Below are 72,089 nucleotides of genomic sequence, written 5' to 3' on the forward strand. Positions count from 1 at the left end.
TGTTCTTAACTGTTACATTATGCTCCAATAAGAAATACAATTATTTTTTGAGGAGGGAAGAGATAAAAATTGGTTTTTGTAAAAAAAAATATTTCTCTGAAAAAATAATGAAAATTGGAATCAACAAATTAAGAAGTCAGAGAATAACAAAAACATAAATCATTGTCTCAGAATAAGCAAATATATAGAGCCTGAAACATGTGTAGGCATTTAATAGTCATGGTTTTGTACTAAATGATTAGTGAAATGAATTCACTCACAGAAAAGAAAACATTATTTTCTTAACAACTAATCTAAAAAAACTTCAAAATGATGCAAGAAATTTAGAAGGTCACAAATTAAAAATAAAAACAATAAAATCTGAAAATCTCTCCCTAGAGCTCTTCTTCAATTTCTCTACTTTTTTTGACCAAATGTGTAGTCTCTTTAGAATCTGGCATTCTCTGTGACAGGACTACCTGCTTCCCTTTGAAGTGTGTATAGTGACTTTCTGACACAAAATGTATGATGGAGGCTGATGTGCCCCCTTTTAAATCAGTGTTGATCAGAGAAAGAGCCGTCAAGGCTTTGACACCTTGCAATATTCAGCACCATTCCTCAATGTCCTCAAATACTTTTATTTCCTAAAGTTCACTTCACAGAATTTTGTTGTTATTGTTGTTGTTGACTTGACTACCTACTTATGACTTGTTTTAACTTTACAAATTATCCTCAGTTTTTAATTTCTGAATATCTTTTCTCTTTCTACTTTTGCAACTTCAGAAGCAAATAGGATCATTAAGATCAATCACTATGGCTGTCTCAACCTACAGAGTTCTAGAATAGAAATAAATACTTTAATGACCATAGAGGGGAAGCATTACATTATAAATTGTGGTCACTAAAGACAAATTTCAGGTACTGTGTGAGGTGAACAATACTATGTGAATATTATAAAGTCTCATTTTTTTTTTTTTTTTTTTTTTTTGGAGACAGAGTCTCGCTTTGTTGCCCTGGCTAGAGTGAGTGCCATGGCGTCAGCCTAGCTCACAGCAACCTCAATCTCCTGGGCTCAAGCAATCCTGCTGCCTCAGCCTCCCAAGTAGCTGGGACTACAGGCATGCGCCACCATGCCCGGCTAAATTTTTCTATATATATTAGTTGGCCAATTAATTTCTTTCTATTTATAGTAGAGATGGGGTCTCGCTCTTGCTCAGGCTGGTTTCGAACTCCTGACCTCGAGCAATCCGCCCACCTCGGCCTCCCAGAGTGCTAGGATTACAGGCGTGAGCCACCACGCCCGGCCAAAGTCTCATATTTTTTAAGCAGTATTTACTTGACAGTACCTTAACAGCAAACATTCTAATGGTCACTAGGAATGAGAGAGTAGCCGAGGTATCCAGGGATACCTAATATTTTAAATACATTCAACTGGAAGTCAGAATGAAAGGGGAAGAAAATATAATGATTAAACCATCATTTACTCTTGCAGTAGAATCTAGTCAGCATTTGCAATGAATGAACTAGAGAGTGAATTAGACTAGGTTGTCAGTCAGAAAATATATCAATATATGGAATGTTGAGTGAAACCAAGCAAACACTAAATGATATAGTGATAATAACCCCATTATATAAAAATTAAGATATACACAAAATATATATTACACACATATATGTGCATCATATATTACATATACATATATGTTACATATACACACATTACATATGTGTGTATATAGGCACACGTATATAATATAAAGTTTTATAGTACATGGTGATAACGAACAACAGAAATTTTTGTAAATTGTGTATCTGATAAGTGACTAATATCCAGAATACATAAAGAGCACTTTAACTCAACAATAAAAAGACAAATAATCCAATTTTAAAATGGACATTGGATTTGAATAGAGATTTCTCCAAAAAAGATATACAAACAGCCACTAAATACATGAAAGGATGCTGAACATCATTAGATGTTAGGGAAATGCAAATCAAAACCGCAGTGAAGTACCACTTCTCACCCACTAGGATGTGGAGAAATTGAAACCCTCATACTTTACTGGTGGGAATAAAATGTAGCATGACTACTTTAAAAAACAGATAATTACTCAAAATATTACACATAGAGTTATCATATGATGCCACAATACCATTTCTAGATGTATACACAAGAGCAATAAAAACATGTCTACACAAAAGTGTGTAGATGAATGTTCACATTAGCATTGTTCATAACAGCCAAGAAGTGAAAATAACCCAAAGGTTCATCAAATGATAAATGAGGAAAAGTTAATATAGTGAATTATTATTAAGCAATAAAAATGAATGAAGTACTGACAGATGCTACAAGCTGGATGAATGTTGTAAATATTATACCAAATGAAAGTGCCCAGTCACAAAAGACCATATATTGTATGATTTCATTTATATTAAATATCCAGAATAGGCAAATCTATGGAGATAGAAAACAGATTATTGGTTGCCGAGGGGTGGTGGTATTGAGGAGGAATGAGGAGTGACTACTGATGGATATAGATTTATTTTGAGGGGAGAGGAGCTGCTATAGTTTGGTTTGCTTGACCCCTCCAAATCTTATGGTGAAATTTGATCTTCAATGTTGGAGGAGGGAGTTAGTGGGAAGTGTTTGGGTCATGAAGGGGAGAATCCTTCATGAATAGATTAATACCCTCTCTTGGTGGTGACTGAGTTTGTATTGCTATTTCCCATGAGAACTGGTTGTTTAAAAGATCCTGGAACCTCCCCTCTCTCTCTTGCTTCCTCTCTCCATTGAGATCTCTGCACACATTGGTTCCCCTTCACCTTCCTCCACGAGTGGAAACAGCCTGAGGCTTTCATCAGATGCACAATCTTCCAGTCTGCAGAACGTGTACCAAATAAACCTCTTTTCTTTGTAAATTGCCAAGCCTCAGGCTAGATGTGGTGGCTTGCTCCTGTAATCCTAGCACTCTGGGAGGCTGAGGTGGGAGGACTGCTTGAGCTCAGGAGTTCAAGACCAGCTTGAGCAAGAGGAAGACCTGTCTCTACTAAAAATAGAAAAATTAGCTGGGTGTAGTGAAAGGTGCCTGTAGTCCCACCTACTTGGGAGGCTGAGGCAGGAGGACCATTTGAGCCCAGGAGTTTCAGATTGCTGTGAGCTAGGATGATACCACTGCATTCTAGCCAGGTGACAGAGCACAACTCTGTCTCTAAATAAATACATAATTAAATAAATTGCCCAGCATCAGATATTTCTTTATAGTAACACAAATGAACTAAGATGGGTGCCAAACATGTTCTAACATTAGATTGTGGTGATCGTTACACACACTGTGAATAGGTTAAAAAACATTGAATTATACACTTTAAATAGATATATCATATCGCATGTGAATCATTCCCCAATAAAATTATTTTAAAAAATACAGCAGAATAATATAAAGTACCTTTGGAGTCAGATAATGAGAGAGTGGAAAAGGTTGCAGGTGTTTTTTATTTACCTGTGCAACTTTATTTTTTCTTTTTCAATGGACAATGTTAAAAGTTATTAAATGTGAGTTGGGAATACATGGTATCTATTGTGATATTTTTGTTGTTTTTTTTAAGTTTTAATTCACACTAAAATTAAATATTAAAAACATATATTTGAGAAAACAAAAGATGCTTTCATATGAATATTACTTATTCTTCATAATTCTTTTAGAAATGGCTTATTATGTACTTTTTATGTACAGTGGAATTGAGGCTGAAGGGGACTTGAATTCAGCAAATTTACAAAGTTAATAAGTGGTGATAACAGTATTTGAACCCCTATTCCTTTAAGTTTTACGCCTTCTTATGTAATGTCATACTACTTTTAGAAATTTTAGAAAAAAAAAAACAACAAAGACAAATTTCCACTAATATCTAACATTAAAAATATTTGATTTTATTTTGACATCACTATACTCAAGTCTTTCCAGTGTACCTTCAGCCTTCAAAATAGCTTGGCATCAAAACACCTCTGGCTGTTTAGCCTGGCTGGATCCTAATGATCTCTTTAAGCTTTCTCAGGGGTAGTGTTAAATCTCCCACTACTCCTGGTGAACTCTCAAGGCTTGTAAACATCTACTTTCATCTTATCACTGAAATGTTCCAGCATACATCTCACCATTTTTCTTCTGTGCCTTCAGTTTTCTAATGACAAGGTATTTTAACATCATAGTGAGTTCCACCAGCCTTGTCCTACAGCATGTTTATAAGTCTCTAACCCTTTACTTACCAACTTTAACTCACATCAGAATTATCTACAGATTTTTAATAATATTACTTTCTGTGAAATATTGATTTTTTTAGTCTTATCCATTCTTACATTTTTATGTACATTTTTAAGTTTATTTTAATCTATACTTTTCTCCTTCAACCCATTATTTCTTTATACAGATGTCCCTCAACTTATGATGAGATTACATCCCATCATAAATTACTCTTCATAAATCAAAAAGGTGGTAAGTTGAAAATGCATTTAATACCTCAGTGAACCCCATTGCAATGTCAAAAACCCATAAGTTGAAACATTGTAAGTCAGCAACTTTCTTAATTGATCTGTTAAAAAGCCAGACCATTTGATCTGTTGAGAATAGTTCAGATCGTGCTGTTTACATATCCTGCAATATTTCAGCATGTTACTCTGTTCTCTGTGTTTCCTGTAAATTGGAAGCTGGATTCAGAGGCTTGGTTGCATTCATGTTTGGTCTTTTTGTTAAGCCTGTAAGGGGTATTGCATTCTTACAAGAGAAGGCACATAATGTTTGTCTCCCTTTCTGTGATGTTAGTATCCATTGATGCTCAATGTATAGATCTATTAATTCATTGAGGCTTCCAAAATAGTGGTATTAATTCTATCATTTCTTTTTTATTTATTAATTATAACACATTCTATAAATAATATTTGTCCTTATCTACTATTCGAAAGAATAAATTTTTGATTATTTTTTCTATATTTACCTGTTTTCTAGAAAATGGATTCTTATCTTTTGAAGTGACTAATTTTTAGTTTTAAAATATTATTTATTCATGTATTTAAACATACTTGATGTATATCATTTCATTGCAATTAGTATTCTTATAGAGCTAAATTGTCCCATCTTTGGTCAGTGGAAGCCTCTTCATGTTAGCTTCTGTGTTTCTTTCAAATCACTTGTCTACAAAGTCATCCCTAGTAGTCTTTGATAGTGTTCATGATATCTAGTATGAAAGATGATTCAAAGTTATCTTGCACATTTTCTACCAGAGACATGGAATTATTCATTTATTCAAGATTTCCTGATTTCTTTTAGTGGCAAATAATATTACCAGATCACAATCTGGGGATTATAGATACTACTAGATTTATTATTATTTCTAGGCCTTTTTGTTAGCAAGAACTATAATATATATATAAATGTATATATTATTTAGAAATAGAATATTTCATAAATTTATATTGATTCTTTTAATTCAATATAGTCTAAGAGCAATTAACTTCCTCTGTATTACAATTGCATTTCCTTATGCAGATATGATAGAATGAGAATATTCCATAATTATTCATTTGCTGTATCTAACCATATAAACCCCAAAGCCCCAGGTAAACAATATTAATATTTTTATTTTCACATGATAATGGAAAATAGTTAACTTTTTGGCTTTGGTATATACTTTATACTGTATTTTTAATAAATATATTATGTTATTATTAATAAAGTACGTAGTACATAGTACATGTCAAATATATCCATTTTAACCTTTATTTAACCTTAATTTATTTAACCTTAATTTATTTAACCTTAAAGACACAAGTGTGTCTTTCTTGCTGGCAATCAGTCCTCCTGTTAACGTCTACATACTTATTTTGATTATCAAATTCATTCTTTATCAGATTCTTTGGGAAAGGATCATGGGAACATATTTCTCTGATTCCTTCATGTTAACAACAGTTTCCCTTTCTCCTTTATACTTAAGAGTTCATTTTGCTGGATATAAAACAGTTGGCTCCCAATTTCCACTGAGTTTACTTACATATGATGCTCTAATTTAGTTTTTTCTGATACAAAACATTCTTCAAAAACATTCTTTTAAAAATTATTCTAATTTTTATTTTAGAAAAGTGTCCTTGAATTATAGTTTTTTGGCTTTTTTGATTCCTTCATTTATATTTTCCTCTTCACGAACTCTCATAGTCCATATGTTGGATATTATTTGTCTATCTTCAAGTTCTCTCTAATTATTTTTCTCTTTTTCATCAATTCACCTTAAATTTTAAACATGCCTTTTTATTATCTCCCATTTCTCTTAAGATATGTTTTAGGCTTATTCACTTTTGTGTTCCTTCTACTTTAGACTTCCTTTCCAAAATTATTTTTTTTTTCCTTTCCAATTCTTTGCTATGCTCTGGAGTCAGATTTCTCTTTTATTCTAGCTTTGGTTTAAGTTGCTCTTTAATGTTTTATATCATTTTCTTCACGTATCTTTAGCTCACTTTAAAATAATATGCTAGAGTTTTGATCTGTTTTATGGTCATCTTTTTTGGCATGCTTTTATTGTCTATATAGATGCAATTCTGCTTCTTATTCTTTTGTGTTAAAATAACTTTAAGCAGAATTTGACCTCAATAACTTCTTTTTTTTTTTTTTTTGGTCGTTTTTATGTGAAATTGGCATTCTTGAATTTTTAGAAGAAAGTGGTAACCTTTTTCAACTTCCTCAAGACTCCTCTTCTCTCTCTCTCTAAATATATATCTTTGTCTCTGTTTTTGTCTCTTTGCAGCATTAAGAAAATAACTGTCAGTTTGCTTTCTGAGATTCCCTGGTTTTTTTCTTTTCCTCTTCCATATTTTTATGTAGGCCTTTTCTTTCCTTTATTTTTATTGTTCATTTCATGCTCAATCTTGATTTCTCCCCAGCACTTTCTTCTTAACATAAAACTGTGCTTTAGAGGAAAGCCCTGGTGGGTCAGTTTCTAGTGTTTACAAGGTCTTGATTACTCCAATCACATTAGGCTTTGTTTTAGACCCTTTGTACTTATCCATCATTAAAGTGAGCAAAACTTCACTCTGTTTCAGCTATTATTCTCAAATTAACTTTCTCTCACACATCTTGGTAAATATCTGAGTGTATTTTAGAGTTCTTCTTAAGTGCAAGGTTGGCATTTTCAAGTCCATCAAATACTCTGTTGCTTCCCTCTCTTTTTTCCCTGGGATTCTTTATGCCCCAACCCATAACACCAAGGTCTTATGGGTCTTGTTGATTTCCCTCCAACCACCTGTATTTTGTGGCCCCTGGAGTTTCTTGTGATTTAGTGTTATGGCAAATGTTGTTCATTTGTTTTTTATTTATTTGTTTGTTTTGTTTTTGCTTTTGTTTTTAGTTGTGTATCTACAAACTCTACCTGTTTTTACACTGGTATTTGGGAAAATTAAAAAAAGGATAACATTATTGATGCTATGATTTCATCATTGCTCATATTCCCAAATTCCCTCCAAATTTTATTTAATTGATCTGGGTCTGAGCATTGTCCTTATTTTAAAAATCCCCCAGGGTGATACAATTTGCAGACTGAGACCCAGTGGTGTTTCATTCAAATAAGGAAATACATTTTTTAAATGAACAAATAAACATTATATGGATTTATTGTATGCAACATTCTGTTTTGATATATGTATACATTGTGAAATGATTAAATGAAGCTATTTAACATGCATTACCTCACATACAATTTTTTTTTTGTGGTAAGAACACTTAACATCTATCCTCTTAGCATTTTTCAGTGTACAACATATTGTTATTAAGTTTAGTCACTTTGATATACAATAGATCTCTTGAAATTATTCCGTCTATCTAATGGAAATTTTGTATCCTTTGACCAACATCTTTCTAATCCCTCAAGCCTTTGGTAGCCACTATTTTATTCTCTATGAGTCTGATTTTTTTTTAGATTCCACATGTAAGTCAGATTATGCAGTATTTGTCTTTCTGTGCCTGACTTATTAATATTTTACATAACATAGAGTCTTCCAGGTTTGGCCATGTTGTCATAAATGACAGAATTTTCTTCTTTTTTAAGACTGAATAGAATTCCATTGTGTATATATGTCATATTTTCTTTATCTATTCATTTGTTGATGGACACGTAGATAGGTTCCATATCTTGTCTACTGTGAGTAATTCTGCAGTGAACATGGGAGAAGGAGAAATGTCTTTATTGCATATTAAAAATGCAGACTCCCTTCCCATTAGATGTGTATTATTCCTTTGGCTCTTAGTTCCTTTTTGCAAAATTTATGCCAAAGGTAAGGCATATCCTGAAACTTTGATTTATACTCCAGTACTTGTTCTATTACTGTTATAGCATGTATTTTATGTAAAGATCTAACCTGTAACTTTAATTTTATGTATCACCATATTTTAAATACTTCTTTTCCTCTAAGGAACTAATCATTGAAATCATGATTACTCTTCTCCCATCATCTAGCTTCCTTTAAATGCAACAGAAAAAAAAAATGAATAAGACACAAAACTACTTTCTCTAGGGCTTTTCCCCTTGTCCAAAAAAAGTAACATTCCACTTACAAAAATTTAGAAAAGTTAGCATCTCTTCCCCATCAATTATTCAACATCTTATGGCAAGGTGGGTATTTGTTGCTTCAACTACGCACTACTGTTTATTTCTCTGACTGTGTTTGCTACCAACCTCTGTGTAAGAGAGCAGCATTTTCCTACACACCAAGCTTACTGAATAAAACATAAACAAGAAACACAAACAAGAAGGAATTTTAACTCTTTTATCCACGAACATATACTGTCTATAATTTTATGTTATTTTAACAATGCACTATAAAAAAATAAAAGTTCTTGCTTCATCACTAAAAAGCATGATTTTTATTGCCCCAAATCAAAAGTGATTTTAGCTCACCTAGCTGAACTATATAAAGGAGGAGGCTAGAAAATGAATAAATCACAGGTGTGATTTCCAGGCAAGATGCTACATACGCTGACCTCCATGACCCTATAATCTGTGGGCCTCTCCTTCGTCCTACAACTTTTTAGTAACCAGCCTCTTTCCCCACCCATATCCCCAAACACACACACCACAGCCCGATTAGCCCTCATTGTCATAGGTAAATTTCACTTCAGAAAAAAAGAAATACTTATAAATGATATTCCCCATCTTTTTATGGAGATTTTGTTTTATGAATATAGGCTGCATCTCAAGGTACGCAGGAATGGATGCCACTATTAATTTAGTTGCACCACTGTCTAAGCCCAAGGTGAATTTTGTATAATGTTATAAAAAAAAAAATCTACTGAAAATTCTGAGCTGTTGCTTTTTACTTTTAGAAATTCTCTTAAGAAAAGGCCCTGACACTTCAACATTTGCTCCCCATGTGAGTCGTGAAGGTGCTGGCAGTGTGGCCTTCATCCGGGTTCTTTTGCTCAGCATCTATTCCTTCTTATTCGGTGACTGAACTAAGGACCACATGACTTGCTTAGGTGAAGTACATTCCAGTGGTTTCTTCCTGTCTTTTTCACAGTCTCTGGGCCTCAGATTCCTTGCAGTGTGCCTAGTGTATGGCACACCCTGCTCTGATCACACCAGAGCATTCCCAAGGACAGACTGTGCACTATTAGCCTGTGCGGGCCCCATGGCTGACTCTGAGTCCCAGCCCCCTTGAATTTTAATAAAGATTCTTAGTCGGTTGTTATGAAACAAATACTATAATGACACCCAGACAGGCTGTAGAATTATTTTTAAGCAGATGATGTGTGTGGCCCATGCCTCAGGCCCACTAAGTGATAATAATAGTAACACTATGCAGGAAGTAAGGAGAACACTGTTTTCATAAAAACTGCATAAATCTTAAAATGTTTCCTACCATCCTTCCACCTATCTCTTCTCTACCTTCCTCTCCACACCATCAGTAGTGCATGGTTCAGTATTGACTACCTCACTGAACTCAAGTAATACCAAAAAAAAAAAAAAAAAAAAGAAAGAAAGAAACATTAAGTATTCATTATAGAAAAATAAAAGATGACATTATACATGTATAATAAAAACAGCCAAGCTTTACATAGTTTTAAAAACTAAGCCCAGATTTGTTTGTCTTTTTAAGAGTCAGAAATAAATTCTTCTATATTTGACATCTTTCTCGATATATATGTATATATTTCATTTCATATATGTTACATATAATATATATATATAAAACATATATTTATGTATCAATATCAAGCTGTAGTAGTGGCATTGGACCTGAATTAATGGACTTTAGAAAAGACCTATGTGTCAAGTTGAAAACACTTAGAGGCAAGGGACTATTCTTTGAAACTTAGGAAACATTGCTCTCATAATGAGAATTATAAATCCTTTTTGAAAAGTGTCACATTAGGCTATTGATAGATTTAGGTTGCCAGCATTGCATCCAAATGTTAGTAGTAAAAAGTCTCAAATTTTGTTTTCATCTAGAAATTAAAGAAGCTGTGTTTTTTTTTTTCTTAAGCTCTGTATTTCCTATTCCATATACTGTTGAGAATTGCAAGATTGGATAAATATGGAATCCATTTAAAGAAATCTTATTAAAAATCCAACTTCCTAAAATTGTACCTTAAGTGAACTCCAGCATCAGAGAAACCAGCAAAGTGAGATGGGCAAACAGATTAAAGAGAAGGTTATAGCATAAAATACTTGTAATAGAAAAACATTTTAAGCTGTGTGTTTAATTTGCTATATTTTCCCTAAATTTGTAAAAATACACAATTTAAACTCAGAGAGCACAGTGATGTGATGCATTCAGGTACATCTGAGTCAAAGTCCTGGCTCAGCTTCTTATAGATGTCTCACTTTGTGTGATTTTTGTCTTTTTCTCCTCTTTTCTTTAGCTATGAAAAATAGCAAGCAAATAAGGAGAAAAACAGGTGGTTGTTTTTTTTTAAAATCCAAAAGAAAAAAATACGGAAAGGAGCTATAATAAGACTATTTTAGCTGAGACTATTTTTGTTTCTTTAAAAAGTTTGCATTAATGTCAATTTTATATATTTGGTTTTGTTTTCTTCCATTTCTTCTTTATTGTCAATTCTTAAGCATTCCTGTTTCTTATTCATACTTGAATTCTTTGTATTTTTTTCTTTAGTTTGACATGATTCTTATTTTATTTCCACTTCTAAGTAATTCATTTTCTATTCATGCCCAGCTACTCTCACTTGTACTTAATGAAAATATCAGATTTCCTGTCTCTCCGTGTCAGCTACAGGCTCATAACTATCCTGATTTCTTCTAATTCTCTCTCAAAAACCGTAGAGAGTGATAGCATGTGAAACTTAACACATTTAGTTCCGGCACTCCCATCACAATAACGAAGAAAGAAAGGTATATGTACGCTGCATCCTTTTCAAAGTCCAGCTGTTAATCCAGATTCCCGACAGCTTTTAGGGTTATTGTATTTTACTGTGGTCTGGATAACATTCACTTCTATATCTCAGAACTTCAGAGTTATCTGCAAACTACTCCACTGCTTCATACAGAATCTTCTTTAATATTAAACTATTATATGTGTTAAAGCTTCGAAACTGGGGGGAATTACCTCAATATTACAGGAACGATAGGAAAATACTGATGATTTCTATGTAACTGAAGTTCTTTTTGACAAAGCCGATTGATTTTCACTTTATCAGAAGCCCACACCAAAGTGCGTGTCCCAGAATACGTTACTATATTTTAAGACATCCTCTGTCGTTACAAGCCTTCCTTATAATCCAAAAGCTAGATAATATTTCTGAGTTAAATAGTATCTCCCCATTTTCTGATATTCAAATCCAAAAGCAGAACAACTCCTTGTACTTAGCTTTACAAATGGACTACAGACCCTATTATAGAAACAAAAACAACTAAATTAAATAATAAAAATATAGCCTAAAAATTAAAAATAATTAATATCCAGAATAAAAGTCCCCTTGGTAACTATTTTCAATTAAATTGTAGAGATATGTATTTTATTGCCAGTCATTGCCTACCAGGGTCTTGCTTTGCTCCATTTTACTCAAAGGCACAATTGTTTAATATTTTTAGTAGCACTTGTCATACTATATTTTTATTGTTGATGCTCTTTTCAGTCTTACTCATTAGATTTTGAGTCTCTTGAGAAAAGATGTTATGTTTTCTTTGATTCTGTATTGCTAAGCACTTTGTCCAGTGACCAGAAAGTAGTAGGAATAGCAGAGTAAATGTTAATAACTACCACATTCTGGGCTTCTACCATATTCCAGGAATGCCAAATATTTTATTAGTATATCAGTAGCTCCTTATTTCAACCCTACAAGATAGATCTTAGTATCTCCATTTTTTATATGCAAAATTATGTCTCATGGAAGTTAATCAGCCTGCCCGACTTTACATAGCTTATAAGATAATATTTTAAACGGACTTGTTTCCAAAGCACAAATTTCATTGTTATATAAGCATTAGTAGTTTTTTAATTAAATGAATGAATAAATGCATGACTGCATAAACATAGGGTGCATGCACATAAATACGCTCTCATATATATCCACATAAATTTATTCTCCTTTCTTCATCACATATAATTTTTAGACACATATAATGAAGTATAAGTTAGGAGGAAAGGTATAAGTTAGGAGAAAAAGACATTGGACTCTACCTTTTTTGTCTTTTTTATGATGTTCTCAGTGAAAAACAGAAGTTACTAAGGAGCGTAGATAATTATGACTGGTTGCAAAAGAGAAGACAAAAATGTGTTTGGCCCAGATTAGGCTGAAGGTAAGGGAGGCATCAATTATGATACACTGATTTTAGACATTATTTGGGAGAGGGGATGATTTCTAGATTCAAACTTGAAGACAAGCCGTTAGAATTGGTGGGTCCTACTGCCCCTGGAGAGGAGTGGACATCGACTGCCACAGAAAATTAATCAGCAGACAAGTCTTTTCCCATTACATGAAAATCCAGCTCATAAGACAGTCTCATTGAGGCAACAATCCCTTTTAGGAGATGAGATAAATTCTCTTAACGTAAAATTCTACAACCTATCTGGTAAACAGATGTGGCAGTATTGTTCAGGACACTTGAGAAATATTTGCTCCCATGCTGGACGTCTTCATCCAAGAAAATGGTTGCTAGACCATTGTTCCATTTCTTTTCTGTTCTGTAGAACAAGCACATCTAGCAGTTTTAGAAAGGCAATATTCACATACTTTCTGTCTATGTTTTTCCTTGTTGGGCATCTGAAAAACAAAGAATCTAGATTAGAAAGAAATAGAGTAGAAAGTAATTTCAAAGACTAGCATGGAAGTCACTCACTGAACCACCAATTTTAGACCCCAAGATGTCACAACTAAACCTTCTGTTTCTTCTTTCTTGGGATCAGCACTCTGAGCAGTTTTTATAGTTGGGTGCTATATACATCCCCAGTAGAGCATAAAAAGAATCCAAGAGGATTTCAAGCATAAACAACTTTGCAAGAGCTAAATAAGAAGTTATTTGGGATGCTTACCCCAAATTTCTGTTTGAGGACTTCAACTTTACAAATCAGCAGAGAAAAACGTATTTAACCCATGCAATGCAGCAAGACATATTCTATATATTCAAAAGCTGGAAAGAGGGGCTTTAAATACTTTGTGCCCTGACTTCAACTATGTGTGCAGCCCACTGTCAACCCTATTTTTAAAGGAAAATGTCCTTTCAAATATTCTTTCATGTGATCAAAAGAAATGGTTCTATACTTCTACTTCCTTGCTTAAAGTAACTAACAAAGCTGAATAGCACAATTCTAAGAGGTAAATTCTATGAAAACCAAAGCAAAACTAAGGAAATGAAAATTCACAGCTCATATATGAATCAAAAGAAAATGAAGAATGTCATGTATTAATACAAGAGAAACAGTGAATTGAAATCAATGTCTTAATTTTGAAATACAGTACTTTTTTAAAGTTCTCAGGAACATAGTAGGTTTGTAATACCTGTCATCGCTTTCTGAGATCTTTCTGCAGGTGCATAATTTAATCATTCCACCTGAAGTGTCAGGCACATAAAGGTATTATTAGTTAAGAGTGAGTAGTACTTTAATTTGAAATAGGAGACTTGAATTTTGTTTTTAGCTATTAAAAGCAGATAAAAAGTGAATAATTTCATCGTTTTAAATAACCACATTTCTTACTATTTTAACTTTAGCCAAGATGATCTCCCATAATGTATGACAACATTTATTTTGAGACTATTAAGTTTTAACTTTTGGAACAAGATAAGCCAAACACCACCACAGAGACTTCTAACCTTTGAAATTCCTATTGAGAGTGAATTTTAGGAAGAGATAGGAATTGAAATCAATTCAGTAAACATATATTCATTGACTATAATATGTCAAGCATCATTAGGCATTGTATATAAAGAAGTAAGTGCTAGTCCCTACTCTCCAGGGTCTTACAGACTAATGGGTGAAACACACATATATAAAAAGATAGCATAGAACAGGTTAAATGCTAAGGTAAATGCATGTACAGGCTATTATTAATTCTAACTGAGCGATAAAGTTTCTGAAGGAGGTAATTAAGCTGAGCTGAATTCTAAAGAATAGATAAACATAAACAAGGAATAGAAGTAAATCCTGGAAGAGAGTGAGGTAGGAAAGAGGATGATAAAGCTGGAGGACTATAGAACACATATTTCCAGAATATGAACAGAGAGAGGAGTGAGGGACAACCCTGAAAATAATGAGGTAAAATATTTACTCAATACCACAAAATGATATAGTGATCAAGAGTTTAGGCTCTGAGAAAGAATACTTGGATTTGAATCCTGACTCCAATGTTTACCAAGTATATGGCCTTGAGAAGTCATCTAAATTCTCCATGCCTCAGTCTCCCCATGTGTGTAATAGGGTCAATGCCAGTCCCTAACTGATAGGGTTGCTGTGGGGATCAAATTAGGTAATGTACATAAAGCACTAAAAACATTGCCTGCCTTATGGTAAGAAAACTGTAAGCAATGACTGTTGTCATGGCACAGACACTCTATTGACTCCATTCTGGAAGGTGCCATCTCCTGTAAAACACAATCTTTTTGTAATAAATACAATCAACAACAGTATATCAATTAATTGATAATTAATATATCAATTAATCAAAATTAATCAATTTTTAAGGCTTTAAGTGAGAATAAATAAAATGCTGGTATTCTGGGGAATTCCCAGAATAGGAAGCACAAGTGATCATAAATCCCACCATAACAACTAGACCAAATTAAAACCCCCCCCCCCCACACACACACACACACATACAGATAGAGAGATGTCAGAAAATGTTATAGCGAAAGAAATTTAAAATAACTAGTTTCCAGAGAAGAAAGAGCCACTTTTTTCAGCAACTACCAGCACCTGTTCCCTCTCAGGGAGTATCAGCCATATTGGGATAAAGTGGGCAAGAAATTGACCTAAAATGGGTAGAATAACTCTGCTAGGGTAGTGAGAAATACTTTATCCCAACATGGCTGGCATGTTAGACTGGAATCTATAGTATTCCCAACGTCAAAGTTGATTCCTCTTCCTCAAGGGACTTTTGCTGAGAGTGTGGCAGCACAGAATGCTTGGTTTGGGCTGAAAAACAGAAGAAAATTTCTACGGCCTTGTAGTGTTTCAATCCCAGATTTTTTTCTAGAGGGTGCTTGTAATCTCATTCAGGGTGGATATCACTCTTAATACATTTGAAATCAGATACAAACTGAAGCTCAGACTCAACCCAGACTCCGCCCACCTGAATTCCTATTTGGATTAAAATAGTTATCTCCTTACCCCTAGCAGCATGTGACAGAGAAAGAGACGTGCCCTCTCTGGAGGAAATTATTTTTATTCCAAATCCCTTGGTTGTTTAAAATATGCAATCTTTCTTACCGTTAAAAATGAGAAAAAGAAAAAAATTATATAGAAGCAGATCAACAAATAAGTTAGAATTGGGAGTTAATAGAATATAAACTTTAAAAGTACAGTTTTTAATATATTAAAAAATTGGAAGAAAAGATGGAAATAATGGGGAAAATTTCCATTTCTCAATAAAGAAATGAAATCTAAAAATCAACAACATCCTAGATCTGAATTTTTTTTCTTAATTCTGAAATTAAGATTTTTTTTGAGATATGAAGCTAAATATAGTAAATTGCATACAGTAGCAGAAAGGATCAATGAATGTGAAAATAGGTTAATAGAAATTATCCAAGCTTAATTAGATAGATTAAAAAATGCAAAAAAAAAATCTAAAACAGCTTGTAAGAAGCACACAGGACAATATAGCATTTGTATGATCAGAGTCCCCAAAGAAAAGGAAAAATGATTTTAAAAACTGAACTATCCAATTATTTAAAATCTTCAGTGAACTCATGCAAGATAAGTACAAATAAAACTATACTAATCACATCATAGTCAAATTACTGAACACTAAATTTAAAGAAAAAAATTCTTAAAAATAGACTGAGATAAAAGACACTTTACCTACAGAGGAACAACAACAGCAAAAAGAGACTGTTGACATCTCATCAGAAACAATGCAAGCCAGAAGATAATGAAATGTCATCTATAAAGTGATGAATGAAAAAGAAAGAAATAGCTGTCAACTAGATTTCTATACCTAGTGAAAGTATCATTCAAAAAGAAAGACAAAAGAAAGGGATATTCAAACAAAAGCTGAGAGAATTTGTTGTCAGCAAACTCAAACTACAAGAAATTTTAAAGGAAAATACTAAAAAAAGGTTCTAACTAAAAGGAAATTAATTTAAAGATGGAAGCACACATGCTCAGAAAGCAGTGATGAGCACCTAGAGGGTAAATATGCTAGGAATGTTTAAAAAGGCTATTTACTTTCAAAAGCAACAATATTTAATGTATTTAAAAGCAACTATATTAATGTATTACATATAATGTACATATGTAAAACTAAAATAAATAACATCAATAGGAAAATAGCAGGAAAGCAGGTTAATGAAATTTTAAGGTGTTGAAGTTCTTATATTCAAGATGGTTCTTTCTTTTGAATTTAATTTAATTTTTTTTTTTTTTTTTTTTTTTTTTTTTTTGAGACAGTGTCTCACTCTGTTGCCTGGGCTAGAGTTTAGCTCACAGCAACATCAAACTCCTGGACTCAAGCAAGCCTCCTGCCTCAGCCTCCTGAGTAGCTGGGACTACAGGCACATGCCACCACGACTGGTTAAGTTTTTTCTATTTTTAGTAGACACGGAGTCTCACTCTTGCTCAGGTTGGTCTTGAACTCCTGAGCTCAAGCAATCCTCCCTCCTCAGCCTCCCAGAGTGCTAGGATTACAGGCGTGAACCACCTCACCCGGCCTTCAAGATAGTTCTTAATAAATTAAGAATGCCTATTGTAAGGACTACCTACCAAAAAATACAAAAAGTATGGCTTAAAAAAAGCAATAGCATAAATAATGTAAATCAAAAAAATGCAAAAGCTTAAGAAAAAAGAAACAGAAAATGGGAACAAAAAAAGAGCAAGACTGTTGGATTAAACGTAACTATATCAACTAAACGCTGTACTTAAAAGAAATTATGAAGCTGAATTTATATGTGTGCATATATATATATATATATACACATACATACACACACTGCTTACACTAGGCAGTCTAAATGTAAGTATGCAGGTAGGCTGAAAATAAAAGAATAAAAAAAACATCACTCAAGTACTAACCGGAAGAAAGGCAATGTAATATGTTAATACAGATGGTCCCTGACTTATGATATTTCAACTTTACCATGATATGAAAGTGAGACACATTCAGTAGAAACGGTACTTTGAATTTTGAATGTTGATCTTTTCTCAGGCCGGTGATATGCAGTACGATACATTTCTCCTGATGCTGGGCAGTGTCAGCAAGCTGCAGCTCCCAGTCAGCAGGCTACCACTCTACATTGGGCTGTGTTGGAAGGTGATTTTGCCCAACTGTAGGCTAATATATGAGTACATTGAAGATAAGCAGGTTAGGAACATTCAATGCATTTTCAACTGACAATATTTTCAAGTTAAGAAGGGTTTATTGGGACATATTAATAACACCATTGTAAATTGAGAATCATCTGTATAAGAAACTGGAAACTTCAAGACAAAATATATTACTAGCATTAAAGAGAGACAGTTCATCATGATAAAGGGGTCATTCATCAGGAAGACATAATAGTCTTATTTGTATACACACCTAATATCATACATAGCAAGGCTGCACGATATATGGTCCACATATAACCATCTATGTTTCTCTATCCCACCAACAGTCAATTGAAAATAAAATTTGTAAAACACTATCGCTTCTAATAACATCCTAAAGTATTTTAAAAGCTAAGAATCAATTTAACAAAAGCTAACTTTGCTGAGAGAAACTAAAGAAGAATTAAGTAAATTGACATATTTACTTATGTACTAGAAAATTCAATATTTGATAGGATGTCAATTCAATTCTTTCAACTTATTTGTATCTCTGAACTTAAAATATGTCTCCTTTGGACAGCATAGAATTATTTTGTTTTTTAAAACATCAAGTCTGACAACATCCGAATTTTGATTGGAATGTTTAAACCATTCACCTTTAATGTTATTATTAATATGGTTGGATTAACAACTATCAATCTGTTTGATCAATTTGTTTTCTATATGTCTCATGTCTTTTTTTTCTCTCTCATGTCTTTTTTTGTCTGTTTTTCTCTTACTGACTTCTTTTCTATTAAGTGAATATCTCTTAGTGTAATATTTTAATTATGTTAATAACTTTTCATCATGTGTTTGGAACAATTTTCTTATGGTAGGGCTTACAGACACATTGTAACTTATCAGAATCTACTTTAGATTTATACTAACAATTGCAGTGAGATTTGGAAACTTTTAGTTCTAGATAGCTCTATTCTCTCCTCCTTTTATTCTATTATACATATTATATCTATATATGTTACAAACCCAGTAGTACATTGGTATGCTATAATACATATATATATGTATACACACACAAATATAATATTTTGTAGAGTCTCAGAGAAGAAAAAAGAGCAAATATACATTCATATTGTTTATTATACTAACCTTATATTTTTTCTATTTTTGTTTCTTTTCATTTCTCTTCAATTTCTCTATTTGTTGTGGATCAAAGTTACCATGTATTGTCATTGTCTTGCTCCAATACAACTTTGTTCCCACCCATTTCATTTGTGCTTTCATTGTCAATATATTTTTATGTGTTATAGAATCAACAATACAGTTATAGACATATCACTTTTTGCAACTGGTATTTAATTCAGTTAACAGAAGAAAAGACAAGAAATATGCAATTATACTGCTTTTTATAATTACTTACATAATTATATTTACCAATTCTTGGGGTTTTTTTAAATGTGGATTTGAATTATTGTCTATTGTCACTTGCGTTCAACCTGAAGAACTTATTTTAAGATTTCTTAGAAGGTGAATCTGCTGACAACAAACTGTCTAAGATTTTTTTTTTTTCTTTTTAATCTGGTAATGTCTTCATTTTACCTTCACTTTTGAAAGATAGTTTCCTGCATATAAAATTCTTGATTATCAGTTTATTTTTTTTTCTTTTAAGCACTTTGAATATGTACTTTCACTACCTTATTGCCTCCATTATTTATTATGTTAAATTAGCTATTAATCTTATTAAGAATTACTTACATATGATGAGTAATTTTTCTTATTGTTTCAATAGTTTCTCTTTATCTCTGTTGAACTGTTTGACTTTGATGTGTCTGTGTGTTGATCTTCTTTAAGTACCTGGCGTTCGTGGAGATTCTTGAGTCTGTAGATTAATATTTATCATCAAATTTGGAAAGATTTTAGTCATTATTTCTTCAAATTTTCCTGCTCCTCTATCTTTCTGCTCTCCTCTAGCACTCTCAGTACATTTATGATGGTCTGCTTAATGGTGCCCCACATTCCTCTGACACTGTTAATTTTTATTTCAGTTTTTCTTTCTGCGTTCATATAGCATAATCTCTGTAGATCTGTTTTTACCTCACCACTCTTTCTTCTGCCAGCTCAAATCTACTGTTGAAACCCTTTAGTGATTTTTTTTTCATTTCAGTTATGATACATTTCAACCCCAGACCTACCATTTAAAGAATTATTTTTATCTTTTTAGTTATTTTCTATTTGATGAGACATTGTTATCATACTTTAATTCTTTAAACATCATTTCCTTTAGTTCTTTGAATCTATTTATAGTAGTAGCTTTAAAAGCGGCTAAGTCCAACAAGTGGGCCCTCTCAAAAGCAGGTTCTATTGCCTGCTTTTTATCTTTGCATGAGTCACACTTTTCTGCTTCTTTGCATGTCTTGGATATGACTTTTTTATTACCTTCTTTTACATTGCTAATGCATATCTTTGGTCTCAAGGTATACAATGTGAGTTTAATTAGGCTCAGAAAAAATCTATTTCTATTGGAGAGAAACAAATCAAAGGTCTACAATCATGTTTTAATAAACTATTATCAAAAATGCAAAATAATTATTGCTGCTAGAAAATTACACAGAAAAAAAATTTGTAACGTTTTATAATTTTAACCTCCGTGAGTTTTATCTATAAAGTATGAACCAATAAAAAAGTTTTCAAATGCCAGCACTTGAAATTTATCCTTATATAGTTTCTTGGAATGAAGAACTTGCTAGTAATGTGAGTGCATGGAGAAGTATTTCTCATTACTCATACCTGTGTACACTCCAAATATTTATTTTTGATCTTATGTTTTATATCTTATAATGAGTACCTAATTTTGTTTTCTTCCTAACAGTAGTACTGGCCATTGTTAGTGACCAAGTATTCATGGCTTATTCATACACACATCTAACTCAGAAGTCTAAGTTCGCCATTTTGATCTTTTGAGGTATTTTGTCATTCTGTATGTCAAATGTTGCTTTTATTTTCATTACGTTTGTTTTTCTTATTTGTTTTTTGGTTTAACAAGAAAATTTCACAGCATATTTATCAGCAGATTATATTTATTTAGATAAAAGCATGATTAATTAAAAACCACTAGTAGTAATAATCATTTGGTTATCATAAATGTTGTCTCTAGACAGTGTTTAAGTTGGCAATATTTTAACAGCCAAATTATTTCTTCCAAGAAAAGGATGTAAATGTTTTCAAGATTGAATTAGCCTTTGTGAAATTCATTCAAGAGTATTACAGCAGTTTTTGCAATCCTGCATAATAACATTCTAGGGTTTCTCTAATACAAGTTCTTCTAGGACAAATAGTTGTTAATTTCCTAAGGAATATGGGAAAAAAAAAACTGAATAAATGGCAAGAGACACCATGTACCTAGATAAAAAACTAAATAGTATAAAGATGTCAATTCTCTCCAAATTAACATATGAACTTAATACAATCATAAAGAATATATCAGAAAGTTTATTTTCTCATATCTCTTTTTTTCTTTCAGCATATTATGGGGGTACAAACATTAAGGTTACATACATTGCCCTTATAAAACTGTTCAAATGATTTTCTAGAGGACATATGTGAATGATTGGCTGTGAAATATTTTAAAATGTAACATTATACCATATGTAAAAATTATTTTAAAGACTTAATATATTTTTTGAAAGCAGAAATAGATCAATGGTAAAGAATAGAATGACCATAAAGGGATAAAATTATATTTAATAATTGAGGATATAATAAATATTGTATGCCAAATCATTGGAGAAATAATTCAAGAGCTTTGGGAAAATTGTCAACCATTGAGGAATAAAATTAGATTCCTATATCACCACCATACATCTAAATCCTAGATGAATTAAAAATCTAAATAAAAACATAAAGGGTGAAAAAAAGAGAAATAAACGCACTTGTTAATTCGCACTTGAAAAACATAAAGGAATAAATAAAAGCACTTGTTAATTCTGTTATTTGACTTTTTAAAAATGTGTATTTGATCTTGCCAAAGTAGAAAGTATGAAAGAAAAGTTTGTGGAATTTCACTATGAAAAATACAAAATAAAAAGCCCCATCATATTTGGAACATATATGAGGGCAAAGAAGCAGTATAATTAAAATGTAAATGTCTCACAAATGAAGACAAAGTCACCAGCAAGAATTGGGATGGAGAAACCAAAATTAACAAAAGAAGAAATATAGAGGAAAAAATTCCACATCACCAATAATTAATAAATGCAAATTAAAACAATAAAATATAAATACTGCCTTTCAAGCTGGAAATGACAGCTAACAAATCTCCAAATTTGGAAAAAATAAGTTTTCATAGGACCAGAGCAGTTGGAAATCAGTATATTTTCTGTGAGAGAATTGACCATATATATCAAAAGTGTTACAATGTTTACCACTCATTGATTGGATAGTTACAGTTCCAGAAATCTATCATAAGGAAATAATCATGAAAGTATGAAAGATTTAGCTATGAGAATGCTTATTGTTTATAATAGTGAAAAATTGGAAGTATTTTAAAAAGACTGCTTGATTAAACAATGTGTGATATACAGATACAAAGAATAATATACAACCATTAAAAATGAAAGCTTTAAACCATTAAAAATCACACTAAAATGTGGATATATGTCCAATTGGCAGTAGAAAAATTATGCATGTGATTTTTTTTCTCCTTTTGTTTACTTATTTTTCCTAACATTTTAACCATCAACATATAAAATGAGGGGAAAAAGTTATAGCCAAGTTAATTATTAATATATGCCTTTTTCATAGAAGGCCTCAAATTTCCAAGTGGGTATGTTTCTGTGTATCTATGATCTGTGTCAGTGTTTGGATAGCAATAGATCTAATCTCAATTAGATCCCTCATCTTGCAGGGATTTCATTAATTTAATATTCCTGACCACCAAAAACATGATGCTTTAAACAAACCAGCATATTTCCAAGTATTTAACTTTTGTCAAATTTAAGCCCCTTCAGTTTGCTTTTACCCATGATACAAGCAATTTAACTCTCCTTTTATTAGAAATAAATATGCCAGTGGTAAAGGATTGAGACAGCTTCTCCATGTACCACCCTTTATTCTCCCTTTTGTTTAACTGGAGACCTAGGCAATGATTACAACCTAGAAAACCGCAAAGCTTTTCTGTCTCTTCAAGGGTGGTGTTTTGTTCTTTAATTAGAATATAAGCTTCTTGAGCACTGGAACAACCCAATGTTTTTAAATCCTTTTTCTTCACTAATGATAACTGTTTTATAGGGAATGGACAAAGAAGGCAGATACTTAGAAAAAAATCATAAAATCAATCAGAAAACATCATTTTCTCCTGGACTCGTTCCCAAAGTCAACAGGAAAAATATAGTACTCATTCTTTCATCTGTGCTATACCTGGTATGTGGTTTAATGTGTTTATTGCATATTTTCCTCTTTATCATGATTTCTTAGGTAACACAACTCCCACCTTTGCCAAAAGTAAATGCTATGAGGCCAGGGCAATTGCTTTGCTCATCTATATATTTTCAATCCCCAATACCTCAAAGCATAGTCATCACTTAATAAATGAAAGCATGAATAGATGTGCCAATTGATCATTCTAGAATTGGCTCTACCACTTGCCAACACTATAATTTTAGGATAGGTGTTTGAGTTTAATTTTCTTATATGTGTAATAAAAATTACTACTACTTTATAAGATTGGAAGGATCAAACGAGGTAAGAAGACATACCGTGTTATTTATTGGGAAAAAATACTATTTTATTAGATGCTCAAAAAATAAACATGAATGATTCCAATTCTAACATTAATAATAAACCCAATCAAAATCTTTATGTGTAAAAGATTCCATCTACAAAAAGTCTTCTTACACAGGTTTAGGCAGCTTTTTTGTTCTCTATTTTTATTTTAATTTTCTTGCCAACCACACTATCAATGATGGTGCTATATTTTAAAAAATCTTCATAAAGAGATCATACTGCCATTCCTAATATTCACTGATACAGAAATTTGCCAATTTATTTATTCTTTATTAGATTGTGATGTCATCCAGAAGACATTGTCTTGTCTATATTTGTGACCTCAGGATTAAATATAATCTATAAAGATAAGCCTAGGTTACCTTTTAATACATGTTAGGTGCTTAATACAATTTTTGAATGAAAAAGTGAAAATGAATAAAGATAAGAACTTTCAAATGCCTCTCATGCCCTCTACCAAAATATGTAATAAATCTTGGCATAGTTTGTAGCATTAGAAATGACATGAAAATGATTGATATGAGCTGTACTATTAAAGCTGACCCAACCAGTTTTCTCTTTTCCTAGTCTTTGTCCTGGAACTGAACTTTGGCAGGTAGGAAGTATGTTCTAGTTATTCACTTTTATCCTGTGGAAGGAAGATCATGGGATTTCAAAATTAATTTTGACAGATATGACAAATGGGGGTTGCCATTTCACACCTAGAGCGTGAATATTTCAATGGCAAAGAGTCAGAAACTGTTAATTAAAAATGGGTATTGTTAATTGGGCCCAGTGTTGTGGTTTTGTCAGAAGCTTCAGACCCTTTCAGACCTATTTTAGTGGATCCTATAGTCTGATAAGATAAATGTCTTTTCTTTCTATCGTGGATGATAGTAATTATGACCCAGATTTTTTTTTCTTTCATTGTATTTGTTTTATAGATATATATAATTTTGTAAAGTGGAGAAACACACAGGGATTACAATTCATCCCAACCATCTTCCTTTTATCTCAATCCAACATATCCATTTGACACAATAAAATAATAGATACTCACTTCACAATCTTATGCAATGTAAAGACCAGGGTGAACAAACAAACTGATGAGGTAATAATTTGGAAGATTTTTTTCACATCAATTTTAAAAAAAAGAAATTTTACTTAGAATGTAGAAATAGGAATAACATTTATTGGGTGTTGGGCGGGTAGAGGGGAGGGGAGGGCATGGGCAATATATGTAACCTTAACATTTGTACCCCCATAATATGCTGAAATAAAAAAAATAAAAAAATAGAATGTAGAAATATTTGATATAAAATAAACTTTCATATTCTTTTAGGTTATTACAATCTGTAAATGCCCAATCCTCCAATTTATTGTTTACTATCAAGATGTATAATTGAAACAATGTAATATTTGACAGTATAATTAGTACTGTAGACAAAGGAAAATAATTTTTAGAAGGAATTACATATTAGAACACAATATTAACTAGGCTAATGTTAGCCCATTTCTCCCATTAGCATCAATTTTGTAACACAAAACAGAAACAAGCCTGAAATATTTATTTAAATCTGAAATTCAGTTTTAACAATTATCCCCTGGTCCAAGTAGGTTAACTATAGTATTATCTCACAATATTTCCATGTCTCTATTGAGTATGAGGAATCTAATGAGTGTGTTTATATAGGGGGTGTTTGAGGTCTGGGGACAGGAGTGGGAGAAACAACATGAAGAGCTAGTTACTCTAGGCACTTCTCTCTTTCATTTTTTCACTCTTTGAGGATTGTCTGATTCAATTATTTGGGGAGCCAGTGGCCAACATACTTCAGATAAAAACAACCGTAAACCACTCAAAGTGTGCACATTTGAAGACAAAAATTGTTCCCTCTTACTGATTTAGGCATTCCGTAAGCCAAGCAAATGTCATTAACATAGTGAAGGTGTCAAGTTCAGTGGTGCAAATACTCAAATAGGCATTGCCTAGACTTCTATCTAAATTATGTAAATTCCTCTTAATTCTCTCTCAGAGGCCCTTTTAATTTCCTTCACAAAAGTTTTTCACAATTTTTAATTATACACACACACACATCCCATACTATGCTGAAAGCTTTGTAAGATAAAGTAACACATCACTTTTATTGTGAATAACCGGTATCTGTACAGTTTCTGGTATGGAGCTGATGTTCAGAAAATTTTCATTGAATAAGTATATAAATGAAAGAATGAAACAACAATGGGAATTCTGGAATTTTTGTGTTAGCCTGAGAAACATGAAAGGTATGGGTTAATATGATCACTGAAATTATTTGCTTGTAATTATTAAATAGTTATGAAAATTATACAAAGATAGTGGAAGCTATGGAAGAAACTGCTATCTTGATGGATCTGACCTGTATTTCAATCAAAGTACAATCACATGCTCTTGAAATTCTTAAAATTTTAATTTACATAAACTCCATAACAAAATGAAACAAAACACCAATATAATGAGCAAATAAAGAAGATTCTTATAGTAAATATTAGAATATATTTCTCTAGTGATTTGTGGTAATAAATAAGACTTACATTTAAAGCATGCTTTCTTTGTCTGTCACACACACACAAACACACCCTCAGAAAAAGCACTGTTTTTCCCTTTCATTTTACTCCTTTAAAGCTAACTAACAAGCATCAAATATTTGGAAGTCCTTCCAAATATGGCTTAGACACATTACAACCTACTGAAGCCATTGAAATAACTTTGCTAATGTCTGGCCTAAAACTTCCAGTTCTAGGGTTGTGCATGTTGTCAAACTCCCACTCAATCTCTGGCTTTCTGAAGTTGCTACCATTGGTGCCATTTAACACCAATGTGAGAGTGACTTTTTTATCTTAAGATTTATTTGCTAGAAAATCACTAATTCATTTTATACCTACTCCTGGCAGCTACCAAATAATAACAATGGGTCTACATCAGGCTGGTTTGTGTTCAATCTTTTTATCTATGAGGAAAAGTTTCCATATCTTACTACCAATGCCCTGAGCCAAAAGAGACCCCAAATAGAATTACTTATATCTGAAACTTGTAGAGCAGAAATATGCTGATAAATGTTGAACTGGAAAGGTAGGATTTCATAAATCTTTTGTCTATAATCCTCCAAGTAGGGTGGTTGGTTCTGCTGCAGAGTTAATTAGCATACATGTGGAAGCAGTTTATGGATGTAGTTTAATCCCAAACAAATGTGAAAATAAGCTCCCATTGTTTTGTAGAATGATTTACATTCATTATCATCTACTTAAAAAAAAAACATGCTTTTAAAAAAAATCATTATTCCTTCCAGAAAATCGGTGAATAAAGCATTTCCATATTTGTACTTTTGAAAATTATGTATTTCCAGGCAAAGCCATATTTCCTCAAATTAAAAAAAAAAAGTATAAGCTTTTGTCTCAAGCTATGGTTTCCAAACTTCATCAAACTTTATCCAGATACAGAGGCATTACTGAATAACATAGGCTTCATGAAGTGAGCCAACAGATTTAATTGACTATGCATCATTAGAAAAGCAAACTTGCTTTACTAGTTCTTATAAAAGACATTTTGGAACTTCACTAAATGAAATGAAATAAAAAGCTAATGATGGAAATAACTCTAATATTACTTTGACCATGAAATAACAAGTGCGATATTTCAATAGGGCTTGTAAAACTGTCTCATTGTTTGTGATCATGGTTTTTCAGCAGACATGATTTGACCAGAGATAAAGTTGTACTTTATAGTTGTAATAGAGAATAATATTGTAAAGAAGTTTGACAGCTCATGGGAATCTAATATCAAAATGAACATAAACTGAATTGGCTGCCTCAGGATTCTCTGAAATAATCCAATTGGGATTGTCAGAAGAAAATTGGAGTTTCCCCACTCCTGGTCATCTTAAACTAGTTAAACTGAAAACTATGTTAAAACTCCAATGACTTACAGCCATGGTGGATAAGACAATATTTACCCAGGGAAATTCTATTTGTAAAGCACTTGATCAACTTACATATGCTTTAGATATAAGCCTTTATTTAATCAACAAATATTTAGGGTACTTACAATGTGCCAGGCACAGGAATAAAGCTTTTGCTGCAATGGTGAACAAGAAAGCTAGTGTTTCTAGTCTTTAGAGGGTTATAGCCTCATGGGGGTAACAGTTATATAATGTGGAAACTATTAACTGCAGGATAAACTTTATAATAAGGAAATTACAGGGTAGTTGTTATCTATGAGAGGGCCACCTAACTTCAGGGAGTGAGTGGCATGTGCATCTGACTTGTCAAGGTAACTCAATTGAGAATGAACGGGATGAATAGATGGTAAACCAGGGAAGAAGAATGTTAGTGTTACAAAGAGATGCTTTGTGGCAATGACTAGTACTCACTGTGGCTGGGATTTCAAGTTTGAAAGAGGGAGGGTGGTAATGCAGGATGTTGGAGAGATAAGTAGGGGTCAGTCCCGGAGGCATGGTAGGACTTTCCACTGTATCCTGTCTTAACAACTACTTGCTTACATTGATGTCAGTCTTCTGTGATATTTATTACATGTCCATTGTATGCCTAATAATACAATTATCACATATCTGAATGCTAAAATTACCCACCTCTCAATTAGAATTTTAGAAATAATTAATCTATCTTGGACCCCATCTAAAAATGTTGGCTAGAACATATTCTAAACAAGGCATCCATCCTTCACTAACTTGAATCATGTTTGTTTTTACAACATAGACCTATTGGAGTCTATTGGAGTAAATTGCTAGAGTTCAAAGGCACAGGTGCCTGCCCAAACTTTGTCATGTTTTAATATAAAAATATAGCATACCTATACTCTAGTAAGTCCACTCAAATTTTATTTTCTCTGGAAGGCAGCCAGGGCATGGTTGCTTTTTGTTGGGAAATATATAGGGGTGGGCTTAGAATGGCCAGAAGAATTTAAATAAGCATGGTTTGTCCAGAGGAAGGGAAAATTATGCATCAACTACACAATTTGTTTGATTTTTGAATACTTGACTTGCTTGATCCAGAATTAGCTTTTGCAGTCAGACTTGAGCTTTAAGTATGTTTTCCTTCCATAGCATGCTTCTCATCATATTGCCCTTTCTTCAAACTTTCATGAGAACATCAGGGATATCATGCAACATCATGCTTACAGAAGTGGAATACTGCAAGAAAACAAAGTTAAATGCTAGTGATTGTTTTGTAGAGAACTATGCTTCAAACTGTGTTATTATAAGTGGACAGTTTGAGACTTGCAAGAATACTCTGATCCCTTGAATCTCTTCTAAGTGAGGTCACTATAAAAAAGGAAAGTGCTTTTATTCAAATCTCATTGATGTTCTTACAGTTGCAGGGAAACAGCTGAGTTTTGTGAAGACAGATTCCTTCCAAGAGATTCACGTGTAATGTGTTTCTTTCTGTGTTCCCCTTCTCAGGCATTGGAATGAAAGCCTCTGAGACAGTTCCCAACAGCTGTCCTGGATTTTTAATCTCTGTGTTACGTTTAGGGGTGAAGTGGGCATTTCCATAATTGCACAGACACTAGAGACACCATTATTTGGATAGCATCAACTATATATCAAGATTTTCCTTTGGAGCCAGTGGCATCTCAATTCCCTGATTATTTTGCCAACCATTTTGCAGAGCCAAATATTATAAATGACACACATTTTTCTTTGTTATTTCTTTTCTTTCTGCTGTTCTGTAAATTCTCTTTATTAAAAAGGACTTCCTCAGAGGAAAACTTAGGCATGTAGCTCTGAGAATTAACTTTTTCCTGACTTTAAGAATACTTTAAATCAATAACAAATCTGTGGCAATTTTCTCATTTCTTACCTTCCTAAGTGGGAAGGGAACACCTGTTTCAAATTCAACAATAATTTGTGTAATGAATTTTCATTTAATTTAGACTGAAGCATTAGTTGATTTTCCTTTTACCCCCAAATGTGAAAATCCCTTAGAACTTCCAAAGCGAGTTATTTTTATTGGTAAAAATTGGTGAGGGAGATGTTTTTGCCACAAGACTATAAAGAGTAACTTTTATTCCTTTTTCCCCTCATCATTTTTTAACCACTGTGACTCAACAGAAAATACATCTGCAATCAACACTCCTGACACATATATACCTAGAGAAATAAAATTTATTTTTATGTATATATTTTTCTCATTGACCTTCATATTGCTAGAGATGCTTTTGTTTTTTAAGAAAAATTGAATCATGTCATTTCACTGCTAAAAACCATTTAGTAGATAATATTCATTCCTTTCAAGAAAAACAATCCTCTTTATCATTATGTGAAAATAAAGTTCTCAATCCATTCTAATAATAAATCAATAGAAATATTATTAATAATAAACATTTATGTGAAGCTACTACTCTAAGTACTTAAAATGAATTGAGAAGAAAATGATCCTTTATATTCAAGAAATAAAAGGATGAATTGCACTTTGGTCACAGTAACAAGTAATCAATAAAACCAGTTTTCAGACCATCTTAATCTATCCAACAATTCTGTACCAGTAACCATGCTTCTGAAGTCCAGGCCATAAAACAGCCTTACTCCAGGGTCCATGCTTCTGAGAGTCAGCCAAGCAACGAGAGCCACACTGCAGCAACCATCCCTCCATGGGCTAAAGCTCACTCTAAACATTCCAGCTTCCAAAAGTTTGCCAATCCCTGAGATCCATATTTCCTTAAACCCTTAACAGTTTGTTCATGGAGACTATATTTTGTAAGAACTATTCTCCTTTGCTTACCAAGCAATAACTTCAGTTTTTGTTTTAGATATGAAGTAAGGGCTGCTTCTTTCAACAGAATGAATTTATTTAATGTTCATCATAGTGCTATGAAGTAGGACCATTGTTGTGCCCATTTTAAAGATAAAGAAATAGAGTTAAAGAAATAGTAACAATCCCCATAGCATTCAACAAATAAATAGTAGAGGAGAATTTGAATCTAGACAATGTGGTTCCTGAAGCCATGCTCTTAGCCACTATTACATACAGCCTCTCCTAGATTCTTCTCTAAGTGCTAACTCTTCATCCTTATTTCCCAATGCTCCCTGGTAGTCACCACTACGCTTGCCTTAACAAATTATGCACTTGCAGTTCCCCGAGTGCTCTATAATCTGACCTTTTCTTGAATCTCTTTTACAAGTCTTTCCCTCCACAACAACAAAATCTCTTTCTACCTCAATTATGCCTAAGGTAATACCTGCCCTTCATTAACTTTTACATTTACTTTAAGAAACCTCTAGGAGTGTCTTCTTTTGCATATGTAAAATTGAAATTTAAAGGGATAAATAATGTGCCTAAAGTCACACAGTCAACCAGTAATAAAAGCAGCACTTGACTATGTCAATACCGATCCACAGGACTATTGCTTTATGTAGGAAATGTTTTCCACCATCTTACTCACTTGATTCCTCCTCTCAAAACCCTCTTCAGTTTCTCCATACTCTGCTCATATTTTGCCCTCAAAATGGGACATACTGAAGGCCTGACTAGAGCAACACCAAATGGAAGCCTTCCTATTTAGAGCTTGCACACCGTAATATTCCAGGTTCCATTTGTCCATTTCCTCCCCCAAACATCCCTGTATTTGTGCTTCATGGTCATACTGCAGATGTGACATTGGCACTCAAGTCTAACTAAGCAGTCCAGAGATAATATCTGTAACTCAGCTAGCACTGGCAGAGCTGGTGCTCAATAAATCATGGGCATTATTGTTATCTGTGTCTTGCATTTGTATTATTTTCCTACATTAATTATTTTGTTAGTAGTCTCTATTTAATGCAAACCTATGGATTTCTGCCAATATGCTACTTTGGTTTTATAGTTGTAATCTGGTCTCTTTCCCCTTCCCTCTCTAAGCAGTAGAATTCCAAATCTAAAAAACGAGAATAATAAAATGGTTGTCTTATGTGGTAGGTTTGAAAAGTAATATGGTAATTTACATAATGTGCTTAGCACAGTCACTGACACCTGAATACCCCTAAGAAATAGTGGCTTCAGTGTTGTAAGTTAATCATGCTGGTTTGTCTCATACTAAAGATAGTATGTTTTAAAGATCAAGGTTATTAAGTGTGAAATGTCCGAATTCCTTAAGTACTAAGCTACACAGTTGACATCTCTGACATTTCACTTTGACACCTCTTGTTTTATTTTTATTGTGATGGTACATCCTCGGTCTTTCAAATGCATGGTTTGGCTTGTGATTATCTTTCAAATTTTTTTAGAGCAATTTTTGGGAAACCATGGATAAGTCAAAAATTTGTGTTATTTTAGAATATGAGTTCTATCAGTAACCAATACAGTGCAGACAGCGTGAAATATCAACAAAGTGTTTGGGAAAGATGTGGCTAATGAATGCACAGTAGGCCCGCAGTTTAAGAAGTTCCATTCTAGTGATTTTATTAATAATCTTGAAAATCAGCCACATGGGTGACCTGAGACCCAGGTGGATAATGATGAGCTCAAAGCTGTAGTGGAAACAAATCTATCTCAACCGATGTGTGAATTAGCAGTAAGGTTTGCCATTACAATTCCAACAATATTGGATCATTTAAAACAAATGGGCAAGGTAAAGAAGCTGAATAGATGTGTTCCACATGAATTAAATAAGCATCAAAAGAGAAATATCTGAAGCTTGCCTTTCTTTGCTGTCACCACATAAAGGTGAACAATTTCTACATCATATTGCTATGTGTCATGAAAAATGGATTCTTTTTGACAATCATAAGCATTTGGAACAATAGTTGGATGAAACCGAAGTGTGGAAACATAGTCTAAAACCACATATTCATCATCAAACACTAATGTTATCTGTTTGGTGATCCGGCACTTGTATTATCCACTAAAGCTTCATGAAACCTGGTCAATCGATTACAGCAGATGTCTACTGCAACCAACTGGATGAAATGATGAGGATGTTTGCAACTAAGCAGCTGAGATTGGTCAATAGAGACAGGCCAATCCTCTTGCAAGACAATGTTCAACCCCATATCACATAAACAACATTGCTCAAACTACAGAAGCTGGACTTGGAAAGTCTCTGTCATCCACCACATTCACCAGACCTTGCACCAACTGACTACTACTTCTTCCAGGCATTGGAGCACTTCATGGAAGGAAAAATATTCAATTCTCAACAAGTTGTGAAAAAACGCCTTTGGTGATTTCTTCACCCCTTGCTCTCCAGACTTCTTTGCTGCTGGCATAAACAAGCTACTGTTAACAGGGCCTAACTGTGTCAATAGTTTAGGTGCATACTTTGATTAATTGCACTGCTTCTTGTTTGAGAAATAATAAACTACAATTTTGATTCAAAATCGGACACTTCATATTTAATGACCTTAATCATACTAACAAATTTGTAGAAAAAAGCTTGTTTTCGAGTCAGTTGTTCTTCATGCTAGTGGAAGACAATCCCCTAAAAGGTGTGTCGGGAGGTGTTTTTTAAAGGTAGTAACAAATCAGTTAAATATGAATTGGTTCTTGACTATGTGTGTAATCACATCAAAATGGGCTACACCAAAAGTGGAATAACATCGGTGCCACTAGTTGTGCCACCAAAAATCCTTCATAAATACACAAACCACCCCATTTCTATTTCGCACACACCACTGCCAAATAATATTTGTAAGGTGTAGCTTTGACATTGATTGCTGGTTTCATGAACTTACAGGGGCTCTCCATTTTCTACCAAATATGGTTCACGTTTATCAGCTAAGCATTCATCCATTGACCCACCATGCTAAGTTTTTTGCCCATCACTTTCCGTCAGGGCATCAACGTCCTCACAAATGTGAAGTGCCTGCTTTTCCCTGTAGACACACCGTGATTTTCATCTGCTTAACTTTCTCCACACTGCTTTTGGCACCATTAAAGTCTATAACCACATTTCTCCACAGCTAGAATGTATCTGTCAGAGTCTAGTACAGCTCTAGGAAACCTTCACAGGGACTGGAAATAACTCTTCTTGCCTGATATGCTACTCTCTCAGTTCTCTTAAAGTACCTCTTGCCTCCTGCCTTACAGTATAATCCACTTACATGTGTCATTTCTCCTACTGGACTATAAATTATTTGTTAGAAATTCATGTTTTTTCAACATTCTATCATACCCAATGTTAAAGAAAACTTCAAACACTGTAGGTGCTCAATATATATTTGTGCTCTATCAATCTACATTTGCATATTGTAACTTAGAAGCCCAGCAATCCCTCAAAATTTATTTTAGTATTATAATTATTTTAAGAGATACTGAAGTATATTTTTAAATGCAAAATTTCAGCATTCAATACAGATGCAGATAAGCACTGAAGAGCATAAATAACAAAGCAAAATTTAGTTTAGGAATTGATTTACATCTACTGATACATTTAAAAGAATATGTGGAAGGTTGTACCCAAACTTTAACACATCCAGACATCATCATAGGTATTTCAAAAAGAGATAATTAAAATATGACTTAAATTTGAAAATTCAAATATTTAGTAATCAAGATCTGAAGCCATGAACATCTACTATGTATCTATAATACTGTTTGGTTCACAGTAAGTTCTCAATAAATGTTTATTAAATAAATTTATTGAAGATTTTTGAAAATATTAAAAGTATGTGTTTAGAACGTTCTCTCATAATACATTTAAAGATTACCTTCTATTGTCAATTTTAGTTTCCCCACTTGCTTTCTTAGTCTATATTTTTTTAAATTCTATGATGAGCAATATTTTAAATCTGCTTATTTCAACAGTTGAACACAATCTGAACTGTTCTGTAGAGAGTAATCACTCAACCTGAGAACTAGCATTATAATTTGTTCTCAAAACGAACATTAAAAATTAATTAGTATTATTAGAATTTCCACGGCCATAAATTTTGTCACCCCATAGGGTCTCACACTTGCACTGAATTTTAATGAAATTCCTGAGAAAGGTCTCAGGAAGTATAATGGAACAATATAAAATAAGACTTTCAAATCAGAGTAACTACTTTTCTTCAAAAGAAGTGGAAAATAGCATGCTAAAAATGAATTTCTTCTGGTTAAATGGGCTACTAACTGATATTAAGGTATGTAAACACACAAACACATGCACACAACACGTCTATATATGGTGTGTGTGGTTACAAAACATTGCCTCATTTTTTTCCAAAGCTCAAATGCTGAGAATCTGGCCCCAAGTTTGAATGAACTGAGCTTAATTCTCAATTCAGCATGAACACATTCTGGGTTCCTGGATATACATGTCAGGAAGAAACTCCATTAGGCTTCAACCATAACCAACTATAGAACACCACCATCCACCTTTATTATCCTTCAAAGCCATGTTCTCCTTGGTTCCGGCTTAGGAAAAGAAAAATAGTCCACCACCTTCCAGAATATCTCACCTATGAGGGATTTGTGTTTATTGTGGAGGCAGAAACATTCTTGGGCAAACAGGTGATGCAGGCACAAAGCAGAGAATGTTGATGATGTCTGTCACCTAGGCATTGGCTCAATCCCTCCCCAACCACCACATGTTTCTCTACATTCCTTGAGCTTTCTTTCCAGTGCTACTTCGCACTCCAGTTTTCCTTTGCTCAGTATTCTTGCTATTATCTTTCACCTCTGTAAATGTTTCCTTCTCTTTGTCTCATGTCCATTCATTTGAGGAACATTTCCATTTCTCCCTTTCTGTATTTTCCATAAAATACTACTCATGCAAGGTGTTTTGTGCGCATGTGACAGATTTTACTGAATGTTGTAGAGAAGCAGGCTTTATATTACAACTATCCAAAGAAATTAAAATTAAATAGAAAACAGCTTTGTTAGTAAAAGAAGAAAGACTTTGTGCCATGTTATATTTTTGAACCATCTTCTCTCCCCTCTCCCTTCTCTACTCCCCTCTTTTTTCAGCCTCTCATATTCCTAAAGCATTTATTATATCCATCTTTTTTTCCTTATCTTTAGCCATCACGTTCCCTTAAAGTATAACTTATAACCCCAGACCACATTATTATTCCAAGCATTTATGAAATAATTATCTTAAGCCAAGAAGAACCAAACCAAGATAAACCAAAGCATTCTCTCTCCCCAGGAGAAATCTTGGTGCCACCTGTCAAGATTGTTTTAAAGTCTGGTACAGGTGTAATCTCTGAACTCTCCTCAGACACACTCCTGAACAGGTGTTATCTGGAGATGGCATTCTGGAATCTGTAAATTGAGCTGTAACCAAGCATGCATGACCTTTGGGTGTCAAGCAGGGTGATATTGTCAGCCAGTGCTAGTTTACTTTCGCCTGTTTCTTCTCTCCAAAAGAGGAGAAATGTGTTCCTTTCATTGAGTTCTCATGTTGGCAATTCATGTTCCACTGACTGTTTCTTTCAGGCACATGTCTATTTTCTCTCTATTAATGGCTGCATCACCTTACTCTTACCTTTGAACAAATCCCCATTTTGAAGTTCTTCCAGGGTAGAAGAGCATCATTTGATTGGGATGAGACAAACAACTTACTTTAAGACAACAAAAGCTAACTGTTTCTTTCACCTGCTTTCTCTATCAAGAATAGAAAATTATGATTTAAAAAAATCAGCAAGAGCTTGTTCTTATTGCATTTCATGCTATTTCTGAGTTTGTGAGCTCTCAGCAGCCTTCCGTGGTGTCAACCCATTATATACCTTTTAAAAAAAAACTGCCTCCATTAAACTTTAAGCTGTCAAGGATTACAACGAAAAGATGCAATTTTTTTCACTGCAGGAAAGGTCTGATTTAGTAACAAGCTATAAGCTAACAGAGCAGCAGAATCCACATATAATGTTTCATTGAAAGGGAAAAAAACATGCTGCTTTTTTGTGTGCTTCAACCTTATTGCTTTTTTTTTTAATTTAAAAAATACATATAGTCCACTTAGCTTTCAAATACAACAGAGACCAGGAATTGTGTTCCTCTTACATTTGTGGCTACAAATTTTGGTGTTCAAGCACATACAGACATGCAATTGGTTTATATACCTGCTGTATTGGAAGGGACACCATTGAGAAAAAATTGTTAGTCCACATTGCCGTCTAGCTTACATGTTTAATATTGATTTAATTAGTCATTTAATTCCAAACACCCTTATTATCTACTTGTTTGAAAAGGCTATTTGCTTTCACCACAATGCATACATTAAAACAAGTGACTGAATAGAAAGCCAGGCTTGTGGCCTGGTGCTTTCTTAGTGCAGAAATGATATCCTCCTCCCCCACTTTAGCTCTGGCATCACAATGTCAAACATTCTGCACACATTCCCTAAGGAATCTGCAAGGCTAATTAGGGTGAGCTTCACCATAAAGAATACAGTTGTTAAAACAGCTTCTGTACACACTAGAGTAATGAGCATTCTTTACACACGCTGTGATTTGTTACTGCAATTTGCAGTCATATATCTCTTAGGAAATAACTCATATGTTGTTATTTATTGCATGTATGATTATTAATGATATATTAACAACTGTTGAAAGCAACTTATTTCACCTCAATAACTCATGTACTTAGCTCAATATTTAAAGAGCCAAGGAGGCATCAATTTTTCAAGAAAACTATGCTTTTTCTTGTCTTCTTTTTTTTTCCTCCAAAATAGTAAAGAAAATGTCCAAAATCTAATGAATAAGAGAAATGTTATTTAATTTTTCTTAAGAATTATTTTATTATCATGGTTACAGGAGAATATTTTTTAAGCTGGGTCATTTTTGATTTTTTTGAATCTTTCATAAATTCAGACCATCCCTATAATCTAATGTCTACATTTAAAAAGTCAAACATTATATATCCATTGTTATGGGTGACTTGAGCACAGACAGTATCAAGCATAAAGATAATTTTTAAATTAATGTTCCTAGAAGAAATAGGTTGCTGCTAGTCAAACTCAATCCAAACACAGTTACCTAAATACTTCAAGATGCTGTGTTGGTAATTTATCTTGCATTAAATATACAAGGTAGGTTAAGCTACTGACTTAAATATTACGTGTGAGACATCACGCCATTCAGCATTGATGAAAACTGAGCTCCTTACAGCCTCACCTTCAGCACTGACAGATTTTTACCAATTAACTACTACCTAAATGTCTTCTGATAATTGGAACATAGAAACAAGAGAGCTTTTGTTTCAGAAATTAGAAATACAGTGTTAGATCTAAACTTTCACAAATCTGTGAACTACTATGGGGTATTATTTCAGGGTCTAAAGACACGTTTTGGCTTACCTGAAATCATGGGTGCTGTGTGCTTCCATCCCTGCAAGGGTCTATTCCAAAGATGTAAATTGCATTACAAGTGTGGCATATTTCCAGAGAGACAAAAGATTCTGCCTTTTGAAATATTCAGAGATCTAAAGAAAGCACTGCACTGTACTGGGGGTTCATTACCAAACACTCAGATAATGTCGTAGATCTACACGATATTAGAGGCAAATAAATGATTCATTCAGCTTTGATAATCAGAAAGAGTGATTGTTGACACACAAAATGACGCGGTCTGATGAGACAGCACCTTAGGTTGCTAATTACTTAAGTTTATAAAATCATTTCTGACAGCTGTTCATTTCATGAGATTTTGTGAGCTCTCTGGTGAAACAGAGTTTTGCAATGAATGTTGTCAGAGCAGTTGGGAAAGCTGATATTAAATATTATTCTCTTTGAAATACTATCCATTGCAGTTTTGTTGTGTTTTTTTTTTTTCAAGTGGGTTGCATTAAAAAGTCAACTGAAGTCATTCCATTCCCCCCTTTCAAAAAAAAGGAGTATGATGCCATTTGTCAAATGCTAGAGGTTTGAAGCAGAAAACAGTATAACAATAAACAAGCAAAGAAACAAACGAATAAGCAGGTAATGTGGGTAGGTCTCTGGAACAGTCTTTCTAGAAAGAAAGAAGGGACAGGACTTGAAGGAAAGCAACACATCTGCATATCTAAGGAGAATGATAACAACATCAGATGAAACAAGTGAATATCAGGATTGAAAAGGCTGCAGAAGTTTGCAAGCAGATGTCAAAAAGCATACAAGAAAATGTCAAGAAAAGTATAACAAGCAGCTAAAACTGGTTGCAGAGATTAGGGTGCTAAATATATGCATGATGAGCACAGTACTCTATGGCTTACAGACCCAAGAGCTGCTTCACAAGCAAGAAGGGGAAAAAAGGAACTTCATAAATAATTTCTGCGGTTAAAACTGGGGTCAAATGTAAAAAGAGGTAAAAAGCAAATAAATCTGCGCCTGAAATTTGCTTTCAGAATCCCTGTGCCAGGCTACTTTACCAGATAATGGGCAAACCACTTTTTATTAAGTAGAAATTATAAAATACTTTAGGTCTAGAAGGGAAATACAGAGAGATGTCCAGAGGTAATTATTATTGCCTCTAACTTTCAGAAACCTATTTTAATAAATATTATAAATATGAATCAGAATTTCAGATTGTGGAATTGTGGGAAGAGTTGGGAAAGAAAGGAGTTCCAAAAGCAGAGATGGGAAATGAAAACCTGAGAGAAACTGATTCAATAGAACCACAATCTCTCACTCAGACCAGATGCCTTCATTGCAAAAACTCTAAATCAGAATTAAGTTTCCTGAACCCAACCAAAGAAATTATTGTTTAAAGTCATTTTGGACATTTTGATTAGAAAAACATTCGTAAGTTTACTCTGATCAGATATGAGTAATTTACAGCTGGTAAGTTATCTGATCTACTAGGCAAAATCAATACAGTTTATTGGCAAATTACCATGGGGACATTTACTGTTAGCTTAATTTTTAGTTTAAAGTCTTATCCGTATTGGGGACCAAATAACAGGACAAAATTCTTTCCTCCTGAGACCATGACTAAAGGAGTTAATCATTCGACAATGATAAGTATTACTTTACCCAAATGTATGCCTAAACTCAATGAGATTAGCAAAACACTATTGTGAAAAGAAATCTACAAGGTTATGGCACCACCAACTCTGCACCTTGGTTTCTCTTTCAAGGGCAAATTATACCTAAAGACACTAGAAACCTCTTAACAAAATAGTCTTCAAGATGTTACTTCTAAGCTTCCATTTTGCAAGTTTATCTTAAAGACATGGCATTCTTGTTCACCACGACTAGAACAAAATGAATTCTCAATAAATATTTGTTGACTTGAGTTTGCTATATAGTCAACTCCTTTGGGTCTTCCCTTTCCTGGTGGTGTACTTGCTGCTGTGCCTCTCAGCTCCATAGCTAGTTAGCGAACGTGGTTCTCAGTCAGACACTTCTAAAAGCTCCCTTTTCTCAATTGTCTGTGTCAGGTTTTTAAAAGACAATCAGCTTCTTGTCATAGGAGCATCATTTGTATAGTCAGAAGGATGGTGGTCCTCTGGCTCTTTTCCTCTAAATCTGTCCTATTTACCACCTTGCCTTTTGCATTTTCTTAATGCAGACAAGGCCACCTGAGAAATTTAATTTTTATAAGGCTGAAAACATATTTTCCTCTGTTTAGTAACTAGTAACTCCTGTCACTTAAAATATTCAAATGAATTGGAAAAATAATATTTTATCAGTAAAAATACTATAGATAGAAAGATATATAGCTAGACACATACATACATATGTACACACATACATATGTATATACATATATACATGGAATTTTATCAGTTGAAAAATTAACCTTATCTAGCTATTTTGCTACATTGCAAACTATAGGATGTGAGAAGAAACAGGCCCGAAGAGAAATCGCTATATGCTTCAACCAGAGTGTAAACAGCCCCAGAATCCCATCTTTACTAATACCCACCTCACCAAGGATGTACTTGATGGGAAGAGTTGGGAAAGAAAGGAGTTCAAAAAGCGGAGATGGGAAAGAGAAACCTGAGAGAAACTGATTCAATAGAGCCACAATCTCTCACTCAGACCAGATCATCCTCAGAAGTTTGGTTACTGCTAGACAATATCTCAAAAACCGACTGCTTTTGTCTAACAAATTTGTTATGGCAGTACTGAGGACTACATAATCAACATTACCTTTTATATATTTTTATGTTTAATTAATTTAATAAAAGTCATACATATACAAAATGTAAAGAAACAACTTGGAGTCATACATTGAAAATAAAAATACAAGTCCTATTCCCACTCTGATCTAGAGTCTATCCTGGGTTAACAAGGCCTGTTTCCCCTGACTGTAGGAGAAAAGAGAGGAAGAGAAATAGCCTACAAATTAGGCATTGCTTAAAGATACACTTCATCCTGAGGATGAATATTTTATGCTTGCAAACATCATTGATCATTATCACTTGAAATCCTATCTTTACTAGCTATTCTTTTGCCTTTTTTTTTATATCACTGTACATTATCTTCCCTGTAGAGCTACTCCTATTTCACAGCTTCAATAAATAACTCCATACTAATAATTCTTATATCTGTATTTCCAGCTCTGAATTTATATCTGAATTCCAAGTCTATCTCTCTAACTTGGATATTCCACAAGCACTGTAAATCCAACACACTAATTCACAACAATTCTTATTCGCCCCAAAGACAGAGTTTTTAAAAATTAACTATATTTTATAATATATTAGAAGGTAATAATTGATATGAGAAAAATTAAAGGAGGAAAAGGATTAACAGGTGATGAGGGTAACAATTTCTACTAAAGAATTTCTTTAACCATTCCATTTTTGCTTGTGTATCACTTCCCTTTTAATTTAATTCCTCACTTCATCAAACTGAACTTCCAAAATATTCCCAGTGGCCCTCTCCAGCACCTTTATCATGAAATTAGCCCTCTGCAAACATCATTTTTATTGTGTTATTCCTCAAAAAATTCTCCAATTCCTCCAGTCATGCATAGAATAAACTTGCTCTATGTGTTCAAAAAAATTATCTACACGCATACTCTAATCCATCCACAACATCAATTTTAGAGCATAATTCACCAAAAATTTACTAGGTACCAGCGGGTATTATATACTGGAGAAATGAAATGTTTAGGATATAGTCTTTATTCTCAAAGAGCTCAGAGTCTGGCAGAGAAAACGCCAATAGCAAACAATAAATATCCCAAACCTACCACCCTTGATCTTTAATTACAAACTATATTATGGTGTTTTTCTGGTCCAAAATGCTATTTTGTGCTAAAGCCTACTCAACTTTTAGCCATCCTTCAAAGCTCATTTACAGATACTCCCATCTCCCTTGCTGCAAGGACATTTCAACTATTAGATTGTTTTCAGGACTTCTATAGAAGTGGTCATTGGCACAGCTCATTTTGACATTCATGTCAATATTAACAATTACCCAATAAATCTACTTTACTTCTTTCTATTTGAACAGATGTTAATTTTCTTCCAAGAGGAAATATGCCCATCTAAAAAATTATAATTTTCTAACTGTGCTGCAGATAGTGGTGACTAATGAGAAACAAACATAAGGATTGAGTGGAGCTTTCAGGAAGTTCCTTTAAGGGAATTCACTCAGGTGGGCATTGCCCTGGTTTGCACTCTCCCTAATTCCTCTTTCTTTTTGCATAGAATACAGATATACAGCCTGGAAATGTAATAGCCATCCTGGATCACAAAGTGACATTGAGTGTGAAAGCCATGTGCTAATCACAGAGGAGAAAGATTAAAGATCCTGGATCTAAAAGTTGTGGAACTGTCGCATCAATGCTTGATGAATGCATATGAACTGCTTTTATATGAAAAAGATATGAAACACTCAGAGTAATCTACTATGATTTTGTTGGGATGGGAAAGAGTAAATTTCATTTTTCACACCCAAGTACAATTCCTAACAGATTTAGCACTATTTAGCCTCAGATTCAGTCATTAACAAAATATCTCTTGTTCACCAGACATTTGGTATGTACCAGATATTATGTTCCATATTGCTAACATAAAGACCAATGACAAATAACCTTTGCCTTGCAAGAGCTTCCAAGTACAATGGGAAGGATAAACAAGAAAAAATAATGCAATGGACTCATGCACTCTGTAGTAGAGACAACTCTCAGGTGCTATAAGAGAATATCTAAAGAAGCTATAACCATATCACCCTGAATGTGCTCTGTTTTTCCTGATCTTGGAAGCTAAGCAGGGTTGGTCCTGGTTACTAGTTGGATGGGAAGAGTATATGCAAAAAATATCAAAGAAAACTCAGCAGAGGAAGTGACACCTGAACCAAGTTCCAAAGTTCACCTGTAATAGGAGGAAAAGGGAGGATGGGGATATAGGGTTAGATAGCTGGGCAGAGGACAGATTGTGAAATGCTTTTTATGCCATGTTCCATAATTCAAAGCCTTACTCAAGAAAATTAGAATAAATTAAAGTATTTTCAAAAGGAAGGACAAAATCAGAATTATATTTATAACATATCTATGTAAGAATTATTTGGAGAGAATTGAGAAAAGAGGAAGATCATTTAGAAGGCTATTAGAGAAGCCAGATTATAAAATAAGAGGTCCAGGTCAAGAAAAAATGTTTGATTGAAAAATTATTAGATTAACACTTCAGTGTTAGACAGATCATCCAGACAGAAAATCAACAAAGAAACATTAGACTTAATCTGCACTAAAGAACAAATAGACCTAATAGATGTTTACAGAATGTTTCATCCAACAGCTGCTAAATACATGTTCTTCTCCTCAGCTTATACAGCATTTTCAAGGATAGATTGTATGTTAGACCATATTAAAAATTCAAAAAAATTGAAATAATACCAAGTATTTTCTCTGACCACAATGGAATAACACTAGAAATCAATAACAAAAGAACATTGGAAAATATACAAACACATGGAAATTAAACAGTATGTTTCTGAATTAACAATGGGCCGATGTAGAGATTAAGGAAGGAATTAAAAAAATTCTCAAAACAAATGATAATGAAAACAAAACATATCAAGAACTATGGGATGCAGAAAAAGAAGTAATAAGAGGAAAGTTTACAGAAATGAGCGCCTACATTACAAAAGTAGAAAATCTTTAAATAAGCAACTTAATTATGCATCTCAAAGAATTAGAAAACCAAGAGCAAACCAAACCCAAAATTAGTAGAAGAAAAGAAATTATAAAGATCAGAAAAGATTTAATCAGGTCCCATTTATTCACTTTTATTGTTGCTGTGATTGCCTTTGGGGTCTTCTTCATAAATTCTTTGCCCAGATCAATGTCTATAAGAGTTTTTCCAACATTTCTTTCGAGAATTCTTATAGTTTCATGCCTTAGATTTAGGTCTATTATCAACTGTGAGTTGAATTTGTGAGAGGTGAGAGGTGTGGATCCTGTTTCAGTCTTCTACATGTGGCTCTCCAACTTTCCCGGAACCATTTATTGAATAGGGATTATTTTCCCCAGTTTATGTTATCATCTGCTTTGTCAAAATCAGTGGCTATATGAGGTAGGTTTTCTATCTGGGATCTCAATTCTGTTCCATTTGTCTATGTCTCTATCCCGTGCCAGTACAATGCTGTTTTAGTTACTATAATCTTGTAGTATAGCTTGAAGTCTGGTAAATTGATGCCTCCCAATTTGTTCTTTTTGCTTAAGATTGCTTTTGCTATTCAGGTCTTCTCTTGTTCCATACAAAGCATGGAGTTAATTTTCCTAGCTCTGTAAAAAATGATGTTGGGCTTTTAATGGGTATTACATTGAATCTGTAGATCACTTTGGGTAGTATAGATATTTTAACAATATTGATTCTGCCGACTCATGAGCCTGGTATAGTTTTCCACCTTTTTATATCATCTGCTATTTCTTTCATCAGTGTTTCATAGTTCTCTCTGTAGAAGTCTTTTATCTCCTTAGTAAAATATATTCCTAGGTATTTTACTTTCTTTGTTGCTATTGTGAAAGGTACTGAGTCTTTGATTTGGTTCTCAGTTTGATTGTTGTTGGCATATAGAAATGCTACTGATTTGTGTACATCAATTTTGTAACCTGAGACTTTGCTGAATTTTTTTATCAATTCCAGTAGAGTCATGGCAGAATATTTGGGGGTTTCTAGATGTAAGATCATATCACCAACAAAGAGTGATAGTTTGGCTTCTTTTGCCCCCATTTGGAAGTTTCTGTAGAGCCAAGAAAACTATCATGAGAGCAAACAGACAGCCTACAGAATGGGAGAAAATATTCACATGCTACACATCCAATAAAAGGATGATAAATAGAATGTATATAGAACTTAGGAAAATCCACACAAAAAAATCAAACAACCCCATTAAAAAGTGGGCAAAGGACATGAACAGTAACTTTTCAAAAGAAGATAGACAATGGCCAACAAGGATATGAAAAAATCCTCAATATCTCTAATCATCCGGGAAATGTAAATCCCTGAGGTATCACTTAACTCCAGTGAGAATGATTTTTATCAAAAAGACCAAAACAATAAATACTGGTGGGGATGTGGAGAAATAAGAACACTCATACATTGCTAGTCAGGCTGCAAACTAGTACAACCTCTGTGGAAAGTAATATGGAGATACTTCAAAGAGTTACAAGTAGAACTACCATTTGATCTGGCAATCTGATTACTGGGGATCTACCAAAGGAAAAAAGACGTTCTATAAAAAGGACATCTGCACTCGAATGCTTATAGTGGCACAATTCAAAATTGCAAAGATGTGGAAACAATTCAAGTGCCCATCAATACATGAGTGGATTAATAAAATGTGGTGTATGTATACCATAGTATATGTATACCTTAGCCACACAAAAAAATGGTAATCAAGCACCTCTTATATTATCCTGGATAAGGCTGAGAGTCCATTCTAATAAGTGAAGTATTCCAAGAATGGAAAAACAAGCACCATATGTACTTACCATCAAATTGGTATTAACTGATCAGCACTTAGGTACACATATAGTAGTAATATTCATTGGGGATCTGGTAGGTGGGATGGGGGAGGAGGAGATGTGTATATTCACACCTAATGGGTACAGTGCATACTGTCTAGGGGATGGCCATGCTTAAAACTCTGAGTCAGGCATGGCAAAGATAATATATGTAACCTAACCTTTTGTACCCCCATAATATGCTGAAATAAAAATAAAAATATCAGAGTAAAAGTAAATTAAATTGAAACAAACAATAAAATAAGCACCACATGTACTCACCAGCCAATTGGTTTCACTGATCAACACCTAAGTGCACATAAAGGAATAACATTTATTGGGTGTCAGGCAAATGGGAGGGAGGAGGAGGGGATGGGTATATACATACATGAGTGCAAGGAGCACCATCTAGGGGATGGACATGCTTGAAGGTCTGACTCAGGGGAGGGCGAGGCAATATATGTAACCTAAATATTTATACCCCCATAATATTCTGAAATAAAAAAACAGAAAAAGAGTAAAGGAAAAAACCCAAAAGATCAATGAAACAAAAAGTTGATTTTTTGAAAAAATAAACAAAAAAAGACACATCTTTTGCCAGACTGAGAAAAGAAGAGAGAAGACCCAAATAAATAAATAAGACTCAAATAAATAAAATCAGAGTTGAAAGATTCTGGCAAAAGATTCTGGCAAAACAGATTCAATGCAATTCTCATCAAAATACCAATGACATTCTTCACAGAAATAGAAAATAATCTTAAAATTTAAATGGAAAAAATAATCTTAAAATTTATATGGAACTACAAAAGACCCAGAATAACCAAAGCTATCCTAAGCAAAATGAACAAAACTACAGGAATCACATTACCTGACTTCAAATTTACCACAGAACTGTAGTAACTGAAACACCATGTTAATAACACAAAAACAGACACATCAGCCAATGTAACACAATGAAGAAATAAATCTACACATCTACAGTGAACTTATCTTTGACAAAGGTGCCAAGACTCTTCTTTCTTGCCCTATGCAAAATAATCTAATCAAAATAGAATAAAAACTTAATTCTAAGACCTGAAACTGTGCAACTTCTAAAAGAAAACACTGGGAAACACTCCCAAACATTGGTCTGGGCAAGGACTTCTTGAGAAATACCCCCCAAATCACAGGCAACCAAAGCAAAATTGGACAAATAGGATCACACTAAGCTGAAAAGCTTCTGCACAGCAAAGGAAACAAACAAGAAAGGGAAGCGACAACACACAGAATGTGAGAAAATATTTTCAAACTACCCATCTGACAAGGTATTAATAATTAGAATATATAAGGAGCTCCAACAACTCAATAGGAAAAATAAAATGATCCGATTAAAAATGCACAAAGGATCCACATAGAAATTTCTCAAAACAAGGCATGCAAATGGCCAAAAATAATATGAAAAAAATGTTCAACACCATTAGTCATCAGAGAAATGCAAATCATGTAAATCAAAACTACAATAAGTATCATCTCACCCCAGCTAAAATGGCTTTTATCAAAAAGACAGGCAATAAAGAATACTGGCAAGGATGTGGAGAAAGGGGAACCCTCATATAATATGGAATGAAAATCATTGGAACTACTATGGAAAACAGTATGGGGTTTCTCAACAAACTAAAAATAGAACTACCGTATGGCCTAGCAATACCATTGTAGGGTATATATCTGAAAAAGGGGAATTCAGTATATCAAAAAGATATCTGCACTGCCATGTTTATTGCTGAATAGCCAGGATTTGGAATCAACCTAAGTGGCCATCAATGGATGAATGGATACCAAAATTATGGTACATATTCACAATGGAATATTATATAGATACAAAAAAGAATGAAACCCTGTCATTTGCAACAACATAGATGGAACTGGAGAACACTATGGTAATTGAAATAAGCCAAGCACAGAAAGGAAAATCTTGCATATTCTCACTCATATGTGGGACCTAATATTAAAAATAATTGATTTCATGGAAACAGAGAGTAGAATGATGGTTACCAGAGGCTGAGAAGTGTAGAGAGTGCGGTAAAGTGGGAACACTTAATGGGTGCAAAAATGTAGTTACTTAGATAGAATGAAATATATTTGGTAACACAACAAAGTTACTATAGTTAACAATAAATCTTCTAAAATAATTAAAATAGTGGATTTGGAATCTTCCTAACACAAATAAATGATAAATGACCAAGGTGATAGATATCCTAATTACCCCAATTTGATTGATTCACATTGTATGCCTGTATCAAAATAGACATATCAAAACCAAATGAGAGAAGGAAGACAGGAGGAGGAGCCTGCTTACTGAAGGCTATAAGAAAATGATAAATTCAATTTGGGGCATTATGCCGTTAAAGTGGCATAAGAGAGCCAAGTGGATATTTATTGTATGTGGTTTTATATAAACACCTGAGTTCAGGGTAGAAGTCTAAGCTGAAATTCAGAGTCACTGCTCTCTATGTGAGGGTGAAACCATGAGTACAGGTTAAATCATTGAGAGTGTAAATTGTTACAGGAATAGACTTCTGGGGAGCTCTAACTTTCATTAGACAAGCAAAGGACAAAAGGGTCATGAGGAAGACCAAGACTGTCCAGAGAGATAAAGGAAATCAGGAGAGAACGATGAATTGAATGCTAAGAAAGAAAAAAGTTTCAAAATGTGGAGAGAGGTCAAGGTTACATGTTGCAGATCAGTTAAATGTTGCAATGCTAAAAGTTTTAAAGAGAACTTTAAAAAGTACATTATTTTTGGCTGCAAATTTAAGTAGAGCTGTTTCAATAATATGTAGGGTAGAATTCAAATTGAAGTTGGTTGAATAACAAATGGGAGAGAAATGTACTAAATGCAATTATTCCCTTGTGTTTCTTCTATGCTCAATTAAATTGTAAATTTCTAGAGGGCAGTTTTTAATATGTCTTTTCCATCCTATTTGTGTCTCATTTTATATATGTATATTTTATGTATGTATATAATCATATATTCATTGTGTGCATAGATATGTACATGTGTTAACAATTATGAATGTGTGTTTATCATATATATACATATATAATAGTAGCTGAAGAAGTACCAATGACTAAGGTTGATGTGATGAATATACAAATGAGGTCTGCTGGGCCTCCACAACTACTTTGGCAGCAGTGGCATTTTTAATCATTATTCTTCCTTTTCTCCCCATATCTCCTAAGTAATATCCAGCTTGTTTTTCCCATAGTCATTGAGTAAACCAAGTGTGTTGTCTGATGTTTCGTTTTGCTCCCAAATATTTATTTTCTTCTTTTGTATCTATATTTTCTTTCCTCATCAGCTTAGATTATGAGCAGCCTATCTTCAGTAGCTGGCATTTATAGAGCCATAAGTTTCCATAAGTTCTACAGGAGCTCTGCATGCATGAGCATGCCAAATCAAGCCCTCGAGCTATTCTGCAAATAATTTCTACACTTAATTTCATTTGTAATGACCTGAAGTTGAGTTTGCATCCTTTAGGAAAAGCTATACCTTCCCACAGAACAAGCTCTCTCCTTGCAATGTTAAACTCAAATCTTACTAGTATAATTAGTATACATATGGAATTTATGGCACAAAAAGTGTAACTGATTAAAACAAACTGAATCACTTTAAGCAGCACTAAAGCACAAACATGCTTTTGTTTAGAAACCCTCTTATTTTTCTTGCAATGTCTTTGGGCTTAGGGTTCCCTCTAACCACAATATAGTGTATTTGGATCCTCTAGTATCTGTTTTGGCATTGCACACATGGAACACCTGCATGAGATAGGTTCATTGACTCCACAAACAGCTTGCAGGATAAGAATTTATTATTGAATGAGTCTTATTCATGCTGTTTCAATGTAAGGAGGAGTGCCACTAATAGTTTCTTTAGTAACTGGAATATTTTATAAAAGTTTCATCAAACTTCTATTTCCCCCCATCTGCTTAAGTGGCTTCATTCTTCTCAAGTTGAAATTTCCAGGCTATTTACTAATACTGTGTTATACTGTCTTAGTGCATTTTTTTTTTTTTTGGTCTGCCACCATTTTTTCCCAACAATCTGCTTTTGTTCTTCTCATAGGGCTTTTAGAAACCTTTCCTTTTCTCTGATATTCTCTACTCTAAAACAGTTCCAGAAAACTAAATGAAGTCACAAAGGAGAAAGAAGACTTGAAATAATGAGGATTAAGGTGGAGAGTGAAGAAGCAACCATTTTGCAAGGAATCATAGTTTAAATCGCCTTGATCACTTTCGTTTAACAGTGTTTAACTCTCCTCAAAGTTTAAACTTTCTAAGTCCTTCCCTACTGGTCTCTCACAGCAATACCAAAACTCTTTGCCCTTTTCTCTATGTTATTCATTCTTCACCCTGTAAATCACAGGCTCCATGATATCTTTTCTTCTTAAAAAAGCAGGAAACTAAAAATATTAAGCCAGGGCGTTTATGTTTCTCTATAAGATTTTCAGGAATGATAAGATAAGAGAGTACATTCTTTCTTTACCTTCATAGAGCAGCTATAATTCCTGTTTCCACAGTGAAGGGGAATTTTCACTTGCACATGGTGAGCTGGTTGAACCTCGGGTCTTGAAACATTCTCTTTTTAGCTTTGATCTCCACCATGAAGGAGGTCGGTGGGAAAAAGAAAAAGGAGACACATGATTTGTAACATTTGCCAGTTTCCATGGTGTAAATACTTTAACCATGGTGAACTTCAATTAAGCAAGAGCTTATGAACTGGCTCCCACATTTTTTGAAAATTTAACAATTGGCACTGCCAAACTGTTAACTGTTCTGGCATACCACTGCAAAAGAACCTCATATAAAAAAACTTTGAAGGAGCACTAATACACCCCTTTCACTTTCTACACTACTAATTACTCAATTACTTGCATTACTGAAAGATCTGCCCCGGTAGCTTTCTCTGAGCCTATTCTAGGCAAACTTTGCAAAATTGGTGGAATTTACCCGCAGGGCCTTTTGCTGTATCTTTTCATCTCCCTGCCTGTTCACCACTTTGCTGTCCCCAGAGGCTTGCCTTGTCCTGTTATTTAGCAATCCTAAAAAAAATGCCCTCTCCTCCCTTAAAATCACTTGCCCTGTTTTGCATTACATCACTGATCTAGTAACATGAGTGATACAATGAACTTGCAAATAAGTTAATGGGCACTAAGTGTCAATGGAGATAACAGATTGATTCTGTATTCTTTTCTTATATTATATGCAATATTAAGAGTGATGGTCTGAAAAGATTGTCCTAACTCTGAATAGTGACTCAATGGCACTATCAGACACTGAGAAAACAACAGAGCTATTAGGTATGTCATGTTAATTCTCAATTGTTAAAGGGCCACTTTGCCCAAGTTTCTCCAAAGCAAGCTAGGAAAATGCTAGTGGGTAGGGGAGATTATCTTCCTCAGTCCATCTTACTCAGCATTTCTTAGATTTTTTTAGAGGCATTTCATTCCTAATTTCTCTAGAATCTGGCCCAGAACCAAGTCTTGTGTTCCTTTACTCCTCCACCTTTCCACTCTCTGTATTGGTGCTTCTTCACTATAGATTGACTCCTGACCCTCCTCCTTTCTGAAAGTCTCTTCTGACTTCTTTGACATTTTCCTCAAAATTTAGCTTTTTCAAAGAGATTGTTTTTCTACTGCCTAACTTCCTAGCCCACTGAATCTCATCTCCGCTCTGATTTCATTAGCCTATGTGTCTATTGGATTCACTAGCCATATGATCTGAAGCAAATCACTTTGGCATTCTGTGCCTTAGTTCCATCATCTGTAAAATGGGAATGACAGTAATATGTACCCCACAGAGTTATTGTGGGAACTCTGTGAAGTAATATGTGAAATGCATGTAAAAGAGTAATGCATACACAGTAACTTTGTAATAAAAATCAACTTTCGGCAGTGATAGTAGGATATTTTATTCCTTATCAACTTTTAGCTCTTTAAAATCAAAGGGGCCATGTCTTAGCCATTCTTATACCTTCAGCCTCTCTCTTCATAACTGGAATTTATTAATAATTGAGGCCTAAATACATATTTATTGACAAACATGTGATACTGGTAATTGTTGCCTAATCATATCATATGTGTATGTTTGGTCCTCCAAACTACATTGTAAATTTTTCTTGGAAAAGGATACACCCTTTAGTTTTTTATATTCCTCAAAGAACTTAATGCAATGCAAGAGAGGTACTCAGAAATAACATTAATGAATGAATGTAATATGAAATAATATTAACCCTGGATTGATTATTTCTCATGCTTCTTTTTCTGCAGTTTCAATTGTAGCATCCAGAATAATAGCTGCCAGAGCAGGAACTACACTTGATTTATGTATTTAAAAGTATTGAATAGGTTTTCAGCACTCAGTGAATAGGAATAACAATAATGAAGATAATAACTGAAATAAACCAGTTAAACAAGAATTACACACAGAGACTGTCCATTCTTTTGCAGCTATTGAAATTAAGCATGGCTACTGTTTAGAGATGAAAAGTCACTTTTCTATTAAACCAGAGATAGTTTTCAGTGATTGCAAACAGATAAAAATGATTCATACAAAGTGGAAAATCTAAAATTTGAAGTCTCCATATCAAGTTAATGTTTTAAATAAGCATTGTTAGCTATTTAGCTTGGCTAGATGGCTATAATTAAAGCAATCCTCAACAGTATTAAAGCTGAATTAGAGGCTTGATCCTAGGGGAGAGAATAATCTTTATATTGGATTTCAAAGGACTTCAAATTCCTATCAATACATGCTATATTCTGGTAGATAACTAGTACTATTAAAATAGAAAGGAAAAAATGAGACAAGACAAAGAAGACAAAGGGTAAATGAGTCGAGAATAACAAATAGGAAAGTTTGTTAAATTGAATTCAGTGTTTTTTTTCACAATAAAAAGCACAGTGGGATGCCTTGGTACCAATGTCTCATCACTCCTGTCTATTTATTCATTTTACAAGTACCCACTAAACTATTACTGTGCTGAATACTGGGCTATATGCTCACGAGTCACAAACACTTTGATGCATATATGACCAGGCATTATTTAATGCTCATGAATATATCAAGATGGAAATATACTTTGATTCTAGGTCAAATTAAGCTTTCTTGTGGGTCAAAGTGTTATGATTAGCGGCAAAGCTATTGAGCTCCTGTCATATGCCAGATCTTGTTCTAAAGTCTCCCCTAAACTCTAAGAAGTACATATCAATATTATTCCATTCTTGCTGATGAGAAATCTGAGGTCCAGAGAGGTTTAGTAAATTGCACAGTGTCACCTAGATAGTAAGTGGCAGAGCTAGGGTCTTAACCTAAGTAATCTGTTTTCTAGAGCCTATAGTCTTTCCCATTGCAGTGTACTGTCTTTTAATAATAGTCTTAGCTAACTCTGATTGTGCTTATCATGTACTGAGTGTTCTAAACACATTATGTCATTGATATGCACAAAATGTCTGTAAGGTAGATACCGATGAGGATCTCAGAGAGAAAAGTCACTTCAATAGCATGCATCTAGAGAGTGATGAAGTTAGATTAACTCAGGAAGTCTACCTAGTTCAAAGACTATGCCTATAACCACCACGTTGTGCTGCCTCCACCTGAGATTATTTCCATTCTTGTATGAACAAGGCACACTTCCACACAAACATGTTGCATTGGGCATCACCAGAAACAATTCAGATGTTTTGTTCAACACAAAACAGAAAAAACTGGAATTTTTTTCCATATCCGTGTCATTTGTAGAATGATATAAACAGGGTAGAAGTTACAGCAGAAATTATGACAAAATGGTCAAACTGAAATGCCCTCGTTCACCAAGTCTCTTTCCTTTTTATACATAATATATACTAAAGAGCTAAACCACACAGAGTGCTGCCCCTCCATTCAACAGAGAACAGCAGTCAGGAGACCAACCTGGGTATAGGCATCAGATTATATGTGTAATAGAAGATAATAGAGAGTCTTGAACAAACCCCTCTTCATGATGGCTTGAAGAAATTGTTTTTTATTTGTATTATTTTTAGAGTCCAAGGAAAAGATACACATTATCAAGGAAAAAAGCAAAGGATATCAGAAAAAATGAAAAGCAAGTCCATGATAAAAATGGACGTTGAAGATAAAATCATTTCAAAATTTTAAAAAACCACGTTAAAAGAAGCAAAAAGGAATAGAGACAACATGGACAATATGTAGCAATGATCCTATGGTGGGCTCCCAGTCACATAAGTCCCTCACACTTCCACCCTAACCCACCCCCACACCCACCCCCACACATGGGCCTTGGGAGGAGAGTTGCAGGCGTCTACACTTAGAACCTGAAGCACGTGCTGGAATAGTGAGTGTTGACATGGTGTGGCCAGGTCACCAACAGTGCGTGGCGTGCTGCGGTTGACGTTTTATCATTTGTAATTTGTCAAAAAAAAATTTTAAACATTATAAATAAATGCTGTTTCATAAATGTGAAAAAAAGCCTGATCCCCAAAAGACAGACAAGATAAAGAACTAATTAGAAAGAGAGAGAGAGAAAAAAAAAAGACAGTGTATTGCTGAGGGAAAGAAAAGGTGGCCAAATTTTTTTTGCCCCAATAAATTGTCTTTTAACAATCAAGGCCATAGATAGACACTTCACAGATACCAGGCTGTACGGTCCTCATGAGCACGTTAGAGAAATATTTCATCACAAAATCCAACGTGATAGAGATGAATTGAAATAAAGACCAGGAATAGAAAACTTGAAATAGTATGTAATGATAGTGAGCAGTGATTCAGTTTACATAAAAGAACTAATGATAAAGAAATGTGGGTACTATTATTACCTGTCAGTTGTATAATGATATAAAACAACAAAACTGGAAGGTGTAGTAAGAGAAAGGGAAATAGATGACATGAATATATAATAATTTCCCAGGTGAGAACTCCATAGGATACTGTCTAATTTGGTCAGATCAATTTTAGAGGTAAAAGTTATAAATAACCCCCCAAAATCAACCATTAATATAATCAATATTAATCAATATTACTATAATCAATCAATATTAATATAATATAATAAAACCAATCAATATTAATATAATATATATTGTGAGGTGAAATTAACAAAAGTGTTACTAAGTATACTTAGTAACTAATTGACCTAATTTATTTTCTGCTGTAGAGATTTAATAAATTTTTCTAAAGTTAATAAATTAAGAAACAGTTTTAATATATTAAGACTTAAAATAATAATTTAAAAGTCAATAAACATTCCAAATAATTGCAAGAAAAAAACATACAAAAAAAGAAGAAAGCACAATAAAATATAAACTATTCAGCAAAAGATTAAAAACAAGGAAATAGGCCGGGTATGGTGGCTCACACCTGTAATCCCAGCACTTTGGGAAGCTAAGGTGCAAGGATTTCTTGAGGTCAGGAGCTCGAGACAAGCCTGAGCAACATAGTGAGACCATGTATCTACACAAAATAGAAAAATTAGCCAGGCATGGTAGCACCTGCCTGTAGTTCCAGCTTCTCAGGAGGTTAAGGCAGGAGGATGGCTTGAGCCCAGGAGTTTGAGGTTGCAGTGAGCTCTGATGTTGGCAATGCCATCATGCCCAGGCAACAGAGTGAGACCCTGTCTCCTCTCAACCCCAAAAAAGGAATAATGTAAATAAGATTGTGGTTCTAAGCTCAATCTTATTTCCTACATAGAATAAAATAACATATTAGAAATAAAGGATTCTCTAATCTGATTAGCAACAAAGCCCAATTTCATAGTGAATTTAAGTGCTAAGTGGACTTTTAAAATAAAGTGACTTTAAAGTAGTAAAAGAAATGGGTAGGCAAAGATATGGGAAAATGCTAACAAAAAGAAAACAAAATTTGTAATGTTGGAGTTGAAATCATGGAATAAAGATACACTAAGGCAGTTTAAATTGTTATGTTAATATTTTATAATTTTGAAAAGTACAATATATTCTAAAGATGTAACAAACTCAAAACATACATACTGGTAATAAAAGTAGTAATAGCAATAATAATGACAATAATAATATAGTGAAAATAATATAAAGGATATCCAAAAAGCAAAAACTGTGTGCTATAATGGAAAACTGATGATAAAAAATAGTGTTTTAAACTTATATTTTCCAACTCACTTGGTAAAATTGACCAAATAAATGTATATAGATATACCTAATAAATATGTCAAATTTCATACCTTAAACATTATCCTGATTTGTCTATAAAGAAAACTTAAAGCAATTTTTAGAAAAAAAATTAATTTAAAGAAATTCTCTGCTTATAATATACTACGTATAGAATACCACAAAATGAAAAACTAACTGTTTAAGGACTTAGATGTTTTATGTTCAGCCACTAGAGTTAAGAAAAAAGTAGAGCCAAAGGTATACCATATCCAGAAAATAATAAGCCATTATGTGCCAGGCCTGTAAAAATTGAGAAAATTTGGCCTTTAATAATTACCTTTATAAACAACAAAGGATGAAATAAATAAATTAAATATTCTATGAAGGAAATTAGAAAAGTAACCAATAACATGAAATTAAGAAAACCAAAGAAAAAAATTGTTAGTGATGACAGCAAAAATTAACAAGTTGGGAAAAATGTAGAAAAAAAATAAATTCACTAAATGATTGATATATGTATATATAAATACATATCATATATAACTAAATAATGTATATATTCATACACTAATATATATAACATACATATATATAACTAATACTGAAAATGTAACATTAGGTAGAAAGCACATATGAGAAAAGCAAAAAATTGAATGTGTCGATGATCCTAATATTATATAAACACAGTATGTATTATATATACATTATATATAACCATATATAAAGCTAAATATATATGCATGTACCTGTGTGTGTGTGTAATCTTATCTTGGAAAAATAAAATAAGAAGGAAGTATGTAATAACTAAAATAGAAAAAATTTAGAATATGTAAGTACAGATGCAGAAGTGAGAATATATACTCTGAAGATAAATTTGAAAGTCTGAATAAAATAAATGCTTTCTTACAATAACAGAAATGATAAAATTAGTCCCAGAGAACAGCAAAAGTTAAATCAGATAAGGCAAATTTTCAAATTTTAATAGAGAAAAATCTAAGAAAAATGTTTATCCCTGTCCCTAAATAAACCGAACCCTTCTTAAACAAAAGGCTTCAGTGGTGAATTCTACCCAAACTCTAAGGAAGAGAGAATTTCAAAGCTATATGAAATATTCTAGAAAATACAGAAATATATAGCTTCTAAAAGCACCTTTTAGGGAGACAACATAAAATTAAAATCCTAAACCCATAAAATTACCTTTTTTAAAAATTGGGGGTAAAAACACCATAGTTCCATACCCCTTTTGCATGCAAAACAAAATAAATGGTGAAAACTCTCAGAATATTAAAAGGATAGCACACAATTAAAAGGTCTATTTATGGAAAGTGAAGAAAAGCATCTTTATATAAAATTTATTAATGTATTTTAAAGTATTACAAAGTAAAAAGATAAAATCACATAATAATGTACATAGCAAAATGTTATTTGGTAAAATTAATATTTAATCTTGATTTTTATAATTCTTAATAAAATGACAATTAGAATTGTATGCACCTTTATAATTTGTTTGATATATGTATGAAAGCAAACTGTATTATTATAATATGAAATATTAGAAACATGTTCATTAAATTCAGTAACAATAAAAAGGATGCTTATTATTATCACTATTATTCAATTATTTAATTTTGTTGTAGAAATACCAGATAATATATCTTAAATTTTTAAAATTAAATTAATGTATTCTTTAAAGAGAGAGATAATTACTGAAAGAGATAAAATAATATTTTTTCAGATGATTATATACCTGATAAATTTAAAATAATTAAAATTGAAAGCAATATTTACTAAAGGATCAAAATATACAAAAATGAATATATGAAGATTAATTTCTCTTCTGTACATAATCAAATCCAGTTATAAAATATAGAGAAATAAAATCCCATCTTAAAAATGAAAAGAATAAATATCTAGGTATGAAGTTTATCACAAATTTGAAAGATCTCTATAAAATACTAAAATTCTACTAAAGAATATATATATATATGTAAAGACTTCAAAAGAAAAAGATAAAACATTCTTGCACAGAAAGATTGAGTATTGTAAAAATCTAAGTTCAAACTAAATTAATCTACAGATTTCACAGGATCCAAATAAAATACCAACAGCCTTATTTTTGGAACTTGAACAAGCTGATTCTAAATTTCTTATGTAAAAATAAACATGAAAAAATTGGCAGTAAGTTTCTGAAAAAATAAAAAGTAGTAAAAAAGAATACCTCGATAAGATAGCAAGATACATTTTAATACTACTATAATTGTTCGGTGCTGATGTCTGATAGGCAGACTGATCAATTAGATGGAAGAAACAATCAAGAAATAGAAATACTTCTGAGAATTTATTGTATCATAAAGTTGGAATCGCAAATCAGTGAAGAAAAATATCTTTCTTAATAAATGATACTGGGTAAACTACCTAGGTTTTTTTTCTGGTTATTGCCTGAAATATAGACCCCAATAAATTTCAGGTATATCAAAGATTTAAATACAAAAATAAAACTTAAAAGTGTTAAAAAATTGACATAATTTTTAAAAAATAGCCCTAGTATGGGGATGCTGTTTCCAAATAAGAGAATCATCCAGAAGCAGCATTAGAAAAGATTGATAAATATGACTACATAAAAATTAAAATATTATCTATCCAAAGCCTCACAAAATGAAAAAAAAAATGTAATGCTTATTAAATAGGACTTTTCCATCACATGTAATAATCATATATAAATTGTTAAAAATGATAATAAAACTGGAAAATAGGCACATATAGAAGGCAAATTTAGCCCTACATATCTAATTGTAAACTTAGCCTTTTATTCAGTAATGCTGCTTTGAGGCATTTGTCTAGCATTTTACACATGCATCTGTAAACAAAGAAATAGGAACGAGGATGTTCATTTCAGCATATTCTGAAAGAACAAAAGTCTGCAAAATCCCAAAATGTCAAGTGGTAATAAATGAGTTAAATCAATTTTAGGCCACCCGTACATGAAATACTACTCTGCAGCTGTGAAAAGCAAGGGGAGCTATAGAGCTGGTAATGAAAATATTACCAAAATATAATGGTAAAGAAAAGAGAAATATTTTATATGTCTCTCTATATATGTTTTGCAAACAGACACATAAGACTTTAACCTGAAAATTGAGGCAGCCGAGCAAAAATGGAGGAAAGAGTCGCTTTTCATATTATAACTTCTTGGAGTTTTTTGTACATATATATATTGTTAAAATTTTAAAACAGGGAAAAATAAAATTCAAACCTGGTAGTTACAGTATTAGTTAGCTTCCTTAATAGCTTCATATTTTCATAACTTGATAATAACCAATCATTTTTACAAAATTATTAAAATGGTTTGATAACATGTTTTCACATCACAATTTCTCACCTTAATATTTGTTCCCTTAAGGCAAAAATATTCCTGAGGTCCAGGGGAAGGCAAAGAGACGTTCTATGATCAATGCAATATTTTGAAATCCTAAGGATGCAACCACAGATTGATTCATGCATATTAAATGAAACTGTAAGAACTTAATAGCATGTACGTGACTCAGAGGAAAGAGTACTGGAGTTGTATGCAGATAATCTGGGTTTGAAGCTGGCCGTACCACTTACTTGGGCAAGTTATTCAATCTTTAAAAGCCTCAATTTACTGAATGACAAAATAGAGATATGGGCAACAACATTTTAGTGTAGTCATGAGGATTAAACTCTGATGTATTAATTTTGAATAAAGATTCCAGACATTGAGAGTGATGAGATGACCATCCAAAAGAGATTATCTTTGTGGTATTGTCTACAACAGCATCTTCAGGCCAGAAAATGGTTAGAGGTCCCAACAGATCCAAAGTAAATTCCAAAAAGCTATAAAAACAAGAGAATGGAAACCACATGCAACTTAATAGAGTCTCAATTCACTAAGCAACTCCTGACCAATGTGGAAAGCTCACAGAGGCATGTGGGTTATATTCGGCTGGATGCTTTTTGAATGCTTTTTAAACACTCTTAATTTGTTGTTGTTGTTAATGACCCGATTGAGAATTTTTAGGGTCTACTAAAGGAGCACTTTATTTATTACTTAGCACTATTTCTTTTCTTCCAATTTTCTTCTCTTTCTGTTTTCTGCCTTTTCTTTCATTACATAAATAGATAGAGCCATGCCATATGTGTAATTTGCTTCAATTTCACTCTTTATCCTCTTATAGAAAGTTGTTTTTAAATGGACTATACCAACAGAACAAGAGGTGCTAACTAGATCGAACAGTTAATTCTGAAAATTTTGAAGACTTTCCATGACATTTGTTTATGTTGGCTTTTTCATTTAGTTTCTAGGAAAATTGTATCACTGTGACAGTTAATTCAAATTCCAGCAAGACCTGGTAAGCAAATAACTTGCCAAGTTTTAACTAGAAGTACTCCTTAGCCTTTACCAAAAGAAAGACCAATTTGAGGTGTATTTCTATAATGGATGAGCCTTCTGTCTGAGTATTCCATTACCTCATTCATTTTAAAGTCAATTTAGAACTCATGGACAGTGCCAAATTTACAGCCCTGAGTCCAGACTCCCTTTTTTAGTCTACAGAGGAGTCATTGCATAAGTTGTCATGCTGCAAGCCTTCTGAGCCAGCTCTACTCTATCACATTCTTTTTTCCTGAGGGGCACCAGGGTTTCAGACTCTTAGACTATCCAGTAATGTAAGTACCATTAAAGATCAGCAAATTTAGCTGAAACCTCGAATCTCCATCCATGGGATATAATCACTAATAGAATGTAGAATGGATTGGCAAAGGCAACCAAGCTCTGAGATTCAAGCCACTGAATGCGGTTGTGTTTGCTCTATGATTACAAATTAGTAATCAGGAAGTTTATAAAATATTTAATTTTCCCCAGTGTTTTAAGAACTATCCCCTGAGAGCCTTATACCCTTAAATGTGAAGAGTGTAGGTTCAAGAAATGACAGATTAGACCATCTTCTCTAAGAAGAAATGATGTCATGGTTGTTTAGGGAGTTAAGCCTATTTGTGTGCATGCCCCATCTATAATTAGCACGCTCTAAGGGATGGGCTAAGGTCTTGCTGGGGTAGGATTACCCTTGCTGTTTCACGGTATTGCTGCTATTGTGAGACTGACTGCATCATTTTGTCAAATGTCCTGATGCATGAGGGCACAGAGAAAGGCCACCCCAGGCGGCTCATCTTTTGTCACACATGTCCTTTTTTGCTTCCTATGTCTTTTCCCTATAGTTTCATCTGCCTGAAAATATTCAAGTTTCCCTAAATGGCCAATGAGAACTCTGCAGGGACGTTGGCCCTACTTTGGGCCTAGAGCTTTAATAAATGAGATAAAAGCTAACTATGTCTAAGTGGAACTTCAAAGTTGGGAAAGCTGTGTCTATTTTCAAGTGCAGGGACAAGCAATAGAAAACAAGAATCAGGGAGCTGGGATTGCAGAGGGGAGTGAAATCCAAGGTTCTAAGAAGAAACTTTTCAAAAAAAAAAAAATGGGAAAGGTGTCCAAGATTCATGTTTAATGAGAGGTTAGCATAGTTCAAGGAGGTGTCAGTCTGTTTAAAAGTCTAGAGTCAGGATGGCCAAGTGTGCCTTCTATCTCTTTTCTGCCTCATGCTAGTGTTTTCATCCTCCACAGCCTAACTCGAATATCATCTGAAACTTTCTGAAACTCTTTCCTGACTCTCAACAGAATGAATCATTGCCTCCTTTGAGTTCTCTCAAGACTTGTCCAAATTGCCTAGTTGGGAACTTATCATTTTAATATAGTTAGTTATAGATTTATCTTCTTGAGTTGAGGCCAGGTATGGTATTTTATTCCTCTTTATATTCTTAAAACCTCACCAATTCATAAGGTAGATGCATAATTTAGATTAGATGAATTGAATTCAAATATTACATGCATCCTCCATGAGATAGATTATATGTATAGCAGGTCACAGAAGCTTAATGAACCAGAGCTTATTACCTACTTGATTAATTCCATAGCCACTATAAAAAAATATCTTAGCATAATCTTGGATTAGAAAATAAATTTGTGAATAAATTAGATATAAGAAAATGAAACAAAACAAAAATATTACTGGAATTATCATGGGTACATGGATCAAGTGAGGTGAGTTTCAGATAGAAAATAAGTTTGCTTTTGGCAGCTGACTTGAGGAAGAGCGAGTAGGGTGATAGGGTGAGAAATAATTCCATGGAGCCACCTACTGAGGAAGAATATTAAATATCTATGAAAATTGTGATACCAATAACTTTCAAAAGCAAGGAATGGTATTTATATTACTATAGTGGCATCTGTGAAACATTTGAGTAATTTTAGTTCAAGGTTTTAATCTTTCTGATTTTCAGAGCTTCCTCAGTTGCAGTGCCCTGTCATGTTCGGGAAGGAGTGCTTATTCATAAGAAGCCGAATCTTCATTCTTTAGTCATTAGTAAAAATGGGTCATAGATCATGTCATGTTGTCTATAACCTAGTTATAATTTTGGCAGGAGGGAAGTTTCAAAATCATGATTTCATATAGAAACCTTTAAAAACTCATTAGCTTCTGATAATTATACTAATATCAAAAGCATTAAAATCATGGAGCTAATTTCGGCAAAAGATCAGCAGTGAACGTGTTCTGGGGAAGTTTTCTCTTTCAACTTCCTGGGAACAAAATAGAAGGCAGTTCAGGGCTCTAACATGACACCCTATTTCAGATGCAGAAGAGACAGAATTTCACGGAAGCATAGCATCGTGAGTTAGCGGATTCTAAAATGAAAAGCAAGAATATTAGAGCAACATCTCTAAATGTGACTCTGGGCACTGGAGAAGCCTCTCCACTTGTGATTGATTTGCATTTCTGCCTATGTCTGAATTCATATTCCATAAGCACAGATGGAGGTGTGATAGATTTTTTTTGAGCACATCTATTTATTCAGATACCGGATTCAGTCTCTGAGTAGGGAGATGGTGAAGGCTGCTGTGAGCAGATGGCACATAGGCACTATGACTTTAGAAACAACATTCTTTAAAGATAAGTGGCACAGTAATAATAATAATACTTAGCACATATATTGCACCTTTGGTCTGCCAACATTAACTAATTAATCTTCAGTAGACCCCTGTGAGATAAGTAAGTGCTTATAATTATCTCTATTATGCAGTCAAGTCAACTAAGAATGTGTCTGCACATACTGTGGGAGAATTGGCCCAAGTTAGAGACCGGGTGGATCCAATTTGCATGGCTCTTTAAGATTTCTCCTCTAGTAGCAGACTAGTATTTCTAGACACCCTGCTGTTTGAGGCACCAAGTAGATTTGAAGCAGGATATCAACCCCAAGACATATTTCATTCAGAAGGTTTGTGCTGCAGGGATCCAAAATAGGCCTGAGAAAAAGTTGAGTCATTTTTCTAAAGCCCAAGAGGCCAAGGCTGGCCAGAGGCAGGTGTGGAATTACATAGCCCCTGCCTTCTTCTCCTATTTGAAGAAGGCAATTTGACTGCATGTATCTTTTAAGCATATTCTTTAAAATATTAAACAAAATTAAGAATTCTGAGAAGACTGTTGTTTTCCTTTAGTATTTACTATACCTAAGGTTTTCCCACTGCATGTTGGTTGAGTGTGACCTATGGCTTTGATCAGAGATATTAATAACTCACATGAGAATGGTGGGCTAGTAAGCTGCTTAAAGATGATATTGAATTGCTTGCTTATATTCTGAAGTTTTGATGCTGTTGACATGAAGGAGTAAAAGCATCTGTCTTGGGAATCTGAAATTTGGAGCTATTGGCATGTGCTATAATATCAAGAAACCCCAGCCTCAATTTGGAAATATGTAGAGGAAAAAAAAATAAAAACTTTGTAAAAGTGGTAGTATTAACACCCGGCACACAAACATGAGAATTTATGTAGAAAATTTATGGGTAATGTCTCTTACTATATGAGACATGATAGATAAACAGTGATATTTCAACCCCCAATGCACCTCTCCTTAGCAGTGTGATCTTGGCCAAGTCACAACTTTTGAGTCTCAGTTTGCTCATCTATAAAATTGAGGCTAATTCTTCCAACTGCAAATAACGTAAAGTCCCTAAAGCCACTTCTCTTTCTCTCACAAAGGTCAAGGGGTTTTCATTATTATTTTAAAATCTTCTTGTTTCCTATTATAATATTTATTATAGCACTCTTCGAATCTGAAGTCACTAAACCTTTTACTTTTTAACCTCAGGAAGTGATAGTCTTTGATCTTCTACTTTCCTCTTTTCCGTTTTAAACCCGTTCTTATTTTATGTAAGAGATGTCAAACTCAAATATCTTGAAGGGCAAGGGAGATAGCATAAAAATATAGAACTGCTAAATATATAACAATAGTCAGTGATGATGCTTAGAGGCAAACTATTGACTGCATGCCCTGATTGTGGCAATACAAATTGAAAGTAATTTTTAATACAAATCACATCTGGGATCCATGTATACTTCTTAGGTCATGGAAGAGATTTCCTTCCTTATACACCAAACTTTTTTGTTCCCTTTGATAAGAGTGTTCTCTTCTTTCCCCTTGATTATCAAAGTCCTTCTCAATTTTAAAAGTCCAGATTACACCTAAGCTCTCTTATGAAGTCATTCCTGACCTCCACAGTTTTCAATGATCTCTTATCCTGAATTCACAAGTTTCATCTTTTGGACATCTCATTTGCCATTGATGAATGGCATATGGTACTTATATTTCTAACCTCCTATAAATATTTGTATTGTTATTTTTTAAGGCCATATATTCTTATGAGTCAAGATTATTATAACAATTAAATAAGCTAATATGTTGAACTGAGAACTACACCTGGCACATAAAAAAACTCTCAATAAATATTGGTTATTGTAAGTATTATTATAATATCTTAACTCTAAAATAGATTTTTCCCTACTCTGCCTTGTCTAGAGAAAAATTATCAAAAAGATGTCTTATATTTATAATAATTTTTTATTTCAATAGATTTAGGGGGTACAGGTATTTTTTGTTACATGGATGAATTGTATCATGCTGAAGTCAGGATTGTTAGTGTACTCATCACCAAAATAATGTACATTGTACCCGATAAGTAGATTTTTACACCTCACCAACCTTCCTCTTTTTAGCTATCAAAGTCCACTACACCCCTTTATAACTATATGTTTATAACAATTTAAAGTTTACCAAACAGTGAGTCAACTACTTAATCTTAGATGTAGGTCATATTAGCCATCTCTGATGGAGGAAGAAATTAAGGTTCAGAAAAGTGTAGCAAGTTAAACAACAGCAGTCAGCTAACTTCTAAAACAACAGGAAACTGAGAGCTCCTCATTCCAAGACCAGGCCAAGGAAAGAATTAATCATTGATGGCAAATTCTGCTGACTCAGCAGCCCTCTCCAGTATAATTCCTATGCTGGCTTTTTCCATCTCTGAGTCATGTGACGGTTATCATATCTGAATTAGTATGTACATGATTTAGATCATATGTCTATTGGTTAAATTATAATTATCATGGAGGGAAGGTCTTACACCAGAGATTTTTAATTTACCACAACCCCTTGTTCATAACACTTGGTAGTCTTTGAATATTCAATAAATATTTTAAAAATTAGGACTCTAATCTGAGTTTGACTACAAACTTGTCATGTGACCACTGACACAATCAGCAGGGATTCATTGTGATCACATTATCTGGACACAGAGGAAGAATGCATGTGTCTGTAAAGTGATGAACAAAAATACATAACCTCTTGAGCTTTCACTAAATCTGTTCCACTTAATCAAGTTATTTTCCTTAGTTTGAAAAAGTATTAAAAATGTAAATGAAGCTCCTTGGATGATAGATCTCAGACTTCTGACAGTACAGCCCTCAAATGTCCTGATATCCTTCGTGAAAGAAAGTTCACAAAAGATTAATCAGTTTCCTATCATTCAGCATAAATGTTGGTGTGGAGTGGTTTAAATTTTATTTTTCTTATTAATGTTAAATTTAGAGCAAAACCTTTTCATCAAAAACTCGTATTTATGACAGGCATTAGTGTGTTTGTCCTTTAATATTTCTCTGACTTGTTCATTCATTTTTTCTCATTAGACTATGACTAATACTAGACACCGAATCTTGCTAAAACAATCAAAAGATTAACACTAAAAGTGGGGAAATCCCAGAGATCAATTTCATTATTTTCCCAGAAATTGGGCCAAAACAACTACTACTTGATTTTGGTCATGAAGCATAAGGCACAGCCTATAGAATACCAATTTTGGTGCATTAAACTCCTGCTTTAGAAATTAAGGTTAATCTGAAGTGTTCCTGTAGTTCATCCTTTAAAAAAAATAATCGGTATGTCAACTTTTTATTTTTTTCATTTGCCTGCCATATTTGTCTCCCCTTATAAAAAGTGCAAACCACGTACAGAAATGTAATTCTTTAGGAACACCTCTTTTCCTAACAAGGGAAATCCGTGTCTGGGGGTTACAAGGAAAGTGGAGGTCATGGCCCATCTATCTTGCTGTTATGATAGTTACACTTGGGTGTAAACTTTTCATGTTTGCTGAGTGTGAAAAGCAGAAATCAATACAAGCCCCATGAGGGAAGAAAATGATATACTGTGTCACCGTATGATATTTTGCTCCCTGACCCTAACCTCTTCAACCATACATTGGGTCTGGAGAAGATAATAATTGTGAAGTTAAAGGTTCAGAAAGAGAGAGGGGGAGAATGAGAGACGGAGAAATGGATGAGGCGGAAGACAAGTCAAGAAGAATATGTTCCTTGTCAGCAGTAAAATGTATTTATGAATCCTTCATTGCTATTCCGATGGAGATGGCAGGAGGATTGGAGAACTAACAATAATGATGCAACTGAAGGAGCTAATTCAGTTTTCCCTCATTTTAGTAAATATCCCTCATTCATTTCATCCATCAGTTCGAGGAAAGCTCCTTTTTCAGAGCATTTGTTCTCGGCTCGGTGAAGCTGTACAGGTGGTGCTGCCTCAGCAGGAAACCGTCTTCTTGCTGAGGGACCGCCAATTATTTGTAGTGAAACTAAAACAGAGGAATAAATATTACATGTTGATGGATGCTTGTCAGGAAAGGGAGTGAGGTACTTTCAATGGGGCTTGTCAGACACAAAAACCTTCAGCAAATCTGCATTTTCAATGGCAAAGTGGCTAGAATTCTCCAGCTGCTCCACTGGTGAACCTCAAGATTTATCTCATAAATTTAAATTATAGATGACATAGCACTGGAATGGAAATAGATGACACCTTTAAAAATAAATCTAGTGCAACATTTGGGAAAACGAATCACACATTTAAAAGGGAAAAAGGAAAGTTCCAATGTGCCAAAGCAGAGCTTTTATTTGTTGTCCTATTTACTATTCTCTGTCTAAAATTAGTGCCTCTCTTTCTTTTCCTCTTTAGTCCCCTGTATAAGACATGCCATGGAGTAGCTATGAAAGTTTTGTGCAACTCAAGGAGTAAGCTGGGTTGCAACTATAACAAAAAGCTTGCCAAAGTTGGGAGCCAAACTGGCAAGGTTTTCTGTTGTGTCAGCGTTTAAGTATTATTGCAACGTTATCGTATCACTGAACAAAGGGGAACATGGAAACGGCAGAGAGGCAAATGCGAAGGAACATTTGAAGGAAAGTGTGTACCTAGCTTCAATAGAGAGTTTGGCTATATTGGACAGGGCTTAACTTTAATAGGAACCAGTCAATTCAACTTTAATTTGATCATATGAAACTGTGCTTTTGAAATTTGTTCCAGGAGATCTTGATTCCAGCAGTGTTTCTGAATCAGATAATGGTCAAAAATAATAAAGAATATAGGTCTGAAAACCTGCAACATCAGAAGACTTGCTTGCAGCATAAGGAAATTTCCACTGGCTGGAGCCTGGAGAATAATTTTCTCTTGGAGGGAAATTTGAGAGCAATAAACTTGAGAGTTTTCCTCCTTTCATGTGTTTATTCACACATCCAGGTAAAAGTCAATAAAAATTTGTCATATTTGTCATAAGAAACCACAAAAGAACTCATGATGTTAGCAAAGATTGTACCTAAATCATAAGAGTCCATTGAGAAAAACACAGAAATGAAAGCAATAGCTAGAAGCAAAATGAGTTAAACCAAAGTTGTAACCTATCATTAACATAAAAATGTTCATAGAGGGGGAAAAATATAGCAACATTTTGATCATCCCATGCAAGATATTATGAAAGTCAGACCACACTAGATTCGAGCTTTCTTCTTCTTATTATTATTATTCAAACTAAATAAAAACCAGAGGGGGCACAGATTAGAAAATGAGCTCTACCAGTGATAACTTTTCCTACAACCATTGATGATTTCTGTTCTCAGGCCAGTCATTAAAGTACTCAGATATGGCTCAGAGGATGTAAAAATTGAAGTGGTGAGTTTAAGAGCTTTACCTAGGTTCACTATTTGCTTTCCCTACTTTCCAATTCCCTGTAGTTAGAAAGAGTCAACTTTCTATTCTCACCCAGTGATCGGTTTTGGTTTTCAAGTGACACTCTGCATGTGGAGCTCAGAAAAACCAAACACCTACAGGAATGTGTTGAAGAAACCAGATAGCAAGGCCGCCAAGTGGCTCAGTCTCTGCTTCCATTCCCTGGGGTTTATCAACTTTGCTAATGGGGCATATGTGCTGAGAATTATGTAACATTAAACATGGGGAACACTTCCTGGAAAAAAATTTCCATTCTTCCTCAAAGCCAATGCGTTGATCTGTCTAATGTCCAGGGAAAACACCACCCTCTAGTGTACATCTCTAAATAATGTTGCCATGACCACTATGTTGATAATGATTATGGTAGTCAAGAATATTGAAACAAGTACTACAATGAAGATTGTCTTCTACTAATATGAGTAAGGGAGAAAATGCAAGGACTAATTACATAATAAGTGATGATATAACTCATTGGTGTGGTCAAAATCATTGATTTGCACTCAAAATGAACCAAAGTACTGACCAGGTGAAAGACTCCAACACTTACTTAAAGAATGACAGAGGTCGTTAATTTCACAAGTATTTATTGAGCATATATGGTATAGGATGGATGTTGTTGATGTCGTATAGCCTAATTCCATGTGAAACAAAGAAAATAGATGGAACAACTATTAATAAAAGTACTATACACTTCCCTGGCATGAGGATTGTTGGAAAAATCCTGTGAACATTTTTGACGTTGCTTTCTTTTCTCGTTGAACAAAGCTCAATGAAATTTAACTTTTTGTTGAAAATATCTGCAGCTCCTTCACACACAGGTGAACCTCTCAGAAAACTTTTTTCCCCCCTTAATCATTTCTGACCTAACCTATAGAATGCTGAATTGACCTGGTGCATAAAAGTGTGAAGCATTTGAGAATAGTAACAATTCTGCCCATAGGACATGGAATATATAAAATTCATATACATTTTCCCAAATAATATCATCATTATACCCTACTAAAGTTCCCTCATTGGTATTTTTTAATGGAATCAGAGAAAATGTAGCATTTCCATTTATCAATATATAATTGCTTATCAATGTAATCTTTTAGATATCAGCAAGTTATTTATGCTTTCATTTCAAGCAAATCTTTTCTCATATACCCACAACTGTGATCTAACTGTCTCAAAACACTTTTGGAAGTAGAATTTCATTAAATACCTATATATGTATGCATGGGCACATTCAGCCTAAGTTTTCACATGTACATGTAGTGAAAATCAACTAAATACAGCGTACTCAGGTAAAAAAAAAATATTCCCAGAAAAGAGAAAGACAGTAAAATTGCCTTAGAAATTGTTTTCTTTTATACCTAAGAAAGAAACCCAATTAATTTTCACCCTGGCTCTGATTGTAACTAGGTATAGGAGTTGAAGAAAAATAACTTTGCTTCACAGATTTCAGATTCCCAATTCATATAACATGCAGTAGGACTGCATAATGATGAAAGTCCCCCCACATTATAACAGTCTATGACTCACAAGGCTTACTAGTTAGGCTCTCTAATTAATATTAAAAAATAAGATTATATTATTTTGGAAATTTTTAGGTTAGCATTGGCTATAATCAATCCCCAGAAATATCTAAAAGAATAAAATAAAACCTTTAAATAAATAATTCAGTCTGGAGCTGATGCCTTCATTTGGGTCTAATGCCATGCAGGATAGCAGTTAGCAGGACAAGATGTGGAATGAGGCTGCCTGGATTGGAATCACAGCTCTGTTATTGCTAGCTACCTGACCTTAGTTACTTAATTTCACTGTGCCTTACATTTCTTACTGATAAGCCTTGTATTTCTTACCAGTAACCTGGGCATAAAAGTAGCACCTCTCTATTTTGTAAGGTTGGTTGGAGGATCAAGAGGAATTAAACATATAAAGCCTTTAGCCCAGAATTTACAAAGATCAATAATTCATTATTTTATTATTACTTGTACTCTAACAAAGAATACAGAAAACAATAAGAGTGGGAGAACTACTCCAATTCTTATTTTCAACAGAAATTTTGAAGGAAAGCAGATTTTTAAAATCCACATCAAATGGTTAATAATCTTTAGTTATGTCTCTACAATTGACTACAAGTAACATCTGGCCTACATTCTAGTTTGTGCTATGGAAGAAAGCATGTTTGAACCATGGATAGTTTTAGTGAGACATAGCTAAACTGTCAAGAGTGGTTAATGGGTAATAAATGTAGGTATGAGGGCATCCATAATTAAGGCCTTCTTTCACATTGTATTTTCAACAGCACATCAATGAGAAGGAGCAAATAGCCATGCAAGCATCCACTACAACACATATGGAATGAAAGTGGGAAGAAAGGCATATTATAATTGTGGTGAATGTAGCAATCTACCACAGGATAACTATATTATTTAGTTAATCCAACAATATAGTTTGACAAGTTCTTTAAAAATAATCAAAACAGCACATTCTGAAATGTATCAAGTGATTTTTTTTTTCAAATAAATATCCATGCTGTGTTTCAATGTTCTTTAAGCCTTGACATTTATGTTGAGTTATAAACTCAGTATGAAAATGGGAACTTGGATTCCTCTGAATGAAAGACTTTTGGAGTTGATAAACAATTCTCACTGCAGCTTAGTAGATTCTCTCTAAATTTCAAGTCCAAATGTCAGAGATAGAAATGATAAAGGCTGAAAAATTAGAGATTTTGTTGCTGTTTTCTATCCTATTACTGTTTTTATAAAGGTTCTGTTCCAGCTGAATACGGCATATCATGTGTTCTCTAGTTAGCACCGGCAGGAAAAAAAAATGAATTTGCAGAGTTTGGAGACTAAATAGATAGAGATAATATGACTTGAGGATATCAGCTTTTGTATATCTCTATCTTATATTTAGGAGTGTGCATAAAACTAAGTGGGCTTTCAGTAGAGAGCATTATCTTAAATGGGTGCAAAAACACACTAAAAGTAAATTTGTATTTTGAGAACTCTGACAGAAACGAAGAACTGAGGCCAAACTGACATTACTTAGCAATCAACAAGAGTTGCCCAAGTATTCATCAGCTCTACTGGGCACATTTAGCACAATTGATCACTTTGAGAAGGATCATAAGGATATAAAGACTCCTTCGAAGCAGTAGGAAAATGAATAGCTGAATGGAGAAAATTGTACCACACATCTTCTTGTCCTATTACTGTTAACGCCAGCAGTCACAATCAGTAGTTTATTGTATAGGGCAATCTTGTTGATTAGAAACTGGATTCAAGTTCATCAAAATGGAATGGCATGTAACTAATCCTTTCTATTCCTACAGAAATAACTTATGCATCTTGATAGACATTTTTATTTGTAGAACTGTATTATGTCATAAGAATTGGCTTGGGAAATGTATATAGTGCCTTGTCAATCACTTCTGCCATTCATTTCTTGAAGGAACTAGAAAACAAATCAGAAAAAAATTTCACTTTCTGGGGAAAAGAAGAGGTTTCCATGCTACTTTTATTAGAAAAGTTTGAAATATTGGTCTTGAGGTCTAGTTGCTTTGTTTTATTATTCGAGCTATATTTATTTCAGTATATAGACATTTTGTTAAAACCCCCTATATATAATTGTTAACTTAATGATCTAAAAGAAACAGCCCTCAAGAAGTGAAATAACATGCCCAGAATTAGCCAGGAGGTCACCAAGTGGGAAAACAATACAAAGCCAAGAAGTTTAAAGCTATCTCCAACCACTCACTCCTTTCTCTGGCATGCAACATCAGCTCATTACCCCTAGTCCTGACCCAAACAGAAGAGGATAAACAAAGTTAGTAGCTTAGCAACAGGACTGCTGAGCAAAGAGGTAGAATTTGCTTTAATGTTGCTTCTTGGCTGGTGATTTTAAAGTCCTTGCAGATCATGCAACTTCTAAAACCAGCAAGTCTCCATAAATACTAACATTGATCAA

The 72,089-nt window shown here is 33.6% G+C and overlaps 2 long non-coding RNA genes across 2 annotated transcripts; one reads left to right on the forward strand and one right to left on the reverse strand.

The window, feature by feature from the left end:
• Positions 1-14,915: 14,915 nt before the first annotated feature.
• LOC142873805 (uncharacterized) lies at positions 14,916-50,115 on the reverse strand. Its single transcript, XR_012921778.1, has 5 exons — positions 50,039-50,115; positions 28,717-28,872; positions 19,682-19,805; positions 17,760-17,954; positions 14,916-15,048 (listed from the first exon to the last, which is right to left on the reverse strand). It is a non-coding gene; the product is annotated as an uncharacterized LOC142873805 (long non-coding RNA).
• LOC142873806 (uncharacterized) lies at positions 22,900-42,332 on the forward strand. Its single transcript, XR_012921779.1, has 2 exons — positions 22,900-23,344; positions 42,218-42,332. It is a non-coding gene; the product is annotated as an uncharacterized LOC142873806 (long non-coding RNA).
• Positions 50,116-72,089: the final 21,974 nt, after the last annotated feature.

The sequence above is a fragment of the Microcebus murinus genome, chromosome 11, assembly GCF_040939455.1.
Source record: "Microcebus murinus isolate Inina chromosome 11, M.murinus_Inina_mat1.0, whole genome shotgun sequence".
NCBI classification, from domain to species: domain Eukaryota; kingdom Metazoa; phylum Chordata; class Mammalia; order Primates; family Cheirogaleidae; genus Microcebus; species Microcebus murinus.